This window comes from Urocitellus parryii, chromosome 3, assembly GCF_045843805.1.
Source record: "Urocitellus parryii isolate mUroPar1 chromosome 3, mUroPar1.hap1, whole genome shotgun sequence".
In the NCBI taxonomy this organism is placed as follows: domain Eukaryota; kingdom Metazoa; phylum Chordata; class Mammalia; order Rodentia; family Sciuridae; genus Urocitellus; species Urocitellus parryii.
The window spans coordinates 109869689-109941777 of record NC_135533.1 but is presented as its reverse complement, the minus strand read 5'-3'; the positions used below and the strand labels follow the sequence as shown (position 1 = coordinate 109941777).

Below are 72089 nucleotides of genomic sequence, written 5' to 3'. Positions count from 1 at the left end.
ATATTTCTTCATCTCTCAGGGCTGTTATGTCTGGTAGTATTAACTTCAAGTAATTGGTAGAGGAAACAAATTTGGAACATTTAGTGATTTTGAAGTGCACATGCAATAGAATAATGGGAAAAAGGATTAGATGAATTTTGAGATTGAAAGGCAGATTGTCTTATTTTTGACTTTACTCTTTTTTCTTCATTTCTTTTAATTTTCATAGAACATTTTGGAAGGAAAGCACAAAACAAATCCCTAGGTAACTTCACCTAAATATTTGATTGAGAAAAAAATTTTAAAGTCCTGCTTATTCTTATGATGTTATCATTCATTTCAAACATTTTGGAAAACTCAGAAATTAAACTATGATATACATAAAGAAAAACATGCATATACATCATGACTTAATTGATTACAAATGACAGTGTTATTCTGGGTACACAGCCTTTATGGCAGTCTCTTGGTTAGCATTCACTCTTGGTAAAGGTTTGATTTTTCTACTTGCCTCTTTGTTACCAAGTGTGACACTAATAGGGCTTAATTTCTCTTCAGAATTCTTATAGACATATTTCTGGGCCAACTGAAAGAATCTTGTGAGACTGGAGGAGTTAATTAGGGTTGGCAAACTTTTCACTGAAGCATTGCAAATTAGTTACTTCAGCTATTTCATATTTCAAAGTGGATCTAATTTTAATATAAATTAACCTGAAGGAACATTTTCAATGTCTTTTGAAAGGCTGCTAGACCCTGTAGTTCTGTCCAACCCAGGGCAAGACAACTTGTTGGTGGCCTTGGAGAGGATGCCTCCTTAGAAATAGTACATGGAAGGATTTGCTCTGCTCCTGGAAATGTTACTCATCTTGCAAGCCTGAAACAGATATGACATGTATGACAGTGACACTGTGTACAGTAGTTTTGTAAGTCAAAGCTCTCATTCCCTTTGCCTTTCACTGCTTGATGGCAATCACCCAGAGCCCCTCATTTGTCACTTCTGGGTACCAGGCCCTCTTTAGCCAGGGCCTTGGAGCAGCCTCAGGATGACAGCGGTGATTGAGAACAGCTGCAAACCCAGCTGCTGAACATGCAGTTTCTGAATGTCCCATTCCCCACTAACTCACCTGTCCAGAAAAAGTGGTCTTGCTAAGGGAGACTGACAGTGTGAAAACTGGTTATAAATCACAAAAGGGACACTTTCTGATTACACAGAGCTGGCACGGCAGAATCTAGCTGACAGGGAAGATGTGAATATAAAGTTGGTGAAAGTCTTTTGAGAAAAGTCTGCCTCTAATGATGATTTCTTAGGTTTCCTTGTACCTGTAAATTTTAGAGTTAGTGTCTGACATCATAAGGGTTGACCTTGTTGCTTGTGATGTTTGAATTTTTGGCACACCTATTTGTGTCTATTTATTTGATCATATAAATTACAGAGACTACTTTCCCAGTTTTCACCCACTCCTAAAACATTTTTGTTCACTGCAATTTTTAATCTTTAATACTTAGGCATTTTATGAGTGTTTTATTTAAGGTTTACACATCTATGTTAATAAGTGACATGTGGTTTTTCTTGTGAGCTATTTCTGTCGGGTTTTATTTGTGTGCTGATTGTTTTTAATGTAAAACATGTCACAATAAAGCCAGAAAAAAAAATCAGAATCCTTAAAATTAGGATTTGATAGTTAACCTAGATTTTTATTTCTTTCATGGACCTTTGTTTTTTCTTTTGCATCTCCATAAAAGTAGGAACAATTGGAATACTTAGTCCAAGTAGCCAAGTACAATTTTCTGATTCTCAACTATTAACAAGTTACTCTAAATGCTGGATTAAAATTAGTGCTAATTTGTCTTAAGACAGTGAGTGTGTTCTCTTATGTGGTCTTATGTCATAATAGATTTTATTCTATTTTATCACACCCCAAATTAAGGTCCTTATACATAATCTACTATGGAGGACATAGAATCTAAGTGTATTGCAAAGTTCTTAATGACAAAGTGCAAATCTGGGCTTTGCAAGCTAATAGTACTGAGGGGAACCAGAAGTTTTAGGGGAGCTATATTGTTACTTTGTAAGAATAAATATTTTTGATGATGTACCCTTAGACTGACTCTGTGATAAGAAATCATGTTTTAGTTATCACCCTCACAAGCCCTCTCTATTCCAGTTCATCATCATCGCTTTTGTATATCTTTTTTAACAGTTTCTGAAAAGGCCTCTGTCTCTATTCCTACTCCATTCCAACTGATTATCAACATCACAACTTGAGAATGTTAAAGCCCTAATGCTTCCCCAAGTCAACTCTAACTTCCTTAAGACAGCATGACATATGATTCTTTAGATTCTGACCCCCTCTCCATCTCTGGCCTTATTTTCTGCCCTTCCCATTGCCTGTTCTCCAGCCCATACCTCCTTATGTACTCTGTGGTCTCACACATACCTGGCCTTTATGGTATTCCCTCCCCATATCACACCTTCATCTCTTTTGTAGACAATAGGAGCTTTACCCAGCATGCTCAACGCCTGCATATCCCCTAGGCTGAGCTTTACTGTGACTCTCTGGCCCTCCCACTTGTTAGCTTAAGTTCTAATTCTTATGTGACCTCTAATAATACTCATGCCATTTTATTTTGATAAGTTGTTTAGTGTTTTTATTGCACAGTAGTCTATACACTTGAAACAAGCAAAAAAATCCAAGTTTTTAAATTAAGAACTCATAGCAACATATCAGTGGCTAATCCAATGTCTAGCATACAGTAGGTATAGAATGTTTGTTGAAAAAAATAGTAACAAGGAAATAAGGAAACAAAAACTATAGGATTTTGCTGAGGGATAGAATAGGTGAATAATGGAAGAGCATATATTGTACATAGAGAAAATATCATGTTTGCACAAATAAGCTTATGTTGTTAATAGAGCTGCAAAAAATCAGAATAGATTTTGGAATTAAATGAGGGTATACTAAAGTTCATCTGGGTAAATAAACAGAAAAGAGAAAAAAAGAACATTTAAAATAAATATGGGAATGATATAGTCTAACCATTAAAATGGATAATGAAACTAAAATAATTAAATAATGTGATAAGGAATAAATGGAAAGATTAATTTAACAGAATGGGACTTTGGAAATAATTCTGTACACAAATAAAATTGGGTGAAGATAGAATGGCAGCCTATATGAGTGTTGTGATAATAGAATTACCAACTGGTAAAGTATAAAATTGGATTCTAAAATCCTGTTCATAAAAACAAATAATTTTATTATAAAAACAGGAGTATTTATAATTGAACTTGTGTATCATCATTGCCTAGTCAAGGTTTTTTAAAGCAAAGGACTAAAGGCAAAAAATTACATATATACATGTATATATATATCATATAAATAATAAAAATATATCATATATATCATAGATGTGAATACAAACATTTAAAAAGATGAAAAGATAGCACAAATAAAGTTTAAAGTTTACCCAAAATTTTTAGAAATAATCTCAACATAAATGGCAGATACTGGATTTATATTCATAATGGTTAAAATTTCTTTCCATTACTCAGAAGACAAATATATCATAGAATAAAAGGTAAATGGCAATCTATTTTAAAAATGTGAAATGGGAATGCTTAATTAATATATAAATAATATTCAATCATATTCATGATCTTACAAATATATTTAGAAATCTAATTAGATGCCATTTGTTTCAGTGAGGTGTTGGGTAAATTAAGTAGTATTTCAATGTTGTTTGTTTATATTAATGAGCGAAGTTGGGATTTTGTGAAAAATTAACATTTATTAACTGAAAAATGTGACTGATAGTTTGTTTATATTTTCAAAGCTAGGTTATAAAACACATGTATTGGAAGCACATATTGGCCACCCTTCCACCCCCGCAAAAAACCCTTGAATTGATGTGCATAAAAGATTAAGTATAAAAGATAAACATTAATTATTAGTAATAATTACCTATTACAGAAACCTATGTGGGATTTGTTTCATGCACAAGGACATTTTGTACCTACAATTGTGCAAAAAACTTTTTTCTTCTGGAAACACTTATCTTACACCTTCATGGGCTTTATTTTTTTAAGTCAATAGAAAGTTTTTATTCTATTAAAGACCACATATTCATTCACTTTTGGGGCCTATAATTGACATAGAAATTTAGACTGCAAAATTCAAGATTTTGAATCATCACATTTTATAATAATGCTACTAAATATCTTCTTCAATCTTGCTTCACTAATCAGAGGGTGTCTCATGGTAACAGATATAATGAGGATGCGGGGTGGAGGAAATATAACAAAAAGTTTATCAAAATGTTATATTTTCATGCTTTTTCTTTCTAACTAACAGTTCACTTATGTAATTGAAAATGGAAATATAACATATTGGTAATAATAATATTAATTTCAATTCATAGAATATGTCTGAAGCTACTCAATCAGAATTCAGCACCTTAACTGCTTTTGTTATAAGGCAGTATAATGCATTTCTCTATGCTGAAACATAGTGATGACCATTTATTCATTCAATTCACAAATATTTTGTAAGCATCCAGCACAAACCAGCCACTATTTTGAGCGCTTAGGGTACATCAAAGAATTAAAGACCCATAACCTTAGAGAGCTTTTTCTCTTACATTCTCATGATTTGGAAACAAAGTAAAAGAAATTGCTTTTGAGGAATTGCCAACCATAATTAGAAAATGAATGTAGACCACCAGCCCAGAAAGAACTAATTATAGACACTCTAGTGGTCAGTGTTAGGTATGTATTTGGAGCTCTTCAATGAACTGCCTGTGTTTCACAAAACCCATGTAATCTTCATCTTTTCCTAGAATAAACAAAGTAGATGGTGGTACAGATGAAGCCCAATTCCAGAGGGTGGGGGTGGAATCTACCAATGAAGATACCAATTAAGAGGCATCATCTATAGTGCCAAGGCAGTCACTGGTTGCATTCAGGAGGAGACTTTTGAGCTGGGTGCAGGTGAGATGTGGTTCAGAAAAACAAACAAACAAACAAACCTATTTGATTAAGTCTGCAGCTGTTAGATTACGTTTATTTGACCAACCTGGATTTTTCAGTATTTGATTTTATTTAGAGAGAGGGAGGGAGAGAGAGAGAGAGAGAGAGAGAGAGAGAGAGAGAGAGAGAGAGAGAGAGGAAAAAAATAAAAAACAGACTCCAAGGTATCTAATGTGACTATGTTTTGATTCCCTTTGTGATTCCTCCACCATGACCATCACAATAACTATGTTCAAGGACACAAAGAATTTGCTTCTTTTTTTTTTTTAAATATTTATTTTTTAGTTCTTGGCGGACACAACATCTTTGTTGGTATGTGGTGCTAAGGATCGAACCCGGGTCGCATGCATGCCAGGCGAGCGCGCTACCACTTGAGCCACATCCCCAGCCCAAGAATTTGCTTCTTGAATCCCTGCATCTGTACGTAAGAGCTTGGTGATTTAGCAAAGGGGACAAAATATTTCATCACCATTCAGGTGAAAGCATTTGACATATCAGATACTTAGGTGAAGTATTTCTAGTATTGCAGCAAATCCATGTTTTCTGGGACCCAAGTACACCTGTAAAGTGACTACAGAAAGTAAATGGTTAAATTACTGAAGTGATGGCTTGAATAGCCTCAAACTGATGCTCTTTCTTGGTATAGGAGCAGAAAAGATAAATTACATTTGGTTGAGGAAAACTAAAGAATAAACACATACATAAACACTTGCAAAAGTTGGTGGGCTTTAAGTTTTTTTTTTTTTAATGGGCTAATTACATTGAACTGGTTTTATTTTTTTCCACTTAGTTTATTGGTGCATTATAGTTGTATACAATGGTGGGATTTATTGTTACATATTTTTTAGATGCACACAATGTAATAATATAATTTGGCCAATACTCTCTCTCCAGCACTTTCCCCTCCCTCTCCTTCTTCCATCCACTTGTACCTTTCCTCTATTCTACTGATCTCCCTTTGATATTCATGAGATCCTCCAGTTACCTTTCTTTTCCTTCTTCCCCTTTAACTTCCACCTGTGAGAGAAGGCCAATGACATTCTTGAGTTTGGCTTATTTTGTTTAACATAATATTCTCACTTTCCATCTATTTTCCTGCAATTGGTGTAATTTCATTTTTCTTTATGGCTGAGTAAAACTCCATTGTATATATACACCACATTTCCTTTATCCATTCATTCAATGAAGGACACTTTGGTTCCATAGTTTGGCTATTGTGAATTGTGCTTCTATAAGCATGAGTATTCATGTATCACTGTAATATGGTGAATTTAAATCGTTAGTATAAATACTGAGGAATGGTATAGCTGGGTCATATGGTGATTATATGCTTACTTTTAAAATACATATAAGCAAAATATAAAGATGCAATCATCTGTTATTCCATTTGGGAGACAACATTTTAACACTATCTTATTCTGTTTTATCCTTTTTATAGCATTTAACCACTTACCTGTCATCTTGTATATTTAAGTAGTTTTAACTCTCCCTACCAATCCACAGGATGTATGCTCCATTAAGATGTGGTCTTTTGTTCTCAGATATAAGCCCAGAGCCTAAAATAGTGCTGTAGTGGGAGCTCAATGAATATTCATTAATCTGATGATTGGATTATAAAATAAATTACATATTTTCCATTTTGTGTGGAACATGTTACAGAGTAAGGGAAGGTTGTAGTGACAGGGAATTCTTCTGATGTACAAATACATGAAAAGAATAGAATGCACTGCTATCCAACCTCAATATGAACACTGGAAATAAATATAGCAATATATGTAGAGCAATTGTCCTGTGTTTTATTTTCTCCTCCATGCATTTCTACATTTATTTTTCTAAAATAACCATATAAAAGGAATAAAATAAGTAATTGGTGAATTACTTATAGGAAGTTATTTATCTAATGATTGAAGACATTTAGGAAGAGCCATGCATCCATCTATGTGAGTAAAGCTTAGTTTTATAAAAGAAAGCTCCAATCAAGGGTGTTTGACCTAATCATCATGAATGGATAAAGAGGCAGCCCAATCAGGCTATGAGAGAATTATGAAGAAAATCATGAAACTGACCTAATCATAATCAATTGTATGATGATGGTCTGAAGAAAGTTGGATGAAAGTTTCTGGAGTTGACATTCTTCTGTTTCTATTAAATATTGAAGGAAAAAATAGTGAAAAAAATCTATTTCATAATGTTTCTAAATAAAGACATTCCAATAGTACTTGAGAGAATGTGAAAGATAAAGGAATCAGAGAGTAATATTTGGTTAATATTCCTCAAATAAAGGTTTATCCCCACTGATAAATTTATTGCAGGTATAGCCTAGCAAGGTTGAACTTTATTTCATAGATGATAGAAAATCATTTAATAGTGTCAAGCAGAGGATATGAAATAGATTCTGTTATAAATCATCTGAGTAATTGCTTTAATTCAATATTTTCCTTTCCACTATAGATATAAATGTATGTTAATACATATGTATGTATGTATTTTAATATATCTGTTATTTCTATGTTAATTATGGCCATTTATTTTGGGGTCAATGAAAATGATTTTAAGTGTGAGGTTGAAATAAAATAAGGAGAATTCTTAATTAGATTTTCTACCAGGACCGGTAATACTTTTAATTGATTTTTTTTCTTAATATATTCTTGGATTAAGGCATAGCTCCATTATGCCTATTGTTATCTACATATATTTTAGCAATAATCCATTTAATTGCTCCCCCAAATTTATTACATTTTTGTATACAACTAGTTGTAAAAATATTCTTGCTTTTAAAGAGTCAACAATTGCTTTCTATATTAAAAAATAAAAGGTAAACTGAAAAAGATAAAATGCTTGATTTGTAGAAGCATTATCTTATTTATAAATATATTTTGTTCATGAATAACTCTCATGAACAAAATGTGATCATGGGAACTCAGTCACTCTACCTCAGAACCTGGATATATAGTCCTGGACCAAGGGCACATTTTATAACACTTCCATACATTTTCTATCTTTTTTGCAAAAACACCTCACTTTGATTGGCACTTAGTCCTGATTTACCAAGACTGATGATTATCTTAATAACCAGTGGATCAAAAAGCAACTCTGAAATAAGGGCAGGAAAAATCAAATTAAATTAGTATCTTAATTTTGCTGAACAACCTCCCATATTAAGTTCAAAGGAGAGGGTCTGTCAATTAAACATTTTAACTCATTCATTTATTTATTCAAGCATTCAGTGAATATTTTACAATCTGTGATGTACAGGGTCAAATGCATTTTATCATATATTTAATTTTAAAACTGTTTTTAGGACTTTTATGTAGTAGAGTAAATCAGAAAAGGAAAATTTTTGTTCCCCCAATATGCAGAAATATTTTTGACATAAACCTTTCTTTGCCCAAAAGAAATATGATACTTACAACACTACTGAGGAATGCTGAATTATTCTTTACATTTATTTAGGTCTTCTTCATGGGAACTTCCATCTATTTTTAGATAAATATAATCATAATATACCATCTGCAAAAGGGGAAATTAGCATTTTGCAAGGAAAAGTAAGTGAGTGGGGTATAGTTAAAATAATAAAGTACTGAGAACTATGCATATTGAACCATAAGTATGTCCCTCAAAGGAGTACATGTCGATAGTAACAAAGTATATTAGGACAGCATATATTTCCAGAATCCATATTTCACTCAATAGCATATTTCTCTTTGGTTATTTTTAAATTCCAACCTCATTGTGTCATCCAATTAAAACTTTTAAGCTTGAAAATATGAGCAATAATAATTAGTTAATTTCCAGAGGGAGAATGAGTCACAGATTGGCAAAATTACATATCATATTGATTGGAAGTAGATAGATTTCATTTTTCAAAGAAAAGATAGCCTATTTTTCTTTTAGCTTCTAGACATGTCAGGCAAAGGTGTAATTCCCACTACATCTCCCTGTGTCAAGTCCTGAAAAGCAGGCAGATTTCAGACAGAACTTGTTTTCATCACAAGGATTGTCCAAACACAGAATGAGATTTGTTGCAAGGGAATAAACTTCTTCTTGGAAGTTATACTTCAGTGTTACAGAAAAAATATATAAACATGTTTAGTTCTTGGTGAATTGAATTTTATTGCCTCTAAGGTCTTCTTTTTTTTTTTTTAATCAGGAAACAAATGTTGAAGTGCTAGTGGTGGCTAGATATTGGTATATAAGGCAGACTCAACTAGATCTTAAAAATAATGAATTTTTTTTCCTTTAAGGAGAAATGAGGGTCAAGAGATATAAACCTGGATCTATTCTTGCTTTGTAGACACTGAAATCTTTCCAGTGACACTTAAAAGTGATACCTAGAGATTATCTCAGAAGAGTTTTGAGATACAACTTGAAGATGTCACTGAAATATTTAGAATTGTAGCAAAAGACCCAGCAGGGAAATGCAGAAGTAGAGTTTTTCAGGGTCTGCAAACTTTTCATGCTTCTAGGTCTCTGATCAATAGCCCATGCACAGTTGGTAATATGGAGAACAGCAGGAGCCCATGTGCAAAATTTTTGCTTAGGCAATAACAGAAAACAGGACACAATTCTGAAAATGTGCTGTTTTGCAAAGGGAAATACAGCAACACGTTGTCTAAAGGAGAAATGGGACCCAGCTCACCAGAAACAACAGAGCTGTACACTGAAATTGTGCTGGAGAGAAACGAATTCAACACAAACAAAAGCATTCTGCCTATATGAGCAATCTTTGCACCTCTGAGAGTTTTCAGTAAGTTACTTTAGTGTTAAGACAATAGCACTGTTCCTGCATCGGTATGAATGTACTAGGTGAGTGCTCTACCACTGAGCCACAACCCAACCAGTATGAAGATGTCAGCACTGAATGAGAAGTCAGTTGGGATACAAGTGTTACATCTTGCATATGGCTGTCCAGAGACTTTCAGGGCCCAGGCAAGATAATAGGAGCTCTCTCTCTCCTTTCTTTCTTTCTTTCTTTCTTTCTTTCTTTCTTTCTTTCTTTCTTTCTTTCTTTCTTTCTTTTTTTTTTTCCAACCACCAATTGAAACATGATCTATTTGTATTGTTAGGCAGGGTGTAGGACAGGAACAATACACAGTTTTGGAGACAGTTTGTGGCCATTGGTCCAGTAACATGCAATAGTGGTTCTCATACTTTAATCGGCCTGACTAGAGATCTATGACTCATTTTCCTGAAATATATCCCTAGAGATTTTGATTCACTAGGAGAGAATGGAACTCCTAAATTTGCATTTCAAGTTCCCATGATTTTGATAACCACAGCACCAGAATCACCTGCATGGCTTGTGAAACATGGATTACTGGGTCTCAATGACAGAGTTTCTGACTTAACAGTAGTTGGTCTGAGTGGAGTCAGATCATTTACCCAAGCACTCAGGTAATATTAGTGCTGATGGATAGAACATCACACTATGAGAATCTCAGACTTGGGGCATTATAATGTTGATAGACAGCAGTCAATTTAGCTATGTAAAGAAAGAGTGTCCAACTCCAGAACATACATGTTCCTTAGGTATGCCTAGGGACCAAGGACAGCAAAGGTACCTACTCTGTTATTTTGGACTACAGTGTTGTCTTTCCTGAGGAAACACTCTTGTACAAAGATTCTGACTACTGTAGTAGCAGCTGAGGTTACTTAAAGAGAGTATGTGGAGATGCAGGGCAACCATCTGTTGGTTGTTCTTTGGGTGTAAGGATTTACATTCCTGGAATTGGGTCCTGACACGGAAGGATGAACATGCTGAACATTCAACCCTCTTATCTAAGTGATGTTATTCATTACCCTAACAGACCTGTCAGGGCCTCTTAATGGAAACAGGCCTCTGCTTGGCACAATTGCACCCAGATGCAGATTAGGTCCATGTGAGGGTACTTATCCTGGAAAGAACTGCTGAGACCCCATATTTAGAAAGCAAGAAAGAAACTGGACAGGAGAAATGAGAGAGTTGTTGACTGTAACACTGCAGGCTAAGTTAAAGGAATTGACAGCAAACCAGAAGAAGAATATGGGACACAAATGCTCTGACATGAGGAACTAAGCTCTTGAGAGGCTCTAGAAGAGCCAGAGAGTACATATCAAGGAAAAGCAAAGAACATTCTTGGTGGATAAATATCCACCTTGAAACACTGATTTCCGCAGAGAGAAGATGAGATATCTGTCTCAGGCGGAGAAGGAACTGTACCTGTTCCCTAGAAAAGTGCTCCCCAAACAGGTGAGTTTTCCTGGGTTTGTGGTAGCCATGGCCCTCAGGAGCCCTGCTGAGATGACTCAAAAACTTCTTAGATAATTTGTCTTCTCCTCATCCACTACTAAGAATGTTTCCAGGCATCCCAGTCAGGCTATAAAATAAAAGAAAAAAGTAATAGAGTTATTGGCTCCCTGGTTTAAAAAGGTCCCTACTGATATACAGCACATTCTGGCTTTTTTATAAAGAGAAGCTTTTTGGGCATGTTAGGGCATGCAATCCCCTTTCTCAGGATCTGGAATATGGCAGTTGCATAATTGGGATGTTGGAGCTGGGTATTGCTTTCAATTCTATAAGGGCAAACTCCAGACACACACCAAAGGAGTCTGTCTCCAGCTGTTTCTCCAACCCCAGCAGTAAACTTCTTCCTCAGTCATATCTGTTGACTCTTTCTTTTCCTTCTTTTTTCCTCCTTCCCTTCTTTTTTTGTGGTTTTGGGGATTAATCCCAGGCCTTCTGCATGCCAGACAAGCACTCGACCATTGAGCTATGCTTTCAACTGATATTTGCTATTTATTTTATTGCTTTTCTCTCATCCCTAGAGGCAGTCTTCCCTTCTATTAATGTCAAGATTATAATGGGCATAAGATAATCAACTATCTTGTTTACAATATTATTTGAAAATAAAAGATAAAAGGATCATTTTACGGAAAGAGCCTTATTAACAATATCCATATATAACTTGAGTTTTAAATGACAAGATAAAACTTTATTCTTCATAGAGTTAGTAATTGAAATTACTGAAAAGTGAGTGGAGAGTCTAAATGAAGCAACACTTACTAATGGAGAGGTAATTAAAACCAGGACACTCAAGAATGCTTATCAAATATGTTAGAACCTCATTAATTCAGTTCCTTTGCATGGAGGAAAAAAACCCTACCGTGCTCTTAATTATTAATATGTTCAAATATTATTTTTCCCCAAATTAGTCATGATTGAGAGAAAACCCACCTAAAGCAAAATCTGTATAAAAATAGTCAGTCTTAAAATTTATAAGAAGGCTCTTAACTCCTAAGAATAAATATTAAATTTCTTTATTAAAAGTCCTTGATACTTATATGCTATATCTAAGCTCTAAACAATGAGATCTGTGTTTTCATAAGTTATCTGAGTTTATTCACTAGATTCTTCCCACATTTAATTTCTAAAAATACATTTTATATAAGAGATGATTAAAACTGCCTTTTTTATATTCTAAAATAGTCTTGATTTTTTTTTCAGGATGGTTTTTCCTTTTGGCTAAAACTCAACTTCTTCCCTTGTTCCAACTGCTCTCTGTACTGTTTCCTGCCTCCACTGATGGGCTTGCCAGTTTTTCAAGTTTCAAGTTTTTCAAGGAAGAAACCTAGAATTATCAAGGAATGATTCTTCTCACCTACCCTCCATAATGGTTGCTTCTCCAGGTTCAATACATTCTCTCAATAACTACCTGCAAACCTGCCCATATCCATGCCTCATCATGCCTAATTGAAATCATTGCAGTATTCTTCCATCTTTCTCTCCCTGCTAGTAGGGGTTTTCATTTTCTTTCTGCATTTAAGCACATTGAACTTTCTCACTTAGTGGTTTATTGACCTACAATATGGCACAGTCCTTCTTTGTTTAAATTTCAGTATGTTCTCTCAATTGCCTCCAATTATCGAGACCAAATTCCTTAGCAAGAAGTATAGAACCTCTATCCTTAGTCTCTGTTTCATGATTTGCTTTTCTATCATGATGCCCATAGGGCTCTGTGTGTGTGTATGTGTGTGTGTGTGTGTGCATTTATATATATATATATATATTTCTTGCTCCCCTGTATTTTAAAGTTTTTCTCCAATCATACCAGGCACCTTCAAATGTTATATGTACATTCCCATTTCTAGTTTCAAAATTCTTTGTCATCTTTCAATGAACAACTCAATCAGGAGATGAGAGGCCTTTCCTTCTCCTCTCCTGGAATGAGTCCCTGGAATGAAAAATAAAAATGAAGCCAACTCTTTTATAGCAAGTGTGTGCAACAGATTCACATATCTAAATTCCAGCCTTTCTCATTTAACTTTATGTTGTCACTGCATAGCATATGACCAGTAAATTTGACCAGCTGGCTGAATGACTGAAGGAGTCAGTGAAGTGCGAAGAAAGCATAGGAACATGTAATCCTGCTGTCTTCTCTCCACACATTAATAATGTTGCTCATTCTGAGAATTGTGCTCGAAGACAAATATAGATAACTTTGAGAATATACAAGAATCGATGTGAGAATTAAAAATCTAATTAGAGGAGATGCTGAGTGTAGTTCAGACTGCAAAAAGCGAATTAGCAAAGTCATTTTTACATACCTGATGAAGGCTATCAGGCTAAGAAAAAAAAAAAAAAGATAAGTGATTTAGACTCTCCTTCCTGGATGTACTGTACTTGGCAATGGTATTGGCAATTGAAAAGCAAACTTAAAACTTCATACATATGACATATTTAAGGTCACTAGATATTGTCAGCTCAAGCCACTAATGACTTAACTAAAGAAAGGGTATATTAATAAACATGGAAATCATTAAATCATGGAAGAGTGACAAAGGGAGAATTATAGTGGCAAAAGTTGATCTTGGCCTCTAGACCTCATACAAGGGAATAAGTATCCTGCTATGAGATCTGGAGGCCATGATCAACTTTTGCCACTGTAATTCAGTATCCTTTCAATAAGATTTCTGTATTAAAGTAGTACACAATGCTATCAGAGACTAATAATATTACATTTTAATCATATAATTTAACTCCCCCTGTTAAAATCATGTTTATAGTACTTTGGGGAGAGTATGTACTCGTTGAACTGACAGCAAATATCTAGTCTGCCTAATAATTAAAATTTGAATTTTAAATTGCAAATTGGTTTTGTCAATCAGTCTCATATGACTGTGTGAGTAAGCGTCTGGGAATGTGATCAACTCTGTTAAACACTGATGAACTTAATTTTATGATTAGCAAAAGAAAACAGGAAACCTCGAACAGTGAATGATCGACAAAATAAATGGTGCCATGGTACCAAGGATAGCTAAGTCTGGAAGACAGCCTGGGTGTAGATTAGACACACCCTTTTGTCTTCCATTGGTCTTTATATGGAGACATGGGCATTTGTATTCCTTCAACAAGTAATGGGAACTTGGAGAGAATTGAGAAATGCCAATAGCAACATGGAAGGAGCTGGGCCATCCTTCACCCCAACCCTTACAGACATAAGGTCTTGGCAGGGCTCTCATGCAATTCAGGGTGAAGATGACCTCAAGGAAAACAGAGGGAATGTCAGCGTGTAGAGGTCTCCCTTATCACATTCAACAAAAGGAAAAAAAAATGCTTTAGAAGGATATTGCCGTGGTTTGATTGCATCCCTCCAAGCTCACTTGTTGGAAGCTTAATCTTCAATGGCACAGTCATAAGTGGTGGGGCCTTGAAGAGGTGATTAAGTTCAAGGTAGAGCCTTCAGGGGTGGAATTACAGCTTTTAACAAAGGCCTTGAGGGAGTGGGTTTGCCCCTTTTCTTCTCTTCTGCTTTGTATGGACACAGTCCTTTTGTCCTTTTGTTGTTTTGCCTTGTGAGGCCACATAGAAGGTACTGTTTATGAGGAGCAGACTTTAACCAGACACACACCTGCCATGACTTTGATCTTGGACTTCTAGTCTCCGGATCCATGAGAGATACATTTCTGTTCATTATAAATTGCCTAAACTTAGTCTCTAATATTTTGTTATAGCAGCACAATGGACTGAGACAGTAGTCTTTTTTCAACCATAGCACATGAATTCCTTGAATAAATGATCAAATTTCTTATCTCAATGTGTAGTATTATTTTCTGTAAACAATTATCGTAGCAACATAAGACAGACTTTATTTTAATTTAAAAATGTTTGTTCAAACTTTTAAGGAAGATTTCAGAGAGTTTTCATTTGGAATAGACTCACCCCTTCATTATGGATAAACATTTTATTTGCTTAATGAAACTATTATGATACTTTCTCTTACCTGCAATATGTAAATATATATAGATTCTTGATTACCTATTAGACACTGTAGATAACTTCATTCTCCATACTTAAAGCTCATGTCTGTCTCAGCTATATTTCTCCTTATTGCACATTTTATTCCCAAAATCCTGATAATAAATGTAGAATGGTTAAATCACATAGTTACAATAAAATTGCTTGAACATTTAATTATAAATAAAATTTTTTTCAAAGGTAGATATCAATTGCTTCAAAACCAAAGATTTTGAATAATAAGAGTGAGTAGTAACATTGCTTTTAAAACAAATTAAGGGTTCTGGGGATGTGGCTCAAGTGGTAGTGCGCTTGCCTGGCATGCATGCGGCCCGGGTTCGATCCTCAGCACCACATACAAAAAAACAAAGATGTGTGTCCGCTGATAACTAAAAAATAAATATTAAAATTCTCTCTCTCTCTCCCTCTCTCATTCTCTCTTTAAAAAAAAAATTAAGTTCGGTGTTCTCAAAAGAAGACAAAGAAGAATGTAATGATAACATTTAGGATGTGGTTAATATATGGTTGATATAAAGCTAAAAACACTTTATGACTACAATCTTGCAACATATAATTAATTCTGTTAATAACGAGCCATAATGATAGTTGTTCCATGATAATGTATCACCTAAATACATTGTAGCCACTGTTGTTTTGTATGTACATTCTATGATGTTTTCACAATGACAAAATTAACTAATGACGAATTTCTTAGAAATTCATTATTATACATGACTGTATAATGAGAAAAATAAATAAATAGTAAAAGAGTAAAGAAATCCAATGGTCAGTACATAGAGTATACCTCCAGAAATATCTATAGTCTAATACACTAGTATATTGAAATGATAGATGCATAATTCAGTGGAAACATAAAAAAAGAAGGACTTGATTTGTCTCAGAATCAGAACAAACTCCAGAGTTGAGTCTCTTTGAGTTGAGTCTTGAAAGAAAAACAAGAGCTCACATATGCATAAGTACAGGGAGGTTACTCTGGCCAAGCAGCCTGGGTAAACAGGTTCAGCATTAAGAATCTGAGGAACATAAGCTACATTTGAAAACTACTAAAAGTTCTAAAGACTTGGAACAGGAAATGTGAACAAAACAAAGGAAGGAAGTGAGGCTGGACTGGTTGGAATCTGCCAAAGCAGAGGTACTTTGGTGTGCAGAGATTTTATCCAGTAAACAACGGGGATATATTGAAGGATTTAGGGTATGCATGGCAGGTTCAGGTTTGTTTTTATTTATTTATTTATTTATTTATTTATTTATTTATTTATTTATTTATTTTTCTCTCTTTTTTTTATTGATTGTTCAAAACATTACAGAGCTCATGATATATCATCTTTCATACATTTGACTCAATTGGGTTTTGAACTCCCTTTTTTACCCCAAATACAGATTGCAGAATCACATCTGTTACATACTCACATTTTTACATGATGGCATATTAGTGACTGTTGTATTCTGCTACCTTTCCTATCCCCTACTATCCCCACTCCCCTCCCCTCCCCTCCCATCTTCCCTCTCTACCTCCTCTGTTGTTGTTCAATTCTCTCCCTTTTTCCCCCCTCCCCCTTGCCCCTCATAACCTCTTATAATTTTGTGTATCATTGAAGGTCTCCTACCATTTCCATATGTTTTCCATTCTCTCTCCCTTTCTCTCCCCCCATTCGTCTTTGTTTACTGTTAGTCTTTTCCTCATGCTCTTCCTTCCCATTCTGTTCTTAGTGGCTCTCTTTATATCAAAGAAGACATTTGGCATTTGTTTTTTAGGGCTTGGCTAACTTCACTTAGCATAATCTGCTCTAATGCCATCCATTTCCCTGCAAATTCAATGATTTTGTCATTTCTTAGTGCTGCATAATACTCCATTGTGTATAGATGCCACATTTTTTTTTATCCATTCATCTATTGAAGGGCATCTAGATTGGTTCCACAGTCTAGCTATTGTGAATTGTGCTGCTATAATCATTGCTGTGGCCATATCCCTATAGTGCGCTCTTTTAAGGTCCTCAGGGAATAGTCCGAGAAGGGCGATAGCTGTGTCAAATGGTGGTTCCATTCCCAGCTTTCCCAGGAATCTCCATACTGCTTTCCAAATTGGCCTCACCATTTTGCAGTCCCACCAGCAGTGTACAAGTGTACCCTTTTCCCCACATCCTCGCCAACACTTATTGTTGTTTGACTTCATAATGGCTGCCAATCTTACTGGAGTGAGATGGTATCTTAGGGTGGTTTTGATTTGCATTTCTCTGATTGCTAGAGATGGTGAGCATTTTTTCATGTACTTGTTGATTGCTTGTATGTCCTCCTCTGAGAAGTGCCTGTTCAGGTCCTTGGCCCATTTGTTGATTGGGTTATTTGTTATCTTATTGTTTAATTTTTTTAGTTCTTTGTATATTCTGGATATTAGGGCTCTATCTGAGGTGTGAGGGGTAAAAATTTGTTCCCAGGATGTAGGCTCTCTATTTACCTCTTTTATTGTTTCTCTTGCTGAGAAAAAACTTTTTAGTTTAAGTAAGTCCCATTTGTTTATTCTTGTTATTAACTCTTGGGCTATGGGCGTCCTATTAAGGAATTTGGAGCCCGACCCCACAATATGTAGATCGTAGCCAACTTTTTCTTCTATCAGACGTAGTGTCTCTGATTTGATATCTAGCTCCTTGATCCATTTTGAGTTAACTTTTGTGGCTGGCGAGAGAAAGGGATTCAATTTCATTTTGTTGCATATGGATTTCCAATTTTCCCAGCACCATTTGTTGAAGATGCTATCCTTCCTCCATTGCATGTTTTTAGCCCTTTTATCAAATATAAGATAATTGTAACTTTGTGGATTAGTCTCTGTGTCCTCTATTCTGTACCATTGGTCCACCTGCCTGTTTTGGTACCAGTACCATGCTGTTTTTGTTACTATTGCTTTGTAGTACAGTTTGAACTCAGGTATCGCTATACCTCCAGATTCACACTTCCTGCTTAGAATTGCTTTTGCTATTCTGGGTCTTTTGTTTTTCCATATGAATTTCATGATTGCTTTATCTATTTCTACAAGAAATGCCATTGGGATTTTGATTGGCATCGCATTAAACCTATAGAGAACTTTGGGTAATATCGCCATTTTGATGATGTTAGTTCTGCCTATCCATGAACAGGGTACATTTTTCCATCTTCTGAGATCTTCTTCTATCTCTCTCTTTAGGGTTCTGTAGTTTTCTTTGTATAAATCTTTCACCTCTTTTGTTAGGTTGATTCCCAAGTATCTTATTTTCTTTTTTTATTTGGGGCTGGGGATGTGGCTCAAGCGGTAGCGTGCTCGTCTGGCATGCATGCAGCCCAGGTTCGATCCTCAGCACTACATACAAACAAAGATGTTGTGTCCACTGAGAACTAAAAAAAAAAAAAAAAAAAAAAATATTTAAAAAAAAATCGAGGTTCAGGTTTTTAAATGGAGACATTAAAAAGGAAACAATTAAAAAAAAAGTAATTGGAGAGAGGCCAGAGTACAAGCATTAAGACCATTTCAGTCAAGGCAAGAGATCCAGTGACCCTGAATCAGGAAAATGGCCATAAAAAATGTGGGAGAAATGCTATATTTACAAAATTTTGTATAGATTGAATTGACCTTATTTAAGGTTGGTAGGATTGGAGATGAAGAGCATGCTTCACTGGTTACCAAACTCTTGTTTTCTTTTGCTGAAATCTTCCCAGGTAATTGCAGCCTACATTATTAGTTCCTTATTTTGACTTCCTATGACATGACATACTTGTTTTCTCCCACCCATTTTGGCTATTTGGTTTGCACGGTTTCTCTTATAGGTAATATATTCTCATTATGTATAAGACAAAAATGTTTTTTATTTTTGGTTTACAGAAATATTTTTTCTCACCTTCTATAATAGTGTGTGTGTGTGTGTGTGTGTATGTGTGTGTGTGTATACACTTACCTTTCCTAATCCTTCCATATTGGTTTGATGGTGTGTATATTTCAGAAATTGGGATGTGAATGGGTATGCCACATGCCACATAGGCCTAGAGACTTTAAATGCCATTTGGAATCCAGCTTAGTATTTGGTACCTCTGCTCTTTCCTAGGGAAGCAGCATGTCCTAAGCAGAACAATTTATTATTCTTGATTGGGAGTATAAGAAAATATGACCCATTTCTTGGACCAACCCATCAATTTCAATTTTGTAACACATCAAAAAAGTTAATGGTTTTGTGCAAAGAATGAAGATTTTGAGTTTGTTTTATTATTGCCAAATCTGACTAATTGAGGAACTACATGTTTCTTTGGAGCACAAAGTTGTATTTCTATAAATAGACCTCTTTTTTTTTGTGGTATGTCTTAAAGTAGAAATTTCAGAAACAAAGTACACTAACATGACTTAGTTTGAAGGGTAGAGGATTTTAAAAATTATACCCTTTTTGTAATCCAAACCAAGGATCTTGTACTTTTTCCAGAAGGCTGGTTTTGAATGACTATCTATTTGCATAATGGCTTTTCCTGTGTTTCCTTTGTATTCCCTGCTAATTACTTTAACACACCTTCCTTGAATTTTGTGTCATTATGGTGCACTTGTTACAATTGTGGACATAATTGGCCTCCCATTGGCAATTCTGAGAGAATTTTTTTGGGGGGATAAAACACTGTTAAATGTGAAGAATTTGAAATGATGACAGATGATCAACATTGAAGATCACTCCCATTAGAAAAAAAATCTTCCCCTTCCTTTGTTATTCGATATGGTGGTAAGAGATAAAATTTAGATAAGATTGAATAACACATTTTCAATGAAAAAAATCTCTGTGGGAAAAAACTTCTTCATGTCTTAAATTAGGCTCTGCTGCTATGATGTAGCAGATCCCCAAGATTTAACTTGGGTCTCTGTTATGGTTAGATGTGGTCCTCCCCAAAACTCAGATATAAGATAATTCAAAAAGGTTGAGATGTGAAATGATTGGGTTATGAGACCCTAAATCTGATCAGTGCATTAATCCCATGATAAAGTTAACTGAGTGTTAACTATACCTTGGTGGAGTGTGAGTGGAGGAGGTGGATCCTTTGGGGCATGTCTTTGGGGTATACATTTTGTCCTTGAGAAGTGGAGGGAGCTCTCTCTTTGCTTCCTGGAGCCATGCTCCCAGCTCCTTTCTTCCGGTGTACTCTTCTGTCCTGATGTTCTGCCTCACCTTGAGCCTCAAGGAATGGAGCCAACTATGGACGGAGGCTTCTGAAACTATGAGTTGCTAAATAAACTTTTCCTCCTTTAAAATTGTTCTCTTCAAGTCTTGTAGTTACAGCAGCAAAAATGCTGAATTTAAAAAAAAAAACAGTCCTCAAAGAAGTAATTTTGGTTTCAATAATAAGAGTCAGAATAATCATTCCTTACGTACTTCCTAAAGTGAGAGTATCATTTCAATGGCAGCTATTGTAACTATTGTTAAGAGCTGACATTTCTGAATAAAGGTCCTACGGATTTATGTACATTGATGCACACATTGATGTACATTGATGTTACAAATAGGCATTAATATTCCCATCATGCAGGTAAAGAAACTGAGGTTGAGCCAAATTTGGCAACTCTCATGTTGTCATTGTAACCAGGCTTTGGACTTATGAATATTGATGCTCTTTTGCAGAATTATTTCTGATAGATACTATGAGGCATGTGCAAGGCTAAACTCTAATTTCGGAGAAAAATGATTAATTTGTAGTCTCCCATTATTACATCCCCCAATTTTTAATCCTAATTCCTAATTAATTTTTCATAGCTGAGTCATTAAAGATAGCAGTTTATTATGAACACAATTTCATGGTGACAGATGTTGGCAACATTCAGACAGAAAATTATTACTTCATTGTATTTTCCAGATTCATTATGTGTGGACTTAATTATTAGTTATTACTTTTTTCCAAAAAATATTTTTCTTGTAATTGAGAACATTTTGTTCATAAGAAGTAAATCATTTTCATTACTTAATTTCCCGGGCATTTCTTCATTAAAAGAAGAAAGCCAATATGACCTAATAACTTTGACTCATGAAAGATTTAAAGATTCTATATTACAGGACCAAACATGGGGAACTTTATTTGTTATGGTTTGGCAGTGAGGTGGTCCCCCAAAGTTCACGTGTGAGATAATGCAAGAAGGCTCAGAGGAGAAATGATTGAATTGTAAGAATCTTAACCCAGTCAGTGAATTAATCCCCTGATATGGATTAATAGTGGAAATGGTAGGGTGGGGCAGAAGGAGGTGGGAATTGGGGCATGGCTTTGGCGTATATATTTGTATCTGAAGAATACTCTCTCTCTCTCTCTCTCTCTCTCTCTCTCTCTCTCTCTCTCCTTTATGATCACCATGTGAGCTACTTCTCTCTGCCACAGTTCTCTGCCATGATGTACTGCCTCACCTCAAGCCCTGAGAATGGAGCCAGCCTTCTATGGACTAAGACCTCTGAAACCATGAGCCCTCAAATAAACTTCCTGCACTACAGTTATTGTGGTTGGGTCTTTTAGTCATAGCAGCAACAAATCTGACTAAAACACCATCTTTCATGCCATACGACATAGTAACTATCCAGCTACTGAGATGCATACACAAACATACATACAAAAATAGAAACAATGCGAATTTACTTTGTATTTTATAGGCTTTTATTGTACAAATGAAATAATACAACTGGCATATATTTTGAATTACTTTTTTAAGTTTATGATATACAAATTTGTAGTTGAGTATTAAATTTTAAAATACATAAAATTAGAAATTTCACCACAATCATTGTCCAATTTATAATTAACACAGATTTGGTAATCCTGAGATGCCAATTTATCTTTTTTTTTTTAAAAAAAGAAAACATACTAAAATGTACATTAAGCTTCATCTTAAGCTCATTTCTTTTACTTATTTATATCATGATTTCATTTGAGTATGTAAGAAATTTTCCAGTTCAGAGGCTGTTATGTCTAAAGAAAATGGAACTTGAGTCTATGCAATAAGAAAGTGGAAAAAACAAAACAACAAAAAAAAAATTTCTTCTTTTTTGCATTGCTAAAATGTTACAACCCACCATTATGAAAAATTGCATATGCATAAACTATGTTTCAAGTTTTGTCCAAAAATATGTCCCCACTATGTAGTACTTTGACAATTGGAAAAAAAAACAACAACAACTAAAACCCAGATACCTCCTACATGGAGGCTTGACTATTTTGGATCATATTGCTCTCTTCTTTTATGAGTTTGTAAGTCCCTACAGATCCTAAATAATATAATTTACAAGTGTTTTAGAAGATGCATTCCAAGTGAAATGCTATTCCCCTGGAGTGGGAAGTTTGTTGTGTTTGCTGTATTATTGAATTCTCAAAGCTACCATTCTATAAAAATGCAAAGCAAATTTAAAGTTGGTGCCTATTTCTCCTTCAAATTACTTCGTCTATGTTATTCTCATTGAGCTGGTTTTTATGCAGAGTTAACATGAGAGGGAAAATGGAGTTAGAATAAAAAAATAAGTACAAAAAGAAAGGGAGGGATGGGGAGAAGAAGGGAAAGAAGGAGGGAGAAAAGACAAAGGAAGAAAGGAAATAGAAAGAAGCTGTGTAAATTCATAGATTCTTTTATTTTTACATCTTTGAAATTAGGATGATACTTACAATGAGTGGGTCTTACAGTCCCTGTTTGCCAGAGAGTAGTCACTGAGCATGCACAGAGCGTATTCTTTTGCTTGATGACAGGGAAAGTCAGGTTTAGTGTAACAGTCAGCAAAACCTTCAATAACCATTTGAGGAGGGAGATTAACCCTTCCTTTTATTTTAGGATCAAGAGAATGGGAACATCAAAACTTGCAGAAAGGTGTAAGTGGTTTGAAAAATTTTCCAGAAATAGTAGTGAAGTATTTTCACACAATGTCACATGATCAATACTTTGGATGGCACAAAGGACAATACTGTATGGGAATATCAAAAAATATTATTTGAGGATATCAAAAAATATTATTTGCAACATATTCAGAAGAATCACCATCTAAAGATAAATTTAGGAATGTACTAATCAATTTATTTTGCCTGTATTTTCCTTCTTATGTATGTAAGGTGGACGATTTATGATAAGACTTGTATAAAAAAGAAATTGCTCTAAGTATAAAATAAAAATCCTATGTTATAAGGTAGTATTGTGCCATCGTTTAATTGACAGTTTTAGTGTTCTCAATTGTAAACATAAATTCATGTTGCATCTTATTTAAAAATAATAAACTTGAATTTTATTTTAAAAGAAGCAAAGATAAATCTAAAGGAACATTAAATTTCAAACAAATGCTATCCATCAGTTGAGATTCTAGTATGTAAAAAGAAACAAAAGGCAGACATGAGATTATTAAAAACTATTTTGGTACCACTAATATTTCAAAATAAAATTCTATCTTTGATACAGATATTTAAGACTTTTTAAAAATGTGTTGGGATTAATATCATAAACTTCTTGGTCCAATGAAAAGAGCACTGAACTATCAGTTTCACATTCTGAATTCCAATCTCTGAGCTCAAATGAGTCCAAAGCTTTGTCCTTTATATTGACAAGGTTTTTATTTCTACCAACAATGCTCATGGTTTTTACACATTTTCTGCTTCTCTGATTCTGCCTTTCTAACTAGCCTCTCATCTGTGCTGAGGTTACTAACCTATGGCTCACACCTTGAGTACCAAGGCCCTTAGGAACGGTTTGTACTGAGAGACATTTTATCATGGTCCTCATCTGATGGATTAGATTCCCATGTTTATTATTTTGTATTCCTAAAAATTGTGAAGATCTGCACCCTGGTATTCCAAGTTGGCCATAAAGTCTTTAACCTTTCTCAAAGTACATCAGGGAAATCAAATTATACCTGCTCAGGTGTATTCACTTGATGCCTGTCTAGTCAAATCTAGATAATTGTAAATATGTGGAATTGGTTTTTCTATGTATCTTGAAAATTTTCTCAGTGATGACTATTTTGGATGAAATGTTTGTGTTTTCTCAAAATTTATGTATTGAGGTCCAAACTTTCATTGTGACTGCATTTAGATACAGGACTTCATCGCAGCAATTAAAGTTAAATTAGGGCATAAATGTAGGGTCTTGGTCCTATAGAGTTAATTCCTAAGTCTTATTCAAAACACAACAGCCCTATAGGAAGTGAACATTTTTATTTGTATAGAAGAATGTTGTTATGGTTTGGATGTGAGGTATCCCCAAAAGTTTACATGTGAGACAATGCAAGAAGGTTCAGGGGAGAAACATTTGGGTTATAAGAGTTGTAACTCAATCAGTGAATTAATCCTCTGATAGTGATTAACTGAATGGTAACTGTAGTGGTAGGGTGTTGCTGAAGGAGGTGGGACTTGGAGGTGTGGCATTGGGTTATATGTTTGTATCTGAAGAGTGGAGACTCTCTCTCTCTGCTTCCTGATTACTTGTGAATTGCTTTCCTCTGCCACACTCTTCTACCATGATATCCTGCCTTACCTAGAGCCTTGAGGAATTGGAGCCGGCCTTATATGGACTACGATCTCTGAAACCATGAGCTCTCAAATAACTGTCCCTCTTTTACAGTTGTTCAAGTCGGGTCCTTTAGTCACAGCATTGAAAAAGCTGATTAAAAAATAAAATGTTTTCTATTCAGGCTTACTCCTACAGAAGACTAAACCATCCATATAAAAAAAGAGAGAAAGGAGGAGAATGGGCAGAAAATGTAAAATTTTAGAAGAGTTCAACAGAGAGACGTGTTAGTGATCTATTAATCCCACTCACATTTAATATGTATAAATATAACATCATTAAAAATTCAGTAAGAGGTTACATATGAAATGATTATATAGCTTATTATCTAAAATGGAATGCTTTTAATGAGATTTTTCTTTTATTTATAATTCCCATCCAACCACTCAGGATTACTTTTTATCATTTCCCCAAACATTGATTTTCATTTCTTTTATAGTGAGAGAGATAAAACTCATAATATTTATAATATTTCTCATTGTTTGATTCCATAATATACACAATGATTTTACATTATTTTTTACTGTCAAAGAGTTTTCTAATATGGCTGTACCAATTAATACCCCTCCAGCAATGTATGATAATTCTAGTTGCTCTACATACTCACCTATGTGTTAGGCATGTCAGGGATTTTTAAAATTTTTGTTTTGCTTTGCTATTCTACTCTGTGTATTGTAGTATCTGTGTATAGTAGTATATGATTGTAGATTTACTTTTTAAATTTGTAAGCTCTTGATGACTGAGACTTAAAATCTATTAATTCACTTATTTGTTATTTGGATCTCCTTAATTTGGTGAAATACATTTTCATTTTTATATTGTATGCTCTATTTTCATATTTGTTACATACATAATTACATATAAACATTCTTGATAAATCTGTGGGATTTATTTTGGGGGATAATTTCTCCCATTTTCTGTTTCCCCAGGACTATTCATATTTTCCCCTATGCTTCATTTTATTTATTGAAAAAAATTGTATTCCATTGCCTTTACTATTTAGATCTTAAAAACCTCTAAATTCTTATTGTGCACTATGTAAGAAAGGATCAAGAATCATTTTTAAAATTGAAATCCAAGTGATATCACACCTTTTATTGAAAGGACCATTTTTGCACTTATCTGAAGTTTTCCTTTGTTAAAATCTACATTTATATCACTGTAGCTCTGCTTTTGGACTCTCTATTCTATCTAATTGTGATATTTTTCCTACTCTTGTTTCATACCACATTTTAATTATTGTGGTTTTATAACAAAAGTCTTAATACCTTAATAGAAGAATGATTTTGAATGAGAAAAGGACACTAAAAAGAATTTAAATGATGTAATTATTCATACGTGCTTACTTATTGAGTAATAAATACTTTTATTTCTGGCTTTATAATTTTGTTCTAATTCCAAACAACAATCAATATATTTGCTTTTTTAAACAAAATATTAAATCTCTATTTCTTTCTGAACATTCAAAATGACAAACAGAATAGTTATTATGTTACATATTTTAGTTTCTTGGACATATTTGTCTAATATGTTGTCTATATTTTTATGTTCTATATTTTTTATATATTTATATGTCTATAATACTTTATTTAAAATTTTGTTTATAAGTTACCTGAAGTCTTCAAGATTGCTCTTTATTGGTAATAAATTTAAAATCTTCAATATTTTCAAATGCCTCTTCCCTGTGTCCTGATAACATTTTTACAAGAGAAAACATTCTCTTTTTGTATAAAGAGACTTAGTATGCTCAGATTACATAAATATATTTTTATGGATAATGTCTCTTTTTTTTGCCATATTGAGTCTGTCTTCATTCAGCAAATGCTTTAAGGAAAAATTTTCTCAAATGATGATTCTTTTTTGAAAGTTTTGCTAAATTTAGCTGCTTTAAAATCAGGTTTTTTAAAAATTTCATTATATTCTGTCAGTATCTAAGCAATGCACTATATTCTTCAGTTTTACCAGTAAGATCTCTGTCTTGTGCTCCATGGATACCTTTGAAATCCCTGCATCAAAGAATGGTGTCCAGAGATTACTTGAGAATGTACAAAATGCTGGGAACCACCCTCCGGTACTTTGAGGTTAGAGAAGAAGTCACTCTCTGGACAGGTTTGCTGGATCATTTTTACTCTTCTCTCTGTGGTATGCCACTCTTCTGCCTCTCCAGGATGCCTGTACTAGAGAATCAGAACCCTAATGATGAGTCTTGCCAACCAGGAGGATTAGCACACAGAAGCTAGCTCTGCCTGTCACATCTCATAGTTGGCAGTCACAGCACCAGAAGGATGCTGGGTAACTGTTCCAGAAATAAAGAATTTCTAAAGACATATTTTAACAAGTTTTAAGATTTAATGGTTTATGTCATATTCTTTTTATTTTCCAAATTAAAGTCTAAAAATGTAATACAATCAGGTTTAGGAGAAAATGTAACTAGATATGTGTGTTTATGACATCTGTTAAGTATTTAATTAAGTATTTTAACTTAATTCTTGTTTCACCTTTTCTCTCTCTGTGTCTCTGTTTCCCTGTTTCTCTCGCTCTCTTAGTAGGGGTGGTACAAAACACCCACAAAGGACTGGGGATGTGGTTCAAGTGGTAGTGCGCTTGCCTGGCATGCGTGGGCCGCTGGGTTCAATCCTCAGCACCACATAAAAATAAAATAAAGATGTTGTGTCCACCGAAAACTAAATAATAATTAAAAAAAAACACCCACAAACTTTTGGTGGCATCCTCCACTAGAAAGGAAGAGGAGGAGCCACTTGCCAGAGAGGGGAGTGAAAGATGAACTTCCCTTTTCACAGGTGAGATAGTTGGTGTGAAGGTGATATAGGCAGGCCATCAGACTTCCCCATACTGAGATCTCCATCACTTCTCAGAGAGTGATAAAGTGACAGTGACAGCTGACTCTCTCTTGGGCACTTCTTAGTCTAATTTTTCAGGCTTCCTTGGAGATACTTCCCTCCCTTTAACCCCTTCTTGGAACAGCTGGCAGTGGTCTGACTCTACTGAGAGTAGTCATGGATTTAGAGCCCAAGCAGGTAAATTGATAATGACTTGGTACAAATTAGAAGACACTATCTTGCCATCTGCAGGGAAATTTTCTTAACAATTATGTGAGTGCTGAGGAGAATGGGATTCTCAAGTAATATCTTGCTGCCATTTTCTACCTTTGCGATATGCCTGTTGATCCAAACAAGAGTTTGTTGACCTGGCCATTCTTTCTTAGGTCTGTATTAAAGGCCTTAACTCTCAGAATCACAGCATGTTCAAGACTCATCTTTACAATATCAGGCAGCGCATTTTCATGTTTTGTGGATTGAGATTACCCACATTAAAAATAGGGTTTAGATTTCTGTTTCTCATTATTTGGAAACTCCTGTGAGACCTAATGATCCAGGGCCCCCTCAGGCAGGGCATTGAGCTGTCCTGTCTGCATGTATGCAGGGTGGGGGCAGCACTGAGAAGGAGGAAGGCACTACTGAGAAGGGGAAGACAATTTGGGAGTTTTAGTCATAAAAAGAAAAAAGAAAACATACCCCACTGAATCAAATTAGTTTTAAAAAAATCAGAAGAAAGCAAACCAATTTAAAAATAGCAACATCAGGATCCATTTATTGAATAAAGTGTGCCTACAGCAGCAGCAGAAGGGGGCACTCTTGAACCAAGGAATTACCAAAGCTACATACCTGCCACCCCCACCCCAGGGATATCGAATTTAGGAATCATGAAAACATCACCAGGAACATTCACACAAAGGAACCTGAAAGTGCAATAACTGGAGCGATTTTAAAAAGAGAAGAACCATCAAACAGAGAATGACTATAACTATAGGATACTAAAATGAATCTCATTTAATTCAATAAATTCATTGCAAATAGAAAAGAATGCCATGTATCTGAAATTCCAAACCTCAGAATAGAAATGGACAACTAGGAAGAACTGAAAGGTGAGCCAACCAAATTCTTCCTACTCTTCTTCCTACTAATTGAAAAACAAAGCTGAAAAAAAAATCTCAATAAGAATAGCTCAATTGCAAAGACTCCAAGGTAGAGTAGATATGTTCTTAGTAAGAATCAAGGAACTGGAAATACAATCAAGAGAAGTAAATAACAATTGGCAGACATTTCATGATGCAGAACACAGAGGAAGATGACTTCAAATAAGTGATGGATTCAGTGACTAGGAAGAATAAAACAATGACATAGAACTAATATTTAAAACTAAAACTAGCAAATGTTCTGAAAAAAAAATGACCCAAGTGCTTATAAGAACTCATTCTATACTTAGATTAATTGATCCAGAATGGCCAATTTTAAAAACAAGAAAAGTTATGTTATTAGATCTAAATATTTAAAAAACAAACAAACAAAAAACAACCTTGGTGACATCTAGGAAAGAAGGCCAATTGCTGAGAAAAGGAAGAAAATCAGCATGATAGCCATTGACTCATATAAACACCACTGGAGAAAGATATTCAAGAAACTCAAGGACGAATAATGAAAGTCAAGAATTTCATACCCAGTTAATTTCTTTACATGTCAAAGCAATAGAAAACAAATGAAACTTAAGAACTCCGGGTAACATTTTATTCAGATAAGTCTTGTGAGGATTATACTAAAAATCAGGCTCTACCCAAGCTTTATTGAGATGATTAAAAAAAAAAAAACTTTGTTAAAAAATGGTAGGGAGAATTGTATATATTTAAATCTAAGACTAGAAGAAAGTGGAAATGGGCTGAAAAAGAATATATACTTGTAGCTGGGTGTGGTGGTGCACGCCTGTAATCCCAGTGGGTGGAGAAGCTGAGGCAGGAGGATCTGGAGTTAAAAGCCAGCCTCAGAAACTTAGCAAGACTCTAATAAGCAACTCAGTGAGACCCTGTCTCGGAATCAAATATAAAAAAGGGCTGGGGATGTGGCTCATTGGTTGAGTGCCTTGAGTTCAATCCTTGTTACTAAATACACACACACACACACACACACACATATATACACACACACATGCACACACACATATAAAGTAATATTATCTGAAAATATTAATAACCAACTTAAAATGGAAACTTTGGGCTTATACAGGGAAATAGGAAATTAGAACAAACTTACTGCTTAGGTAAGAGGTGAGAGTCAAATGGTATTTAAGTCTGACAAAATGCATAGAAACTTACAAAAGAATAAAAGGGGACTACAGGCAGTTACATAAATTAATTAGCATTAAGGTAAAACATACTGTAGTTGGTAAAGATCAAAACCAATAAAACAAAGATCAAAAAGCTTGGGCAAAATAATTTTGCAATCAATTCATATGGATTAACTGAATGGAATACCATTTTTTTCCTTCTTAAAATGGGAAACTATAGCATAATGCATTTTAACCCCATTCTTTCCCTTTTGCTTTACACCTTAAACTAATGTGACTGCTGACTGAACACATACTAAGAACAATTTTAAGAGAGGGCCTTGGCAATTTCACTGCTCCCCTGCACAGAATATTGCTCAAAGCAGGTTGAGAAGGTAGAAGACCATGTTAGTCTCACATTTTGACCCTAGGGTAACTTTCGCAGTTTTATAAATAGTGTCTCCCCACACCTTCAACTAGCATACTTAATAAGGAAAGGCTGAATCCTTTCCTCAGACTGGGAACAAAGTCTGGTATACATGCTTTCCACATTCATTCAACATAGTGCTAGAAACTCCAGACAGTTCAATAGGACAACAAAAAGAAAATAAAACATGTAAGTTGAAAAAAGGTAAATTAGAATTGTCCTTATACGTAGAAGAAATTGTTATTTACATAAAAAGTGCCAGGGTGAACCTGTATGTCAATTCTCTTGGACATTTATTCATTTCAGAGAAAGTCATGTTTAAACATAAACCTGTGTATGGTTGTTCACAGGTTTATGAGCAGTTGTATTTTTAATAGCAGAAACTTGGAAACAAAGGTGATCTGCAGTGGGTGAATGGCTAAACAAGGAATCTATCAAACAAAAAACCCTCCTAGGACTAAACAATGACTTCTAGAAGAATACAGAATATAATGAAAAAAGTCCAAAAATCAGTGTAGTATTCCTTTGAATACGTGTAAACCAAAATCAAAGATACAATTCCATTACCACCATTCAAAATATGAAACATTTTGGTGCACTGGGCTTGGGCCCTGAAAATTACCAAGAGTTCAAAAGAAACATACCAAAATAAGGGGATATCATGTTCATGGGTTGAAAGAAACAGAAGAGTAAAGATGTCAGCTCCCCATCAATTGATAGACAGACATATTCGATGGAATACCTATCAAAATCTCAGTAAGAGTTTTACAGATATAAACAATAATATTATAGAAGTGATATGAAAATATAAGCAAACAAGGATAACTAAAATAAATTGAACAAGAAGAGTTAAATAGAAGGAATCATTACCTGGTTTCAAAATTTATTGTATAGGTATAGTAATCAAAACTGTGTGATCTTGGCAGAGGACTAGATGTATAAAATAATGAATCAGAATGTAGAGTCCCCAAATAAATCCAAACAGATATGGCCAAATGATTTTTGACAAAGATCCAAAACAATTTAACAAAGAAAGCATGATGTTTTAATAAATGGCATAGAAACAACTGCATTCCTGTAAGCAAATGAGGAACCTTGAGCTGGGTTTATATTTAATGTGAAATATAAGGCCACATAGTTTTTTTTTAAAAAAAAATACCAAAAACCTTTGGGTTCTAGGAATTGATAGAGAGTTCTTAGACATCATATCAAAAGAATGATGCATAACAGGAAAAAATTAATTAATTAAACTTCATCAAAACTAAAAGCTTTTTTCTAAAAGATCTTAAATATGAAACAAAAGTTATAGTCTGGAAAAATATTGGCAAATCACATATCTTATAAAGAACTCATGTGTAGAATATATAGAACAATCAAAACTCAATAATAAAAATACAAAACCAAAATAACAAGAACAAAAAAACCCAAATAGTCCAGTTTAATAAATGGATAAATCAAATAAAGAGATGTTTCAGAAAGAAGCTGTGTAAATAACAGATACACTCATGAGAAGATATTCAACATCAGTAGCCATTAGAGATTTAGAGAAATGCAGATTAATACCATAATGAGATATCACAACACATCTATTAAAACAGCTAATAATATAGTCATAGTGCCAAATTGTGGTGAGGATGTAAAGAAATAGGATCTCTCATACATTGCTGGTGGGTATGGGAAATGGTGCAGCTGTTCTGGAAATCATTTGACAATTTCAGCTATTGCACTCCAGGACATTATTAATGCCAGAGAAACAAATATATAAACCTGCATATAATTGTTCACAGCAGTTGAATTTATAATGTTCCAAACCTGAAAACCACCAAGGTTCCTAGGTAGGTGAATGGTTAAACAAATTGTAATACATTAGAAGCCATGGGATACTATTCAAGAACAAAACTGAATGGAGTACTGATATGTACAATAACTTGAATAGATCTCAGGGACATCCTATTGAATAATAAAAGCCCATTTCTACTAGAGATTCTATAGCATTCTTGATATGACAAAAGCAAGAATATGGAAACCAAGTTAGTGGTTGACAGAGGTTAGGAAAATGTGGGATGCCACTCTAAAGGATATTTGTGGTAATGGACTAGCGTTATATTTTGAGGTGGTGCTTTTACCAACCTATACCAGTGATCAAGTGACATTAAACTACACACATGATCCCAATGCCACTTGCTGATTTTGTTATTATCCTTCAATTACATTGGATATAGCCATTGGAGAAGTGGAGTGGCCTTCTCTGTGTCAACTTTATAATTTCCATTGTATCTATAATTGTTCCAAAACTTAAAAAAGCTTTAAAATCATTTTCTCCTTAGATGACTGTCTTATCTATTGTAGAAAAAATAAAATTAAGCATATGATAAAGTAAGAAATAATTGCAAATGATAATCATGAAGTGGCAGTTTATGTATCTTAAATAATAACCCTGTGCACATTGAATTATGTCACTAAATTTCACCTTTCATGGCAACCATTTTGGCTTAACTAGGTACAACTATTTTAAGACCTTACTTCTTACTAGTCAACAGAAATGTGTCACATTTTAGACATTACCAGAGCTATAGTGGATAATCATAAGTGCAATTTATCCTTAATCACCCTATGACATATCTCATCTTTGTGGCCCAATTACTGTTAATTAGATTTTGATCTTTCACCTCGTACCTGTTCCAGTATTTCCAATGTATATTTAGAATTATCTGGCTTCTCTGTTTCTTCTTTCCCTAGTCTTTTTTTTTTCTCTGTACATTTCATTTAGGATAGTTTCTAATCCTGTCTTCAAGTTGACTAATCTTTTCCTGAGAAATGTCCAATCTGCTATTAATTCTATCCAATACAATTTTCATTTCAGAATATTTTTTGTCTCTAGAAATTCATTTTAGGCCTTTAAAATATCTTCCAAATCTCTAATTAACCAATGCTCATGTTTCTCCACCTTCCTGAATATTTGGGTTAAATTTATATAATATTTTAATGTTCCTATCTATTAATTCTACTATCAGGTCATATCTAGGTCTATTTGTCTGTTTTGAGTGATTGTGTATTCTCCCCAATATTGGTCATATTTTTTCTGCTTTTCTGCATGTCTGGTTATTTCAGCTTCATGGCAGACATTGCATGTGTGGTGCTTATATTTTTACATTCCTATAAACATTCTTTTTTTGCAGGGGGTGGGAAAGGGGTTTCCTGGGGATTGAACTCAGGGGCATTCGACCACTGAGCCACATCCCCAGCTCTATTTTGTATTTTATTAGAGACAGAATCTCACTGAGTTACTTAGTACCTCACTTTTGCTGAGGCTGGCTTTAAACTCATGATCCTCCTGCCTCAGCCTCTGGAGCACTGGAATTATAGGTGTCCGCCACCATGCCTGGCTTCTATCAACATTCTTGAGATTCACTCTTGGATGCAGACAAGAGACTTGGAAATAGTTTAATTATTTTGAGAGTGAGTTTAACCACCATGGTGGCACCAGAGTAGCTTGTAGCCTCAGGTTGCTTTTGCTCTCTACTTAGCATAACCCTTCTGAGTGTCCTACCCACTGCCCTCTGTCTTCTCTGGCTAGTGAGATTGTGAGCTGTTCCTATTACTTGGTGAACTAAAGGAATTTTCCACCTTCTTCCTTTCTGGTACTTCTCTCCTTAGCTTTATGTGGTGTCCCCACACAAATGTGCTGATCGCATTTAGCTGGAGACTAGTGGGGACTTTTTGAAAGTTCTCCCTCTTTATAATTCCTCTCAGTTACTGTTTACCTGTTTTGGCCTTACTGGATTCCCAGCCCCATCTCTTCAATCGGGGAAGGCTGAAGGACCCTTCCCAAGTTGCTCCTTCCCTACCCTGGCCATGACTTTCTTCAGTCAATGAGATAGAACATCATATTCCCCCTCTTTAAAGATGTTTACCCTTGATTGTCTGGTGTTTAATACCCTAAAGCTGTTGGTTCTTATATTAAGTCTGTTCAGTTGTTTTGAATGTGAGGATAAATTCAGTTTCTCGTGCTTTTGATTCTATGAAATCATTTCTATCCCTGTCTTCACATTCAGCCTCCATTTTCTTAAAAAAGGAGCACAGTTTCAAAGCAAACCACTATGTGATGTCATTGTTATGAGTGTCTCTGTGGCCTCACATGGAAAAAAATACCAGTCTGAAGTCCAAATGGGCCTTCACTGGTATCCTGAATCCAAATATTGCCTCATGAAGAACTGAAACTCATAAAATCTGATCCACAAGTCAGATTCTGTAAGAACCTTGTTAGAGTCTGATGTCTCTGGGGATTAGATTTAATCAGTAACTGTAGCAATTATCATTGATGGAAAACAGACCACCCCAAAATTTAATGGCATCAACAATGATTTTAGGCTCTGTGGATGAGTAACTCAATTAGGACTCAGTAGGGTCATCTTGAGCCTTGGTAGGAAGCTTCAGTGGCTGAGGGTGACTGGACGGCTAGGGCTGGATGTCTTGTGAGACATCTTTATCCACAACTCTAGCAGTTTATGCTTGTTGTCATGTGAAGCACCTGTACGTGACCTTTCCATATTTGCTAGGCTTCCTCGTAATGTGTGCTTCTTATCTGTGATTATGACCTCTAAAAACAATGCTGAGCCGGGCACAGTGGCACATGCCTGTAATCCCAGTAGCTCAGTAGGTTGAGGCAGGAGGACCACAAGTTCAAAGGCAGCCTCAGCAATTTAGTGAGGCTCTGAGTGACTTGGCGGCGAGGCCCTGAGTGACTTGGCGAGACCCTGTCTCTAAATAAACTGTAAAAAAGGACTGGGGATGTAGCTCGGTGGTTAAGTGCCCTGGTATCAAAGGAAGGAAAAAAAAAAACAATGCTGAGCACCAGGTTGGAAGATGCATTACGTGAAAAAACAACAAAAAAACAAAAAACAAAAAACTATAGACGTTAATTTTTGGTTCACAACAAAATTGATCAGAAAGTAGGGTTTCTGTACCCCTCCTGCACCCCTGCCAACCAAGATTTCCCCCAGAGTGGTAAATCTGTTATAGATGATGTTGATTAGCACAGTACGACTTCTTTCACCTAGAAATAGTCACTTAAGTTTTCTCCATATCTTTTCATGGCTTCATAGCTCATTTCATTTTAGCACTAAATAATATTTTACTGGATATACCACAGTTTATTTTTTTTTCTTTAGTTGCTCTGAATTTTGGCAGTTTTGAAAAGAAAAAAAAAAAGAGAGCTTTAAACTGAAAAAAATACAGAGAATCCAGTTTACCAGCCACATTTTAGGAATAAATTAATGGAGGCCAACACAAATTCTATGACTTTCCCAATATATTACTTCTATGTTATATGCTTAAAACTCAATCTGATATGTGGATAGACCAATTTACTCAACTGGGCTTTGTGGTTGATTAAAACATTTTGAAATTTTGAATAAAGCTGCTATAAATATTTCTGGTCAGGTTTTGGGGTGTCATACTTTTCAATCATATGGATTACATGGTAAAAGTCTGCTTAATTGTATAAGAAATTTCCAAAACATCTTCCAAAGTGCTACTTTGCATTTCCATCAACAAAGAACCAGAGTTCTCTTTGTACCACATCCTCACCAACATTCAATGTTGCCAGTATTTTGTCTTTTTGCTATTCTGAACCCTGGAAGTCACAGTTTTATATGTGTTGGAGCTATAAAAAGCCTGCCCAATAGGAAAAGGGGGGACCATAAACTCACCCTGGATGAAAAGTGGCAAGGACGCATTGTAGTAGAATATGTGGATGAGAGATATGATGCAGACATCCTTGGGAAATATGACCTACTGCATGTAAGAATGCTTAGAGAAAATAGGACTCAATTATAGAGACGACTAAGCATATTTGGAAGAATAGCTTGTAAATTGGTTAATATAGTCTAATTTACTTGACACATCATCCTTTCATACAGTGACTAACAATCACAGCTCAGTGAAACAGATCACTTGCCTATATCCAGACTCCAGCATCTGATTCCATTTAGGTTCTTAACACAAAAAGCAATGTCTTGTATGCAATTTGCCAGAACTTTACTGCAAGTTTTTGCATCAACGTTCATTAGGGATATTGGTCTGAGATATTCTTTCCTTTATGTGTCTCTGCTTGATTTTGGTATCAGGGTGTTACTAGATTCATAGTGCACCATTATCAAGTGGGGGTTCATTCCAGGGATTCGAGGTTGGTTGAACATATAGAAATCAATAAACATAATTCATCACATCAATAGACTTAAAGATAATAATTATATAATTATATCAATTGATGCAGAGAAAGCACTTGACAAAATACAGCAAGTTCAAAACACTAGAACACATTTTAGGTTCAAAACACTAGAAAAACTAGAGATAATAGGAACATACCTCAACATTGAAAAACTATCTATGCTAAGCCCAAGGCCAACATCATTCTAAATGGAGAAAATTTGGAAGCATTCCCTCTAAAAACTGGAAGAAGACAGGGATGCCCTCTTCCACCACTTCTATTCAACATAGTCCTTGACACTCTAGCCAGAGCAATTAGATAGATGAAAGAGATTAAAGGGGTAAAAGTAGGAAAAAAGAACTTAAAATATCATTCTTTGCTGACAACATGATTGTATACTTAGAGGATCAAAAAAAAAATCCACCAGAAAACTTCTAGAATTAATAAATGAATCCAGCAAAGCAGCAGGATATAAAATCAATACAGTTGTCTCATAATAGACAAATAGAAATCAGATGCATTTCTATTCATTAGTGATTAATCCTCTGAAAGAGGAACTAGGAAAACTACCCCATTCACAATAGCTTCAAAAAAGTACTTGGGAATCAACTTAACGAAAGAGGTGAAATACCTCTACAATGCAAACTACAGAACACTAAAGAAAGAAATTGAAGAAGACCTTAGAATATGGAAAGATTGCCTATGCTCTTAGATAGGCAAAATTAATATCATCAAAAAGGCCATACTACACAAAGCAGTATACAGATTCAAAGCAATTCCAATTAAAATCCCAATGTCATTCCTTATAGGAATATAAAAAGCAATCATGAAATTCATTTGGAAAAATAAGAGAACCAGAATAGCCAAAGCAATCCTTAGCAAGAAGAGTGAGGCAGGAGGCATCACAATACCAGACATTAAACTATACTACAAAACTATGATAACAAAAATGGCATGGCATTGGCACCAAAATAGGCATGTATACCAATGGTACAGAATAGAAGACACAGAGACAAACTCACATAAATAGAGTTATCTCATAATAGACAAAGGTGTCAAAAACATACATTGGAGAAAAGATAGCTTCTTTAACAAAAGGGACTAAAAAACTGGAAATCCATGTGAAACAAAGTGAAACTAAATCCCTATAATTCACCATGCACAAAAGTCAACTCAAAGTAGATCAAGGACCTAGGAATTAGACCAGAGACCTTGTACCTAGTAGAGTAAAAAGTAGGCCCAAATCTTTATCATGTCGGATTAGGCCCTTACTTCCTTAACAAGACTCCTAAAGCACGAGAAATAAAATCAAGAATTAATAATTGGGATGAACTCAAACTAAAAGCCTTCTTCTCATCAAAAGAAACAATCAATGGGGTTAAGAAAGAGCCTACATTTTGGGAACAAATTTTTGCCACATGCTCGTCAGAGAGAGCACTAATCTCCAGGATATATAAAGCACTAATCTCCAGGATACATAAAAGCACTAATCTCCAGGATATATAAAGAACTCAAAAAACTTAACATGAAAATCTAACAGCCAAATCAATAAATGGGCTAAGGAGCTGAACAGATACTTCTGAGAAGTTATACATTCAGTCAACAAATATTTAGAAAAAATGTTCAACATCTCTAGGAATTAAAGAAATGCAAATCAAAACTACTCTAAGGTTTCATCACACCAGTCAGAATGACAGTTATCAAGAATACAAGCAACAATAAGATGTGGGAGAAAAGGTACACTCACACATTGCTGCAGGGACTGCAAATTGGTGCAACCAATCTGGAAAGCAGTATGGAGATTCCTAAGAAAACTTGGAATGGAACCACCATTTGACCCAGCTATCCCACTCCTCAGTCTATACCTTAAAGACTTAAAAACTGCATACTACAGTAATGCAGCCACTTTCATGTTTATAGCAGCACAATTCACAATTGCTAAACTGTGGAAGCAACCTAAATGCCCTTCAATAGATGCATGGATAAAGAAACTGTGATATATATACATAATGGAATATTACTCAGAATTTAAAAAGAATAAAATTATGGCATTTCCAGGTAAATGGATGAAGTTGGTGAATATCATGCTAAGTAGAGTAAGCTAATTCCAAAAAGAAAAAAAAAACCCAAAGGCTGCATGTTATCTCTGATAAGTGGATGCTGATCCATAATGGAAAGGGAGCATGGGAAAAATGAAAACTTTGATTGGGCAAAGAGGAGGGAGAGGTGGATTGGGGGCATGGGAGCCGTAAAGATGGTGGAATGAGATGGACATCATTACCCTATGTATATGTATGACTGCACATATGGTGCAGTGCTACATTATATACAACCAGATAAATGAAAAGTTGTGCTGCAATTTTGTACAATGAATCAAAATGCATTGTGCTGTCATATATACCTAATTAAAATTCATTAATTAATTTAAAATGCAATATCTAGAGAGAGTCATAGAACTTATGTTTGACCTTCATTATTTTATTTTTAAAAAGTGGTTTGTGAACTAGATTCTCATTAATATTCCTTCCTGCTCTACTATTTTTAAAAAGTAGATAACATTACCCAGAGGCAATTTTTTTTTCTTTATGTAAAGATGAAAAACACCTAAAGGTTAGGGTCATTTAGAAGGTGATAGAAGATGTTGTCTGGCACTTTGACTAATTTTGAGGGAAACCCTAGGGAAATGAAACAAATACATCACCTTGCTAAGTGTTGTCCTCTGGCTCTAATTCCATGAAGACCTCCTTCTGCAGAAAGCACAGATCTGGTCAGATGAAGAGGAGGAATTTGTTTAAGCAATTCCAAAGATGAGCATTTTCTATATAGTTCTTTACCTCCTAGAAAACAGTATTAAAATTTCTGGGAATTCTTCTTATATCTGTAAGGGCAAAGTTTAAAAAGAAGGGAAATAAATAGGAAAAATCTTAATGACATCATTTTCCTGTGAGGCTCTCATTTCATACATTGCTTTACTTTTCTATCCTTTCCATGGACTTTTCAGGTCTAAATGTCAGGTATCAGAATTCAAAGTGAAACACTTTCCCTTACTTCTGTATGTTTTTGTTCCCCAGAGTCCTAAGCCTAAATTTCAGATTCTATTTTTATAGTCTTCACAGTGGAGAGTGATGTGGATCATATTGATTGTAGCCAGTCGAGAAATTTCTTTTACTAAAAGCTTTGCATTGCATGAAAGAGGACAGAGTCAGGCAAGGAGTATGACTCTGTATTCAGGAAAAGATATTTTCTACCGAGTGCACCTGCAGTTGTTACTCAAGAACTCCTGTTCTACCTGCATTCAGCAGTTCCTTGCAGCACCTGCAGACATATCCTGAGCAAGGCCTTCTGCTCTCATCTGGCTCCTTCTTGAAATTCACAGCCATTTCCCTAATGCTATAGGATAATTGCTTTTTTCTTTGTACAAAGTAAGGCATTGTTACCAAACTTTTACCTTCAGGCAAGTAATAGGCTTTCCATTTTCTTGTGGTCTCATTTCAAATATCAAAACTTCAGAGAAACCTTTTCTTCCCTTTATCCCACAGCCTTTATTCAGGTCTAAGACAGGTTCCTCTTTTCCAGGACTCTCATGAAATATTTTGAGCATCTTTAGAGCTTTTATGTTTCTATTCTTGTTGTTGTTTTTGTTGTTGTTGTTGTTGTTCTTCTTCTTCTTCTTCTTCTTCTTCTTATTATTATTATTATTATTATTATTATATTAATGTGTCTTATGCACAACTTTGGGAAACTTCAGGTAATCCCCATGTTGAATTTTCTACTTCAGTGCATTCCACTGTTAGATAATTGAAACATGACTGGCAAATGAATGAATACATAAAAATATCATTCTTTTCTTTTTCTAGTCTCCATTTCATAAATCATAAATAAAACAGAATATTAAAAAGTTAAGAAGCTTGTTTGTGACCTTGTGGTGCATGTGGAAGAGCTGGCAAATGAATTTAGGTCTACCTGAAATCCTATACACAAGGTACACTGTTTTAACTAACTTTAAACCTACCAAGTCTGGTTAGATTATGGCTAAGAACTAACAACAAATAGGTTGTTACAATGTAGCATATTAATCACAATCAAACAGGCTGAGAAATATTCCCTGGCTCAGCATGGAATCCATTGTGTACCTCTGTAATATAGAATATTGTTTTGTTTTACTAAATATCCTATGGGAAAATTATTGGGATCTATCTAATCTTTTTAAAATAGCACAATGAATTCTAAAAGGCAGATTTCAAAAGTATTTTAAGCTTTCATCACTAAAAACTTTCAGAGAGATAACATAATAACATTTTTTTTTAGGGCTGGGTGGCAGAGTGCTCGCCTAGCATGCATGGAACATTGGATTTGAACTTTTTTTTAATGGTCATATGTTGGGTAGACATTATTATTCAATTACTATTGCTAATACCATATTATTTTGTTTAATTCTTTCCTATTTAGTCATAAATCTTATATCTTTCTATTCCATTTTTCTTCTGCTAATAATTTATTAAGTTTTGATACTTAGATAAGTATCTAAGATTCTTCCAGATAAGAAGCAATTGCTTTATTATCAAGGTATTACAGTGGTTAATGCTTGTATTTGAGAATAAATAGCCCTTTATTTGAAACTTAAGTTGAACTTTTGAGAGGATTTTGCAAGGCTAAAGCATTATGAGATACTACAAAGGCACTGTTGTAAATTCATCTTTCTTTCAAATAGTACTATTGAGTGTTATTTTTATTTTCCTTTAAGATGCAAATTAGATTATGAGATTTCATGCTTAAAAAACTAATCTATGGAAAAAAGAGAGGTCAAGCTCTGATTGTACCCAAAGAAATACGGGTAGATCATTCCTGGATATCATTACTGCACATATAGATACTATTAGCACCCATGTCATAATTTTCAGAATAATTCAATTGGGGTAAGTTCTGTTATCAGTTTGTTTATTCAGGAGCCCCAGGAAGGTGAGGGAGCTTTAGTCATCATCTCCTCCGGAAGGGATTCCTGGCTCCAGCATTTCTTTGTGTTGAAATGGGGTTACCTTGCCATTGACTAGATTTCTTTAACAGCATCTTTCCTGACCTGGCCTCTGCTCACAGTATTGTTTCCATTTTGATTTGATTATCTCAGGGAAGAGCCTCTCCACCACATAGAGAACCAATGTCAGGGAGAGACTTACTGCTCTTTGCAAGTGTGGTTATTGGTGCCATTGGGTCTATTTAATGAAGCTCAATGTTGATATGCAGACAGAGTGCTCCAAGTAATGGCAGATGCAGAGAAATGATACCTCCTTCCAGCAACAGTCACTTCTGCTATACTCTGAATGATGATATCATGTTGAAACTTAATCCCCAATGTATCAGTATTAAGAGTCTTTGGGAAGTGATTAAGTAATGAGGGTCCTGTTGGATAGTATTAGCACCTTTATAGAAGGGCTTGAGGTTGAAGGGAGTATGTTCTTGAACATCTGCTTTTTTTGCCATGTGAGAGCATAGAATTCCTTTCCTTTGGAGGATGCAGAACAAGGCATCATCTTGGAAGCCGACACTCACTAGCTACGAGATGTCAATACTTCCAGTGCCATAACTTGGACTTCTTAGCCTCTAGAACCAGGATAAATAATTTTTATTGTTTATAAATTGATAGCTTTGTGGTATTTTGTTACAGCAAGCATTTACAAACTAAGACAACTTGTTTTCCTTTCCATTTCCAGTGTCGTTTTTACTTGTTCTACTTCTTCCCTAGTAGTTCTAAGCTGCTGTTTGCCTTTTAAAATATAAATTAGATCTTCCATTCCCTTGTTCCAATAAACTTGGCATCAAATACAGAAGTTTGACCTACACAATCAGGCTCTAGACCTGACCTCAAACCCTTCTAACTATCCCCTTGCCTTCTCTTTTCCAGACTCACCAGCTCCTCAGTGTCCTCTGAGTATACCAGGAAGGACTTTTTCTTCTTGATCTTCTCTCTGCCTTTTCCTTGAATCTGTACAGGTACTTTTCTATCTTTGAGATTTCTTAAGATTCCTGTCTTTTAGATTTCTGATCAGATGTCTCTTATTCTTTACATTCCTGATTTCTTATTCTGTTATTTTCTGCATAGAGCTTGGTGGTACCTGATTTTATCTTACAATTTTATTTGCTTTCTATTTCATTTCTCTCTCAATCACAATGTAAGTTTTAGGACAGGAGAAACTTTATTCTGTTTATTGTCATATTCCAGGAACCTGTAATAGGTGTAGAGGTACCTATTAACTATTTTTTTTGGATGACTGTATCAGCAAAAGAATGAATGGGAGAAAAAGAATTGCAACACATTAGGTTGATTTTAGTTAGAGAGGAGTTTTTGCTTGGTGTGACTTTTTCTTTAAGCAGCCTATTACACATGGCTACACATTGACCTACAGCAGTAGGAGGGAATCCATGTAGTCACTTCTTTTCTCAAGATATGTCCTTTCTGTCCACCTCTGTACTTCCAATTCAGGCTTCTATTGACTCCTGTAAGTAAATTTCTACTTTATCAAGAAGAGGAAATCTGAGTCTATACTTTTCATTCCTTCCTCTTTTAGATTAAAAAAAAGTACAATGCATACACATTCCTGATGTCTAAAATCACTGAAGGTAGTTTTCATTTCAGTAATTTTTCTGAGAAAAGAGATTCAAATGTTTAGAAATTGTTTCCAATATATCCTGAAATTTGGCTATGTAACTGTGGAAGCATAAGAATGGTGCTCTAAAGTTGTCCACATTCAAATCTATAAAAAAATATTACTTTGTATCACAAAAATGATTTTGTGAACGTTTTTAAGGATCTTGAAATAAAGGGAGTATCCTGAATTAGATGGTGTGTCCAGTGTTACCACAAAAGCCTTTGGAAGGCAGTTAGCAGAGAGATGTGACAATAGAAGCAGAGGTCAATGTGATGTGATGGAGGGATCATGGATCAAGCAATGCAGGCAGCTTTTATAATCTGAGAAACTGAAAGAAGTACTTAACACTAGAGCTTCCAGAGGGAATGCATTCCTGTCAACACGTAATTTTAGTCCAGCAGAACCCATTTCATAATTTTGAACTTCAGAACTATAATACAATAAATTTGAGTTGTGTTAAGCCATTTAGTTTTCAGTAATTTGTTACAGTAACATTAATATAGGAATTGCACTTCTTCTGCCACCTTTCAAACCTCAGTTGGACGGGCAAAGAGACAATTCTGGAAGGATCACCACGCAGGGGGAGCCATAGGTACAGTTCAAGCTACTTCTGGTGGGTGACAGCAGCACTGGGAAGACAATGTTCGTGAAAAGCCACCTGACCCACGAGTTTGAGAATTACCTAGCCACCATGGGCATGAAGGTCCACCCACTCGTGTTCCACACCAACAAAAAGCCATCAAGTTTGATGTCTGGGTCATGTCAGGCCAGGAGAAATTTGCCAGCCTGCGGGACGGCTACTACATCTAAGCCCAGTGTGCTGTTATAATGCTTGATGTGACATTAAGAGTTACTTACAAGAATGTGCCTAAGTGGCATTAAGGTCTGGTACAAGTGTGAGAAAACATCCCTATTATGTTGTGTGGCAACAAAGTGGACGTTAAGGACAGAAAAGTGAAGGCAAAATCTATTGTCTGCCACCAGAAAAAAAAAAATCTTGAGTACTATGATATCTCTGCCCAAAGTAACAACTTTGAAAAGCCTTTCCTCTGGCTTCCTAGAAAGCTCACTGGAGACCCTGACTTGGAGTTTGTTGTCATGCCTGCTCTTGCCCCACCAGATCGTGTCATGGATCTCGCTTTGGCAACTCAGACAACTGCTCTACCAGATGAGGATGATGACCTGTGAGAAAGTGAAGCTGGAGCCCTGCGTCTGAAGTCTAGTTTTATAAGGCAACTGTTCTGTGATGTTAGTGGTGCTGCATGTGTGCCACCTTACTACAATCTAGTGAAGCAGACCTGTGCTTCATTTGTGGAATGCTGAAGGAGATGAATGGGCTTTGGAGTGAATGTGGCAGTTAAAAAAAATACCTTCAGTTTTTGAACCTGCATATTTAGCTGTTTGGAATGCAGTTGTTTCTTTCTTGAGTTTAGAATATGACTGCAACAGTTATATCACCATATTCTGTGGTGACTCTTGTTTGTTACTGTCATTCCCATTCCTTTTTGTTTGCAATCAGAATAAAGTTGTATTTCAAATAAAAAAACCACATTAAGATAATCACATAAAATATTGTAAATAATGTCATAATATTAACAAAACAAACATTCTTCAACTGCTTCTTTCAGACAGAGAAGGAAAATAACTAAAGTGTGTATAATAGTGATCTGTCTACACATACATCAGCCTTCCTTGATTTGTGCTTTTGTTTTCTAACAGGCTAAGAGCACCACACCAATCCTTAGTCTAAAACATTATCCTTTAGACCAAGATTCTTCCAAGTCTTTATCCTTTGCAAATCTTTATATCCAGTACTTGATATGCCATATTTTCCATGTTCCTCTTCACCAACTTGGGTCTTGATCAGTCCAGGAGCTATATCTCATCAATTTGAACATCAGAAAACTATGTAAATATCCCTGTTACCATATTTCCTCTTTCAGCTATAGACACTCTTGAATATCAAAGTATAATTAAGTTGAACTGAACTTACCTTGTTTCTCCTGCCATTGAAATTCAGACTTCTGGTCCACCTCCAGTTTGTTCTGGTGGTGAACATCTCATCGACTTAACATAATAAAATAATCATGTCACTTTCTTGCATACCACTTTTGAATAATTCTGCATTTTCTAGGATCAACTTCAACATTCCTAATGTATCCTCAAAAGTTTGTGTGATCTAAGTCCAGCCTAGATACTTGACTTCATCTGGCTTCACTTTGGGGCTTTTTATGCTCCAACTACACTGACTCTCTTTCTTTTCCTCTTATATGCTATAGTTTGGATCTTGAAGGTTCCCCAAAGGCCTGTGAGTTAAAGACTTTGTCCTAACAGTGATGGTATTAGGAGCTGTTGAAACATTTAAAAGGTGGGGTCTACCAGAAAGCCTTTAGGTCATTGCGGGTGTACTTGTGAAGGGGACTATGGAATCTTGGCCTCCTTTGCTTTCTATCTTTTCACCTCCTCGCCAAGAGGTGAGCAGTTCTGTTTCACTGTGATATACTGTTTCATCCATTGCAATGGACCAATGAATTATGGGCCAGAATCTCCAAAACTGTGAGCCAAAATAAGTCTTCTCTTTTTATAGGTTTATTACCTCAGGTATTTGTTATAGTAACAGAAATCTGGCTAGCACATTGAGTTAAAATATCCTCAACTCAGGGTCTTTGTTTCTGAAATTTTCTCTGCTTGGAATGTCTTCCTTTCATTATTTTCCCCTGCTTACTATTTTGTACTTCAATTTTCTGATAAAAGTCATTATTCAAACTGTTAGGTCTTCGAGTTATATTCACTTTTTGCATGCTATATGTTTCCTTTGAGGTACTAATCCCAGTTTTAATGAATTAATTATTTTATTTATGATGTGCTTCCTCTGCTGTTAAAGACAAACACTGTATCTGTCCTTGTCCTTTCTTTGCACCTTTTAGCAGAGTACCTAGTATCTAGAAGCATTAAAAAATGCAGATCATGTATGCTTTTTTGTGTCTTCTGTCTCTGAAACTTTATTTTGCTGTGGGCACAATCTAACTCATGGCATTTATTACTACAAGATTATACTTTAGATTTCTTTTCATCTCAAGGCCTCAGATTCCTTTGTTAATTATTTCATCATGATATTCCATTATGCTAACTACTATGCAATATTCTCATATAATTTGAAATGACAGAAGAAAAGTGAAATAAAGGCAAAAAATCTTTAAAAGATTCACATGGAATGAACCAACTTATATAGATTCAAAATACTTTTAATTTATTCTTTTATCCAGTAGTAATTGTTCTCTATATTTGCATAAATAATAAATACATATTTTCCATGTAAGAATATTCTGCATATAGAAATATTTTAACAATTGATTGAAAGGAAGCCAGTCTATTAATTTCCTATGTGTAGGCAATTTCATCATTATAAAATTGGCTCTGGTTGTGGAATTTTTTGCCTTCTATAATATTTTGCATACCAATAATATTGCTGTAATATTTTTACTATGCTAAAGGTGTTATTTCGAATGGTCAATTTTTTCTTGTTAAACTCTTGTTTTCTGTTGCTGTGTTAAATATTCAGAGCTAAGTTGAAAAAAATTTACAATTTGCTAATTTAAATATCAAATCACACTTAACTAGATTATGATATCTTTTGTTATAGTACAAAGAAATCTCAAAGGCTGTTTTTTTACAGCAAAATTGGCAAATTAGTAAACAATGTTGTTTTAAATAGCTTTCTAAAAGAATTTCTTACTAGATCTGAAGCCAGCTTTGATAGTGATGAAAGTAAATTTTCCTAGCCAACTGTTTCATTGCTTAATTTGTCTTATAATTAAAATGCACACCCTCATATTTAATCTACCCTTTCTCTGCCACAGCCATTTCTTCTTTCTCTTATTTCATGTAATAATAATAATTGCTTTTTTCTTTGTAATAGACATTAATGGTAGTTTGGGGAAATTTTTATCACAATAGCATGTCACTGTTCTCCTTCCAGTGGAAATTATTCTGGGTTTTCTTCCAGTCTTGAAATATAGCTATATAGTTTATCTCACTCTATTTCATACATAACTTGAAAGACAGATTGCATTTTTAATGATTTATGTATATTCACATTGCAATTTCCTTCTTACTCAAGATGTAATTTATGGTATCTGATTGAAGGGCACCTTCAACTAGTTGTTCCTCTTGTGGAATAATGTAGATATTTGCTACTTTTCCAATGAGTTGAACACCAGATACTCAAATAGAAGGGTCTGAATTTAAATATCTTAAGTTTTTAAAGGCAGCTAAGTTTAGTTTATCATATAAAGGAACTTGATAGTGTTTGTCTTTAAATATTTTGATATATCTTTCTGCTATACTAGAATGTCACTAATACTGAGGGCTTTGATATTGAGATTCAGCCTATTGCTTTTTTGTGAAAAAGCATAATATACTGAAATCCAAGGAAGCAAGCTGGGATGGAAAAGGGAGATAAAACATCTAATACTTTTACCTCTCACATTTGACTCACAAGTTAATCCCATATGAGTTAATTTTTTTTTATTAATGCCTTAACCTGGTTGTATTTCTAATAGGTTCAAGGAATTCTTCCACATGGCATCATGATCAAGTATTGCTAGCATGCAGTGTAGTTTTAAAAAATGCAAATGAGGGCTGGGGATATGGCTCAGGCGGTAGCGCGCTCTACTGGCGTGCGTGCGGCCCGGGTTCGATCCTCAACACCACATACAAAGATGTTATGTCCACCGAAAACTAAAAAAAAAAAAAATAAATATAAAAAAAAATAAATAAAAAAAATGCAAATGAAAAATCATTGGTTCCTGGAAAAATGATTCTGGATTTTAACAGAAATAGACCTGGGGAAGTTTATTCATGAAATTTTTATTAATTATTATAGCAATTTGTTTTTATCATTTGTTTTTTTCTAATTACTGCTGTTTAATATAAGACTGATCTCCTAACTCCCAAGTTACAATTAATTGGTTCCAACTAGAAGTAACCATACATATCAATCAATGAATGGATAGCTTGCATAAAACAATGATTTCCAAACAATACTTGTATACAAACTCTATTAATACTTTCTATTAATAATACTTTCAGAAACCAAAAAGTATTATTCCTTTTTTTCTTCCTGAACATGTAAATCCATAGATCTACATCTTAAATGAACCTCTGGCCGTGTCCATCAAAAACTTGCTCTGGAAGAACTCAGTTTTGTCTGAGTTAACTTGCTATCTCTCTAATCTCTGCTTTCTACACCTCACTCTCTTGACATTCTTGACCCCAAGAGGAGCGGAATTCCTTCCTTTAGAAGCTCCCATCTTGTTTGTTACCCAGCTCTCCACCTACCTGGCTCTCTTTTAAGTCGTCCATCTGCTGGGTTTTGTTTCAGACTCAATTTTGTGATAAAATCAAAAGCAAGAACATAATGGCCTTTGAATGGGTATAATTTTATTTCAATTCTTCTTTGAAAAAATTATTGATATAAGGAAGAAAGTGAATTTCAAAAGTTGAAGGCAATTTATGTGAAGATTATAAAACTATTGAAATTTCTTTATATGTATAATGACAAGGAAATTCATTTTATACATTCTGTCCTATTCTCGGTAATTTCAGTGCAGGATGCAGTTGTTCCTCAAATTCTCTTTAATCTGATTTTGTGTTAAATGATAGTTTAAGGAAAAATTTGAAAAAGGCATTTTTATAGGAAATTCTGGGTCTGTTTTGGGGGATGGGGATTGTTGTTGCAGGGGATTAGACCTCATACATGCTAGTGGCAAGGGCAAGTGCTCTGCCACTGAGCTACATTCACAGTCTTTCTTTACCTGTTTCTTTCAGAGCATGAAGCCACAGTTGAAGCACTTATTAAATGTGTGATTTGGGACCATTTGGAACCTTGGAGAACAGCTTTTAAATTTTTTTATTTAATGTTTTCTAAATTTACAATCAGTAGCTTTTAATTGGTGTCTAGCTTGTTTTTATGTCTTTCTTAAAGTTTCAGTACAGAAAAAGGATTATGAGTATCTTTAGTTGTAAACATGACAAGTAGAGACTTTCTGAATTCAGCAAAGTGTGGAAGTAATAGGGCAATAAATTACTGCTAAGTAGCGGGATTAAAAAAACACACAAACAAAACTAAACATTGTGTTGAAGAATCCTACTGCGATCCTTTCTTTTTTCTTTTCTTTTTTTATTTTTTGAATAATATATGTGCAATCATTCTCCTCGGAACTATCACAGCTTGAATTGAAATAATCGCTCTAATTTGTTTGGTGGGAAAAAAATCACCCTCATTTATGTTGATAAAATGCAACTCATGGCAACTCCAATCTTGTGGTTTTAATGTGATTCAAAAAAGCTGTCTGCAATAAAGGAATGTATTAGAGATGCTAAAAGCTGATACCATTTTGTTTTTGTAAAGTTTTGGAATAATTTAGCTGATGGGGAAATGTGCACTAGATTTTCTGATAAGTGATTTTCTATTCATTGAAATTTATTTCCACACCCAGAAACTTAATTTTGTGAAGACTTGTCACTCATGGGCTTCTGGTATTATGTGCTCAGTGTAATTGCAGTTTTCATGAAGGCCTGCATGAATGGCAATAAAATGTTGTCATAGATCAATAAGTGAAGAAGCTGGTTTGTTTGACCAAAATAAAATATTTCTGTGGGGTCTAATTTCACTTTAGACTATTTCAAAAGACACTCAGAGACCAGAAACCAGGAAGGTGATTGATTACTTGGCATTAATGTGTACATAAAAAGTCTGAAACAATAGCTTGAACTTGAAAAATTCCAAGTTTCTAAAATGAGTACAAAAGTTATAACCCCTTGTTATTAACTCCAAAGCCCCACAAGTCAGGATGAGTCCTTGGCCTTTCAGGCTTGGAGAATCAAGTGGTTCTGTCCAGACAACCCCACTTAAATGATGTATTTCCACTCCTTCTCCCATGGCAATGACATCCCTCCTACACTAATTTCCTTCTTATCTCGTTATATTGTTACATAATTAACTTGTACATATGTTGAGGTTTCTGCCTTGCTCTTGAGAATGTAAATAAAGTAGGACAGGGGTTTTTGTTTTTGTTTCCCTGTCATATGGTATTCAATAAATAGTCTTTGAATGAGTATCGAGACAAAAATATAGACCATCCATATATAGTCAAAAAGGGGTCTTGGAAAAGAAAAGGAGGAAGAGAAGATTATCTACAAGGACAGTTCCTTAGCAGTGCTTAGCAACATTCAACTTGAAAATGTTCTCTAAAAACATTCCTTCTCATGCCGACAAACCCTTACCCTCATCCTTGTAATTATAGAGGCTTATAAATCACTTTTCTCCAGATTTGCTGAAGAAGACAAAATAGGAAAAGTTGATTGCCCCCCTTTGCGAATCCAATACCCCACCCATCACCTACAGGGATAGACCAAGCCCATAGAAAACAACAACAACAAAAACCCTAGACAACAGACACCCATTGGCATTCCTCTCTTGGGACCCTTCCCTTTTCAGGAGCTCTGCTTTCTTTTCTATTACTCTAATAAATACTGTTACTTTGCTCCGAACCTTGTATCCCTTGCATTCATTTAATTTACGAGACAAAGAACCCACCTGACATTCATGCTCTGTGTTGTAGTAGCAGTTCTTGTGGCTGTGTACCAGGAACACCCCTGAGTTTTAATTGGTTTTCAGTACTCAGGAATTACTGGGAGTCACCAGAATAGTAGGTCTAAAGTGGAAAAAGAGCCCTAAGTGATGTTTGCTCAATTTCTCTTCCGAGGGAAAAGATGGTCCAGGGGTGATGGTGGCTTCTGCCTCAGACTAGGCTGTGGTACTGGGCCGGAATATCCCTGTGCGTCAAAGATCTGCCACCATCTGGAAGGCCCACCTTGTCCTGAAATACATGGAAAGTTCAGTTAGGGGACAGACCCTTTAGTTGGAAGAAAGGAGGATCTCTGTTCTTGTGAGCTTATTGTTCTGTGAGAAATTCTTGCAATTCATTGAACCTGAGGAGAGTATCCTGGGAACCTCTGAGTTAAAAATGTGGGTAACCAAGGGATCCATTATTTGTGATTGATGACTAAAATGGGGTCAATCTTTTGGGAATAGGTTCTTAAGCTGTAAGATGTGCACTAAATCCAGGTTGATAGTGTCATAAGTGAATTTGAGACAACCGGTTAGTGTCAGGAGAGTTGAAGAATTTGTTGTTTTGGGAAATACACACACACACACACACACACACATACACACACACACACACACACACACACACACACACACACTAATCCAGGCACACCCACACCCACATTTGTTGTCAGAGTAAAGAGTTGGTTGTAATGGGGGAAAACAAGTTATTTTTCCTACATAGACTCTAAGATTTCCATTTATATATATGATATCTTTTCTGTAATTGTTAGGCCTTCATTTCTCTGTACTTTGTTCTGGATTTTTAAGTAAGGAAAAGTGATGCAACCAGTTTTTCTTATTTTTAGGATACATTTTGACATAATAACAAAAGCATGGAATATAATTTACTCTGATTCAGTTCCCAGCAGTTCCCTTCCCCCTCCTCCCTTCTTTTGTTCTCTTCCCTCGACTTTACTGATCTTTCTTTGATTTATTTATAGTTTTTTTTTAAATTAGTATCTTGTGGATATGCTTGATGTTGAGATTCACTGTGGTATATTTGTGTATGTACACATGAAAATTTAGTTAGTTTTTGGATTCTTTTGTTTTTCTTTTTAGCCCCCTGAGTCTTTAGAACACATTATGCAATTTCTCACCTTTTCTATAATATCTTCTAAGTTTAACAGATTATCCTAAGAAATATCAAATAACATATCACTGAACTTTTTGGGATATTAAATATATGTTTCTTCACCATCTCTTTTACTGTAGATTTTTGCCTTAACATAAATATTTGAAATATTGCTTTTTAGTCTTTTCAATTTAATTTGGGTAGTATTGCTAAAATTCTCTGTTGTGTTAATACTGGCAGCAGATCTTCATCCACTTGAGGTTGAACAAAGTTTTGCTATCCTTTTTATTATGCAAAAATAATCAGAAAGTTAAACTGTGATTATTTTAAAATATTTTATTTAGTCTTTTAAAATATGCACAAATTTAAATAGATAAGAGGATTTTATTCTGAATTTTTGTGTAATGAAGGATGGTATATCATCACCTTGGCTTAATTTGCCATTAAATGAAAAAAACCCATAATTTAATTTTTCCTATTGAGTAATTCCTGAGATCTGCCAAAAAATAAAGAATAAGTAAAACACTCTTGAATAATAGCATTTTAAAAGATGGCCTACAGTTTGAGGAGACATGAATAGATGTCTTCTTTCCTATTTTTTAAAATTTTGATTTGTTATATATGACAGCAGAATGCATTACAATTCATATTACACATATAGAGCACATTTTTTCATATTTCTGGTTTACACAAAGTAGACACATCCTTCTTGTCTTCTTACATGTACTTATCTATTCTCATAAACCACCTGAGAAGTAAGTAAATTCTGTTCAATAACCAGAGGGAGTAGCTCAGATGGATGCATTTCCCTTTGGCTAGCTAAGGAGAACGTTTATTTTCCTGGGCCACAGATGCCCTGAGAGTCTGCAGAAAATTCAGAATGGATTCTTTTTCTTAAAGATAAAAACAATAAAAGGAGAGAGAAATAGAAATAAGCAAAAAATGAGTAGTAGTTTCAGGAATTCAAAAGATAGGACCTATTCAGGGACCCCATGGTAAAAATTCCTTAGGTGATTTGAATTATTTGTGGGAAAAGATGCTTTTTTATCCAAATTCTTCAAAGATTTTTATTTCTTATTTAGGATAATCCAGTTGTGAATGTACACACACGTGTCCTGCATTTTATGAAGATGCATTGTTTGTATTTGTTTCATGTTATTACTGTAAATCAACCAACCTGAAAACAACTAATCAGAAACTCATTTTTGTAAAAAAACAATGAAAAGTATGTTTGAGTGCAAAACATTCCTGGGAATATACATTTTCACTTAAGGCTATTATTAGTAAAATATTTTAAAAATTACATACACACATATTTCATACTGAAGTATTATAATTTATTAAAAAACATTTCTAAAAGTGCATTTCTAAAACTTACTTCTTTCTTTCTTTCTTTCTTTCTTTCTTTCTTTCTTTCTTTCTTTCTTTCTTTCTTCCTCCCTCCCTCCCTCCCTCCCTCCCTTCCTTTCTTCCTTCCTTCCTTTCTGCAAGATTTTGCATTATCACCACTTCATAACACTTCATATGATTAGCATCCATATTCAGAGAATATAAAAAAAAGTTTCTAATGTTCTGTAGCACAGTAGAGTAACTATTGTTAACAACAACCGGGCTAATAGAGATTATTTTGAATATTATCAATATAAAGCAATGATATATATTTAAGGTTATGAATACACCATTACCGATCTGGTCATTGTATTTATTGAAATGTCACACTGTACAGCATAAATATGTACAGGCACTATAACAACTAAAAATAATTTTAAATTATTTTAAATATTTATTTATTTAAAAATGTTAATACAATCATTTGAAAATGTTTTTCTGCTGAGAAGTAACACAAAATAGAAAAATTTCCACATATAACAAAAAGGATATATTTTTAGAAATATCAGTTTCTATCATAATACCTAAAATTAAAGTGATGTCCTAATATAGTTTACATTGTATTAATTTTTGCTATTTGGGGGTTTTCTTTCAGGACTAAAAGTCTTTAATTCTAAGCTTATAGCTGATAAAAATTGCTAGTTTAATTATGGAAAAGCTGAAGTACAGCAAAGTCTTATTAATTTAGAGTCTATTAATAAAGCATTTGAGATCATTTGAAAAGGAAGAGTGGTACTTATGCAATTTAGAGATAAACCACTTTTGTGAATAAGTTAAGAATAAATATAATTTTATAAGCATATACATTATTCTTTTTTGGGGGGGGGCGCATACTGGGGATTGAAATCAGGGGCACTTGGTCACTGAGCCAATCCTCAACCCTATTTTTTATTTTTTTTAGTGACAGGGTCTTCAGTTCCTTAGCATCTTGCTATTGCTGAGGCTGGCTTTGAACTCTCGATTCTCTATCTTAGCCTTCAGAGCCACTGGGATTTGAGGCTTGTGTCACCAAACCAGCTCAGGGATTTGCATTATTCTAAGAGAAGAAATTTTCATTCACATTAACATCACTTTGCTGAGTTAATTCCAAATAATGTTATTGTAGTATAGATATAGTATATACATATTAGCATAATTCATTATACCATCTGTATATAATAATGTTTTTTAAATATGCAAACAAGTCTTCTAATGCCCAAAACAACAAGATATGGTCAAAACAATCACATAAAGTATAAAAATAAACAAGCAAATAAATAAATAAAAAGCAAAGCAAAACAAGAGGGGAAAGCAGAATTTATTAAACTTAGAAACCAAAAATTAAACAAAATCGTGAGCTGACCTAATTAAATTAAAATTATATATCTAGTTCAGCTAAATTTGCCTGTCTGAAGGAGAAAAGCAGAACAAGCTAATGGGAAGCTGAGGATTGAAACTTACAGGGTCTTCTTGGAATCTCTTTTGAGCCATTGTTATTTTAAAATCTCATCTATTGCAGGTCTAGTATATAATCAATTAGCATTATAAAAATGCAAGAATCATTGAGGATTTTAGCCAAAAGACAAGGTAAGTTAAAAAATAAAACAAAGCAAGTATGTGTGTGTGTGTGTGTGTGTGTGTGTGTGTGTGTATCTCCTTGAATCAATCAGTACACATTCAAGTAAATAAAAAAAATAACAAAATGCAAAATAACAGCAGGAAAAAGAAAAGGAAAAATCTTTGTGAAAATTTAGGAAATTAAATAGTAGTTTCTACTCTGGTGAACAAAATTCAGTCATAAAGAAGAATGAAATTATGGTATTTGCCAGTAAATTGATAGAACTGAAGACTATCATGCTAAGTGAAATAGGCCAATCTCACAAAAAACAAAGGCCAAATGTTTTCTTTGATGTGTGGATGTTAACATACAACATGGGGAAGGGGAAAAGAATAGAAGTTTATTGGATTAGACAAAGGGAAAGGAAGGGGATGGGAATAGGAACAACAGTAGAATGAATTGGACATAATTTTCTGTGTTCATATATGAGTATATGACCAGTGAAACTCTACATCATGTTCAACTACAAGAATGAGATCCTAATTAGAGTAAATTATACTCCATGTAAGTATAATATGTCAAAATATATTAAGTTATCATGCATATCTAAAAAGAACAAATAAAAAGTCTAAAAAATTAAAAATAATAACAACTTCAAGGCCAACCTTAGCAACTTTGCAATACTATGCAACACTGTGAATTAAATTTTAAAAATACACAAATAAAAATAAAACAAAGAAAATAAGGATAGTAAAAGTAAAAAAAAAAAGCATGTATATACAAAATAGTATAATTGCCCATTAAGACAAACTTAATATAAGGAAAGGTTGTTAAAATAACTCATAGTGTTCTAGGAATTTGGTAGATAAAATATAAACCTGCAGAACCGGAGGGTTTACAGTATATGATGTGATAGTTTGAATGTTTTTTTTTCCATTTTGTGATTGAACACATGGCTTTGAAATATTGTATTCCCACATTCATTTGAGTCAAGATTTCTTTGGTTTTCCATTTCTTTTTTTATTGGTTGTTCATCACTGTGTTATTATGTTTTACTTCTGAATTTTTCAATTTTCTTCCTATTATTAATTTCTAATTTCATACCATTGTGACCAGAAAATGTATTTTATATTTCAATCTTCTTAAAATGTTAAGGTATTCTATATGATCTCTCTTGGAGAATGTTCTATTAAGGCGAGATTGCAATAAATTACTGAGCAGGAGATAGAGTCTTTATTGACCAGCTTAGCCATCCTGATCCACCAGCTGGTGGGCCAAAGGTTAGACTGAAAGTCTATACCCTTAGACCCTCTCCTTGAGTTTGAGTACACCTTTCATAGTTCCAAACCATATTAAAGCCTAAGTGGCTGTTGTTATGATTCAAAACCACAAACAAATGTCATGAGATCTAAAATCATAAGTGGAATGGGCCAAAATGTCCCTAGTTGAGTACAAGTTAAAGAATGGTTACTAATGGCTAGATAGTCAATCTCAGACAGGGTACATTGTCCAAGAAAAATAGGAACCAAAGAGGGAACACTTTTACATTGTATAATAATGGCCATTTTGTGTTGCCAAACATGCTATGCTAAGCAACTGTTGATGGGTACAGAGGTGGGGCTTTCCCTGGGAGAAGCATTTCTTACATGATATGGAGTCTCAGGGCAAAATGGAGTCTGTTTCGTCATTGCCCACATAGCCTGAACCATAACAGTTCAATGTAAATTGAAATGAATGTATATTTTGCTTTTGGATGAAGTGTTCTATGTATGTCCATCGTGTCCTTATGACATAATATGTAGTTCAAGTCCAAAGTTGCCTTACTGACTTTCTGTCTGTACATTCTAAGCATTGTTGAACAAGAGGCAGTATACTCCCTTATTATTTTGTATTATTGCCTATTTCTCCCCTCAGGAACAATAAAGAATGGAAAAGAAATAAATAAAATACAGATTTGGTAAACCATGGAAATATTTTATTTGAGATAATATAGCAATAATCTCTGATTTCTTTTGGTTTTCATTTGCATGGAATATTTTTTTCCATTTATTCACCCTTCAGATTCTTAAAACTAAAGTGGGTTTTATATATTACGTATCTCTTAACAAATTATTATAGCTACATTTATTTTTAGTATTTTTGTGTGTTAATTATCATTCTAGAGTTATAAGTGATTTATGAGCACCATTATAGTCCTAGAGTATTTTGAAATTGAATAGGTTTTTATCTTTACAAAGAAATTTTTTTACTTTCATATGTTTAGGAAATATTATTATTAACATTATCATTGTCCTTATCATGTGTATTTTCATTTTACTCATCTATAGCTCCATGACTACATTTCCTAATTAGAAAATCAGAATGAAAGGCATCAATGTAGTCTTTCTCCCTTATAGATCACTAATGTTCTCAAGAATGAGCATGGATCATTACTCATCCATTTTCCCTTTCTTTCTTTTAACAAAACAGCTTTCTTATTCTTTCCACAGTTAGAACTACCTACTTAACTTTTAGAAGCAGATAAGAGAACATTGAGCTAAGTCAATAGTATATTTTAAATCATTGCTTTCTTTTATTTCTTAAACTAATCATTGAAATTAGTCATAATGAGATATTAAAATACAATGATAATTAAGGATATTTTTATTGCTCAAAATATTATTTTACTTGTTGTTTTATTAAACCCAGAGAGTTCAGAATTTAAATTTCAATTCTTGTCCCAGATACATTTTGACTATGAATTTATTTTAACAATTGCAGGAGATATAAAAATGATATTATATTTAATTTGTGCACTACTATGCCTTTATATTGGGGCTGTTGTTTTTGCATAAGCCAGCTACTTAGCTACTATCATATTTGCTTGTATTTGTATGTGAAAACTCCTTATTTTCCTTTTCTTTGTATTTTCTTATTAGTTATAAAACTATTTAAATTAAGTACTATATTTGAATTCTTTAATGTCATTTAGTAGATTTTCAAATTTGAAATTTAATTTTATAATATATTTCAGGAAGTTCTGATCATGGCATGTGAGTTATTATGAATTTAATGTAAATAGGCATTAAATTTAGTTGTTATTACTTTTTCAATCTCTACTCCATTCCAAACTGACAGGAATGAATTCCTTGACCAGTATAATTTGGCTTAAATTTTTTAAATAAAATTTCCAGAAGCTTTATTTAATTTATATAACAACTGGTCATATTTAAAATGTAGATAATTAGTGAATGTAGAAACCTGAAAAAAAAGTTAAAGATTTGATTACTGCTGCTGGCATGTTATAATTCATCACCTAAAGAAAATGCTGAAAAATACCAACATTAGTAAAGTATCAATCTTCTCAATGCACTTCAGTTTCTATAAATAGGTTTCTTAACCTTAAAAATTAAACATATTAGAATGACAAAGCAATCTTTGGTCCACTTACTAGGATTAGAAAGAGTTCCATAATTGTTTTCTTCCTAAGGTTAAACTAATATCAGAAAAATCATGTGATGACCAAGACAAATCTAAAACAGTTTCATGATTCATTAACCTCAATAGCTAATTTCCACGAATTAACCAATCACTCAATTTTATGTCAATTGAAAATTGTCCCTTAAGTTTTAAACTTCTTTTTAAGTCAATACTCTTATTTGGGTGTCTTTAAGCTGTTACTTAAATTAAATTAAGTCAAATAAATTTGTTAGATGAAAACAATTCTTACATGAAAACATGAAATTTCCAAATGCTAGAATTTTATTTATTTCAGTGAGTATTAAAAAAAAAAACTACTGTAAAAATTCTCTATATTTTAAAGTGGTATGTTACATTGTATGTGGTAATTAGTGGTTCACATAATTTACTATTTGTTTACATCAATACTTGAGGAGTAAAGAAATGTAATATGTTCCATTCTCTCTAGATAACTATATCTTCCCTCCTCTGAGGAAAGATGAGAAGGGAAGTAGGAGGGTTAAAGTGGACAATGAAGTAAGGGAAATTAAAGAAAAAAGAGGAAGAAAGACAAAAAAAGAAGAAACAAAATGAAAGGACCCCTATGACTGCTTCCTATCCAATTAGAGGGAAAAAGGTAAATTCACAAGAAGAATAAGAGTGTTCTACCTTTCTATACTCTTGTCTCCCTCTCAAAATCCCCAAGAACTTGTATCTGTATGCAGACAAACAACCTCTACTCCTTCTTTTCATGATTTGATACATCAAATAGAATTCTTTTGAAAATGTGTACCAGTGTAACATGTCATCCATCCTATGTTGGGATTCAGCTTTTCAAAGTCCAAACAAAACTAATTGAAAGAAGTATAGTTTCTCCAACCACAAATAACTTACAATAAATGAATCTTGTTTGGAGATGGAAATAATAGACTCTTAATTTTATGTGGTTTATATTAAAACTAAGGTTACTGTATATTTATTAGTGATACCTATTCTCAAAAGATAGAGGACTTTTGAAAGGTTGCTTTGTTTATCTTTCAATTTAACCTAAATCTTTTTGAATTTATTCTTTCAATACAAATGTGATAAAATCAGACATCCTCAGCTTAATGCCTGCTTAACATTTAAACAGATTTCAGCGCATGAGTCTGGTGAAGAGACTTGACTCTATGTTTAATTTTTCTCATCTGTAGAGTTTTGTGTTAGACAAAGTATTTCAAGTCCTTTGCAGAATGTGAAGGTCAGTGTATATTGAATAAAGGCTTGCATTTTTAGAAGATAATTCCCCAGGTCATTCTAGCCAATTTGCAATCTTGATTCCAGACCAAGAAAAAAATAAAAAAGTGTAATATCTTATAAATAGGCTCCCAAAGAGGTTCATTGGAACCTGGAACCTCGTTTGTGCCTAAGCCCTTGTTTCTTCAAGGACAGTGTGATTGATAGTGTATTTCACTGAGAGCCATTTGTGTATTTTTATTTGGCTTTTTGTTTTATAGGCCAGTGGATTAGAACCAATCAAGGTATAACCATTATCACGAAAGCATAACTATCATTACTTCCCGTAGAACCGCAGCTTGTTATCTTTTGATGAATCAGAATTGCAACTTTAAATCCAGAAGATGTATTGTACCACATTTCTTAAAAGCATTTATACCTTTTGCTTCAATAGCATCATCTGAGACCAGGGATGAGATGTGGTTGATATTTCCAAAGCCCTAATAGATGTCAACTATTTGTTCAGGAATGAGAAAAATGACATCTGGGTTTTGTTTTATTTATTTATTTGTTTGTTTGTTTGTTTTGGGTATCCATTCCATTCACAAAGCTACAAACCTCAACCCAAGAATTCACTTCTTTTTTTCTATCTCTCTTCCTGACTTTAAGTACCCCATTTTTTTTGCATATTTTTGAACTTCTTCTATTAGACCTCAGCAGTTCATAAGCAATTATTTTCTCATCTTTGATAACTTATATGTCTTCTAATTCAATTTGCTTTGTAAACCTGTCAATTCTTACATTTGAAATTTTAATTTCTTTAAAAATTGGAGTGAAATAGGTAATAAAGCCATCAAAGGCTGGCATAAAAGTATTTTGCATAGCCCAGTCTTTGCTAGTTTGTTTGTCCAAGTGAAAGGTACTCAAATTTCATTCAAACCCTTGAACTTTAACACATTACTATTTTTTTTTTTTTTTGGTCTAGTGCACAGCAATCTGATTCACAGTTTTACAAATGAATGGGAGCGATGATTTTGGTTTATTTGAGTCATTTGTTGTTCTGATCCAACCGATAATTTTTATTCTATTATTATTGTTTTGTTATGATATACAAAGCATAGATACAATTTTTCAGGGGAGGAGGGCACCAGGGATTTAACTTAGGGGCACTCGACCATTGAGCCACATCCCTAGCCCTATTTTATTTTATTGTGTTTTATTAAGAGACAAGAGTCTCATTGAGTTGCTAAGTGCCTCACTAAGTTGCTGAGGTTGGTTTTGAACTCGCAATCCTCCTGCCTCAGCCTTCTGAGCTGTTGGGCTTACAGGCATGTACCACCAACCCCAGCTGCATACATGCAATTTTGACTAGCACTGCTATGTCTGCACTGCTAATGGAGAGTTGTTTCTCCCTTTGTTTACCAAGAAAAACTACATTTTCATGTTAGTATAGTAATCTATCTCAGAGAAACATTGTTAAGGCATCGAAAGATGCAGAGTGACAAAAGTACTTTTCTGGGAAATGTATTTGTATAATGACAATATTGAGATGAAAATAGAAAAATATATAGGAGATTAACTGGATATTTCAATTTTAATTTTGTTGTGTATTTTGTTTGTTTTCTTCTGGGTTGTTGGAATTACTTAGGCATAGACTTTATGTTACATTTTTTATGGTTTGGATCAGGGTTGTCCCACAAGATTCATGTGTTTAGGTTTGGTCCCTAATGCAGCAATGTCCAGAGTGGAGAACTGGGATGTGATTGCGTCATGAGGATTCTAGCCTCATCAGTAGATTAATCCATTCATGGATTTATAGTTTGATAGCATTATGGGGATGTGGTGGAAGATTTAGGGCATGGGGCCTACTAGGGAAAAGCAGGTTTCTGAGAGTGTGCCTTGGAGGGGTATATCCCCAGCTCCTTCCTGACTCTCTCTCTGCTTCCCAGATACCATGAGGTGAGCAGCTTTGCTCTGCCTCACCCTCCTCACCATGATGCTCTGTTTTACCACAGTTCTAAAAACAATGGAGCAGGCTGGCTGTGAACTGAAGCCTCTGAAACCATAAGCTTAAATAAATATTTCTTTCTTTAAAAGTTGTTTTACCCATGTAATGTGACAAAGCAACAAAAACCTGACTAACATAAGCATATCATTATATCATTGGTAATTTTAAACATGTTTAATGATTAGAGCATATCACTAGAATATATTTAATTGTGGCATGCATTAAGTCATTGCAATTAGTAATTAGAAATTAACAAGAGGCAATGTCACCAATAGTGTACACAGAATTCTCTTCATTTTCATGAAAGCAATTTTCGATTTAGTCAGAGTATGTTGTTTAGTGAATTGAATAAAACAGGGTATTCCTCAGGGCAATTCTTGCTAAAAAGCATTTGTTTCCTATTTTAAACAATCCACTTTGGCATTCTTCATTGATCAAATGCCTCAAGCTATTGCCCATATACATTTTATTTCACTGTACATTTCTTAGACATCCAAAATTCAATTTAATATTAATGTCATTTTGTATATAGTGTTATGTATATTAGTTGTCTACATGGATCTTGCTCACTAGATAGTTGACAAAATTCTACTTTGTTCTACTGCTCAGATATGGAGTTGATGAAATTTTTTCCCCATTGACAGTTCTTCAAACATGTGAGGAAAAGTTTATAATATTAATACTTACCATGAAAGAGTTTCCTTAAAACAGAATTAGATGAAACAGAGCAACCAGGACCTATACTGAGCTTTACGTAAGTGTGAACTGTCAATGTATTTGAAAAAAAACAAAAAAAAAACTTGCTCATTGAGAAAGAACATAATAGTCAAAACATTCAGGAAAATGGTTCATAAATGATGCATCCTAAGAGGTGACAGAGCAAAGGCTGAACACAGTATGCAAATGATGTGAAAATATAGCAAAAAGTTATAAACAGCCAAAACTGAGGGGACCTTAAGCAGAAATTGACTGTTGAACAAGACTATTTTTTTTCTAAGACTTAAGGATACCAAATAAATATGGAAAGGTAGAGGTTACAAAATGAAAGGGAGAAAAAATGCAACAAATAACAACTAGATCAAATTCTTAAATGAAAGATGCACACAAAAAAATCAATTTTAAAATATGTAGTCCCATAAAAGGGAAGAGAGAAAGAGAAGGAGGATGAGGGCAAGGGGACGTGGGGGAAAATAGAGTGAGTATGAAAGAGAGGGATAAATAAAATCATTTTATCATGGTAATGCACATTTCTTCTTATAATCTTTCCAACAATACTTTAGTATGCAAAATGATGGTCCTTCAAAAGATGTCCACATCCTAGGGGGTCCTGGAACCTTTGAATATGTTAGATAACACAGAAAATGAAAATTTGCAGATATGATTAATTTAAATGAGATTGTAAGTTTATGCTGGGTTATCTGGGTAGGAGGCTCACAGGAACTGCCTTAGTGAAAGAAGGAGGCAGGGTAATTAATGGCAATGTGACTCAGCACGAGCAAGTTTTGGCCAAACTATTGTTGACTTTGAAGATGAAGAAAGGAGCCACGAACCAATTAATGTAGGCATTCTTTAAAACTAGAAAAGGCAGGGGAATAGATTCTTTCCTGGAGCCTCTAGAGGAAAAAAAAAAAAAAAAAAACTGTCATGCTAACACATGGGTTTTGAGTCCCCTGAAACTTATTTCCGACTTTTGATCTTTAGAACTGTAACATAATAAATTTGTGTTGTTTTAAGCCTCAAGTTTGTAGTAATTTATTACAGGTAGCTGGAAGAATCTAATAAAAATACCATTAGGAATTCAGCATTAAATTCTCATTACAGATAAGAAAACTGACTCTGAAACATGCCATGGTATTTATTGCAAGTTACAGTGCAGACTCAGGACTGAAATATAGACCTTTTCTACTCTAAAACCTAATAAAATGCCATTATTTTACACTGCCACTTCACTATAGACATAGAATAGAATTGAGAAATTAAATATTTTTTTAAAAAAACACATTAATATCTTACTATAATACAGTTTAAGGATTTCCTTGCTAAATATGAGAAGGTTTGTGTTTGTATGGATTCACATACTATACTATTCAAAGGATTAAGTCACAGTTTTTCAGTTTGCCAGTGCTCATGCACATGCGGTTCTCTTGTGTTTTTTTTTTTTTGTCTTTGCTCCCTTAGGTGAGATAATAAGCAAGGGGGCATATTATTATGGTTTGTTAAGTGTCCTCCAAAGTCCCTTGAGTTAAAGACTTGTTTGCCAGCTAATGGCACTATTAGGAGTTAGTGGAACCTTTAAAAGTGGGGAGCCTAGTGAGGATGAGATAAGTAACCAGAAAGTTTTCCTAAAGGGTTTATTATGAACTCTGTCCCTTCCTTTCTTTTTGTTTCCTGGCTTCAATGAGTTGAGAAGCTTTTTTCCCCTACTCACCTCTGCAATATTGTACTTAATTTCCACAGATTCAAAACCCACAGGATCCAATCACCATGGACTAAAAGTTCGAAAATTGTGAGCCCAAATAATTCTAACCTCTATTTAAGTTAATGCATATCAGGTAAATATTATAGCAATTAAGGGCTGAATAGAATAAAAAGCAGGTATAAAGTGATTCCACCTAATGATGAGAGGTACATTTGGAATTGGTGTGTGGGAGACATTTAGAGAAGAAGGCCAAGGAAAACTTGTAAAACTTGTAATGTCATAAGTCAAGCTTAATGTGAGATTCTGGAAAGGTCTCAGGAGACCTCATTGCTGGATAGAAATGTGGACACTAAAGATTATGCTGATGGTGTTTCAGCAAGGAATGAGGACTTTGGGGGGAATTATACTAGAGGCAATCCTTGTTACATTGTGGAAACAATTATGGCTGCACTATATTCATTTCCTTAAATTGTGTGTAAGGCTGAGCTTAAAGGTGACTAATTTTTTGGCACAGGTAATTTCTAGGTGGAAAAGCACTCAGGATATGGAATGGGTATTAGTGGCTCTTTTAATCATATTTACAGTGAAAATCAGGAACAAGATGTATCACAGGAAGGTTTAAAAAATTGTAGCTATTCATGAAAAAGAGAATTTTGACATTTGCAGTCAAGGAAGGTGTGAAGATCAATACCCAAAAGAACTCAAAACCTTTGTAGGAGGACAATAGGAAAGACGCCTTGAGGTTATCTCAACAGTAAGAAAGGTTCCACCCATAGCAGACTCAAAGGTTTGAAAGTGTAAACTCATCTCAAAGACTTTGTTTTGGGAAGAAAGCCTAGGTGTATCTTGCTTTCACTTGACCACATAGGAAATTGTCTACTGAGGACCCCTATCCTTCTATTTATTCATCAAAACACTCAGAGGCTGCTGCAGCATAGTCCCTGCAGACCAAGTTATATAGCTTTCATTGGAGGCAAACCATGGTACCACCCACATGATGCTGGTTTCCCAGAAATATAGAATAAGATAGTCAAGGAGTCATAGAGACTTCCTCCACCATTTCAAAGGAAAGCCTGGGAGACCAGGCAGTGCATGTCAGGGTAAGAATTTCTGAAAGCAACTTGGACTTTTGAGCAATGCTAGAACAGTTAAGACTTTAATGACTCTTGGAAAGAAATCATGTATTTTGAATCATGAAATAAAAATAATGAGGATCCTAAGGCCTAAGTTTGGATCTTGACTTTTCCCAAAATATACATGTGTTCATGGCTTGGTCCTCAGTCTGTGATTCTATTGCATGGTGATAAAAATCTTTAAAATTTGGGGTCAAGTGGAAGGTCATGCCCTTGAAGAGAATATTGGTAGTGCACCCTTTACTCTTGCTCTTTTTGCTTCCCAGTTGCTGAAAGGTGAACAAGTCTCTTCCACCTTTTCCATTCCTGCCATGATGTACTGTGCTGCCACAGGCCCAAAGCAAGAGGGCCAAGCGGCAATGAATTTAGCTCCAAACCATGAGCTAAAATAAATACTTTTTTTCCTCTTAAGTTATCTCAGGTTTTTTGTCACAGTAATGGAAAGTTGACTAACACACATAGCTTTTCTATTAAGTCTTTTGTTTTAAATTAAAATTTTGCCAGATATAAATATTTCACACTACTTTTTTGTTATTTGGTATTTAAGTTTAAATCTTTTTCCACCCATTTATCTAATTATTTACTTATTTTTGTGGTTCCAGGGATTGAATTTAGGGCCTCACTCATAGAAGGCAAGTGTTCTACCACTGAGCTATCTCCCAAGCCCCACTTATTTAAGTATTATATATGGCATTATTTTAGGGTGTTCTGATTAACAGTTTTTTTTTTTAAAATCCTTTCTACATCACTTTGACTTTTATATGTAAATGAACTTAGTAGAGTAAGAGTTTGAAGTTCTGTGGCTCATAGAGGACAGAAGATTATTTCTCTTATGTAACAGTCTGATACAGATAGACTTTTCTGTATGGAGTCATGCAAGGATTCAATGGCTCTTCTATTCTCAAATGCATACCTTTCAAGATTGCTCCTGATAGGGTCATTTCCAGCCGGTAAACAGGAATTAATCCAGGATATGGGTCTTAAAATGATGACCCTGAAAAGAAAAACACCATTTCCCTTTGTATATCATTGGTGAGAAACTAGTTTCCTGCCCACACTTAACTGCATGTTTCTAAATGGGTGATAAAAATGCAGGGAGAAGTGAAAGATTTGGAAGAAAAATATCTGTACAACATAGTAAATTTAATGAATTTTTATTTGTTTTGATTATTTATGTATTTCTATAAACTTGCTATGAGTTTTATATTTATCATTCTTTCTCTTTCTTTCCTTTCTCATTTTAAAAAATGATCGCTTTTCAGCAGTGACACACACCTATAATCCTAGCAATTCAAAAGACTGAGGCAGAAGGATCACAACTTTGAAGCCAGTCTGAGCAACTTGATGAGACCTTGTCTCAAAATACCATATAAATGTCTGAAGATGTAGCTCAGCATTTGTTCACTTCTTGGTGCAGGCCCAGTACCATAAACATTTTTTTTAAAAGTTTCCTTTATTGCATTTAGTTATTCTGTGTTATTTTATTTCCATGTGTACTTGAATGCTATATTTTCATGTAGACACTTTTAATTATTTGAAAATATTTCAACATATGCACTCAATTGTACTTATAACAAAGATAACTTTTAAAAATAGTATTTTCTGTTCTCTAGAATATTTTAACTTCCCCCTCTGAATATAGTCAACCTCATATTAGAGTTTTAACATTATCATTCTTGAAGACAAAATAAGGTATCAAATTTTGTATTCAATAATTAAATATACTACTATTTAGAAACACCATTTTTTTTCTGAGTCTCCACGTTTCTTCTTCATACAGTTGCTTACTTGTTTAAACATTTCCCTTAGTTTTTCTCTTGGTGACAATTTCCACTGTGGTAAATTATATTTGTCTCTGTAAGCTGGAAATGGTCTTATTTTTTTTTTTACCTTATCCTTTGGCAACAGTTTACTAGGGTTTAAAATTGAAGTTAATGCTTATTTTCATCAAGAATTTTCTATATTTTACTTAACTCAGTTTCTGGCTTTCTATTTGTTATGTGAATTGTGCTATTATTCTAATTGATATGCCTCTAAAGTTTGCCAATTCTTGATGATAATTTTGATAATTTCTTGTTGTACATGGCTTCCTGTTCAGTGATGCTAGTCCACTTTTAACTTATGTACTCAGTACTATTTTCAATAAAGCTCTATGGCTTTAGTTATTCAAATAGTTCTTCTTCACCTTTCTTTTGTGGCATCTCCTCTTGGAAGTAATTGGAGATTATTGGACACATTCCATGTTTCTTAATTGCTCTTTCATATATTTCTGTTTTCTAATAAAATTTTAATTGGCACATAATAATTTTACATATCTATAGTTATGTACATATTAATGTATAAGGTAATATTTTGGGGAGATACTGGGGATTCAACTCAGAGACTCTTCTCTACTGAGCCACATTCCCAGCACTATTTATTTTTTTATTATGAGACAGGTCTTGCTAAGTAACTGAAGTTGGTCTCAAAATTGCAGTCCTCCTGCCTCAGTCTCCCATGTTGCTGGAATTATAGGCATATACCACCATGTCCAGATGTACAGTATAATATTTTAACACAAGGATACAATGAAATGATCAAATTTCTATTGCATTTTCAGTGTATTCTTCAATTCTACCTTCAAGCATATTCATCATGTATTTGATTGTATTTATTTAAAAGTTTACCTTTTCTATTGTTTATATTGAATGTTCTTTTAAATCTAGAGAATTAAAACCATCATACCCACCCTCAAGAATGGTATCCTAATTAGAATAAGATATATCCCATACTTATATAATTTTATAAAAATGGATTTTACTGTCATGTTTAACTAAGAACTAATAAAAATGTTGTTTGTAATTAGCAATTTTTATCATTTAAGTTTATTTTTAACAATTATTATTTTAATAGTCATATCTTCTTTTAACTCATTAAAATGCATTTATTCTAAAGTCAGAGAATTTCATAAAATTAATGTTGCATCAGATGTTTTCATATGTTCATAATTTATTCTGTTAATCTTTTTTCTTAGAATTAGATTTAAATTGCATAAAATGTTTTGTTACTATAGTGTATAGATTCAATTTAAATGTTTATTTTCAAAATATCCTTAATTTCTTCTTCATTCATCTCCACTTGTGATAGCTCTTTATAACTAGTGTTTTTCAGGCTGCTTCCACTTGGTACACCAGGTTCAAGTCTAACAGTGTTTTCACAAGGCAGGTTTAGAGTTTTGCCCTGTGCTGAATACAGCTACACAGCCATCTGCTGTTTTGTTGAATTCCTAGTTGAGAATGACCCTGTTCCTTAGGCTCACTTTCTGAATATTTTGGTTCTTATTCTGGAATGGACATGGGATATTTTTTTTCTATTTTCAAAAGCAGCTAGGTGAATAGCGAAGTGACCCACTCAATCTCAAGCTTCAAATTTGAAGTTAATCCTTTTCTCCATTTCTAGGTAGATAGTTTTTGTCCCCTGGACTCAGAATCATCAGCTCACAGCCTTAACCTTGATGATTGCATTTATATATTTCTATTCTATTCTTTTTTTTTAATGGAGCATTGTATGCCTTTTAGATTCTACAGTTGTTCTGCAACTTATGTGCTATTCTATGCAAATAAACCCATCAGAATTTGAACATATTGTTAGGTGAAAGTACAGTTAATACTCCTGACCTACTGGACATCATCGCCTAGCTGGCCCTTTGTAAACGTACACAGAACATTTGCATTAGAACATTTACATTTACTTTTGAGCAAAATTATCTAACTCAAAACCAATTTCATAACAAAGTGTTAAAATATTATGTAATTTATTAAATCCTGTATTAAAAGCCATAAACAAAATGGTTTTACGTATATGCTGCTTTTTCATCATTTAAAAGTTGAAAATTCATAAGTCAGGGACCATCTGTACTATTATTATTTTGTTTTTACTCTTTTAAATTCAGTGTCATTTCTGTGTGTTTGAAGCACAGGATATGTTCAGAGTGGTACACTCCCTATCATCATGGCTTTCATGCATTTCAATCTGTCTTTTCTAACACAGCAAAACTTCTCTGGCTAAGAACATTATGGATTTTCTATGGTCAGGTTTCCTGGACATTTTCAATTATCATCTTACCACACATATCAGCACTCCTGAAATAGTCAAATAATTCTTTATTTTTTTTAGTTTACATGATGTACATTCTGGTCAATAATTTTTAGGTGTCTTTACATGCTTTTATTCACTAGTGTTCTAGATGCTGAGTGATGTAACCCTAAGTATTTTTCTCTGTTTTTTATTTATTATTTTCCTGTTATGCTTATTAGCATCATATAGTGCTTATGAGAGCAGAACTCTTTTGAGGGTAAGGTTTGGAATCCTCACCATCATTCAACTATTTTTAAATCTCTGTTTGGCAAATTGTTTAACCTCCCTGAATCTCAGATGAATTATCTGTAAGACTGAGATGATGTTGATGCTTAGGATAAAGGGTACTTTAAATATTGAGATAACACATGTAAAGCACAGCATGTAACACAGTATATTTAATACATTTTACCAATTGTTTTCTTATTATATTATTTGAACAGCAAAAATTTCCAGATTTCCATATTCAGACTGAATTTCTCTTCTGAAATACAACTCCATCTCTAACTCCCTCCTTGGCCTAGCACTTGACTATAAGGTATGTGCTTCAAGTTTAAGGTGTTTAGAACAGAAATCTTGATTTCTCTCCCATCCACCTCTTCCCTTTCATTTTCTCCACATTTTAATAAAAAGCAAGTAAGTGTCTCAATCCAGAGTTATAATAAAAAAAATCGCAATGCTAGACCTCATTTTGTTTTTGTTCCCTTCCACCAGCCTTAGTTCAATCTATCATTGTTGTATCAATAAATATCACATTTTATATATTTAGTTTACTTTCTATTACCATGTCAGTGCTTCAGATTAACATCATCATCTCTAAATTTAATGATTTGAACAACCAGTTCACTTACTTCTCACCTCCAGTTCTGCTCCTCCAGTTCATTCTCCACACTGTAGCCAGAATGGTCATTTATAAGTTATTGAGCAGAAATGGAAGATGACAGAGGCACTGGTACAACATAGTATTCCAGGAGTTATTTCCTATTGATTGTTTCTGAGAATGTAATGCAAATGGGCATTGTTTTCCATGTGTTGAACATTCCAAATATCATATCCAAGCAAATGTTTCACTAGTTTGAACCATCCAAAATTACAGAATATTAATTCTGATTAAATAACCAGTGGAAGGGAGGCACTTAGAAACATGATTAATACAATGGAAAGTGAGTATAATAGAAATTACATTGAGAAACACATATGTAAAAACAAAGAGATAAATATATGAGCTAGACAAAAGTCATTTGAAAAATGGACAAGAACTTCACAATAGTAGATGGATAGAAGGTCCACATTGGGTCGGGGGAATAGTATAGTAAGTAAGAGAAGAATTTGTCACCAAGTTAAAAGAAAATGTTAAAATTCCAATATTCTAAAAATAACTTTATCAAGGAGCACTTAGCACGTTTAAAGAGATTCACACCTAGATATATTTGGAACTTTAAAACAAAGACATGAAAAAAAATGATGATTAAAAATGTAAGTCTCCCCTGAAATACTAAATAAGTGATAAATATGAGAGAAACATAATAATGTATTTTTCAAAAATCTGTGATGTTAAACATAAGAATTTCCTAAATGGAAGCATGCATTCAAGAAAAAAAAAAAGCTTCTTTATCTGACTTGGAATTTAGCAACAATGACATCAGTAGCTTAATAGGAAACAAATTGGAATCATTCATGAACATTTCAGGATTACTAATAGAATTGAATTCAGATGTCATTGCTGTCTATATGTGTAATAAATTCAAACAAATTGGCAAAAAAATTCTTAAGCTAATAAACAATTATAGAGAGTTGAAGGATAAAAGGTTAATATACAAAGGTCAACTGCTTTTCTGTATGTTAGCAATGAACAAGAAATTTGAAATAAAATAAAAACACAATAACATCTATTATTAGTACAACAAAAATGAAATTCTTAGTTATAAGTATGGATAATAAAATGTGTATAAGTTATATGAGAATATGTACAACATATATGAGAAAAACTGCAAAATTCTTATGAAAGGAATCAAAGAAGAACTAGAAGCTAGGAGGGACATCCCATGTTCATGGATAGAAAAACTCAATATTGTTAAGATACCAGTTCTTCTCAATTTTACCTATAGATTCAATGAAATGCCAATCAAAATCTCAACAAGTAATTTTGTATATTTCAACACACTATTGTAAAGTTTACATGGAAAGACAAAATACCCAGAGTAGCCACCACAATATTGCAAGAGAATAAAACTAGATGACTGAAATTACATGACTTTAAAAGTTACTTCAAGGTGTAGTATCCAAGGAAAAGTCATATTCATTAAATACTAGCCAAAGAGAGAGACCAAAAATAAACCCACATAAACAGTCAATTGATCTTTGGCCAAGGGGCAAAGGCAATACAATGGAGTAATATAGTCTTTTTAACAAATGTTGCTATAAAAATTGTACATCTTTCTGTGCACACACACACAAATGCAGACAAAGACTTTATGCTTTTCATAAGAAAGAACTTTAAAAGGAGCACAGATATCAATAAGAAATGCCACCACTATAAAATAGACAGAAGGCAATAATAGTAGGAAATCTAAATGGGTATGGTGGAGTGATTTTAGATATAACAGCAAAGGCACACTCCATGAAAGATAACAATCTGAATTTCATTAAAATTGAGAAACCCTCTTCCAAAGACTCTATTAGTGAAAAATGAAAAGAGAAGCCACAGATTGAAAATGTTCACAAATGATATAACTGATAAAGTTCTGCTATAAAAGTACATGATATCCTCTTAAAATTTAATAAGAAAATAACATCATTAAAACTGGAGTATGAGCTGTGAAAGAGCATGTGCTTATTATGGACAAGACCCTTGGATTCATTCCCCAGTTCTCC

General features: G+C 34.1%; 1 pseudogene; it reads left to right on the top strand.

Annotated features, from left to right (window-relative positions):
* The first annotated feature begins 27830 nt into the window (after positions 1-27830).
* LOC113199321 (GTP-binding nuclear protein Ran-like) lies at positions 27831-44401 on the top strand (annotated as a pseudogene).
* The last annotated feature ends 27688 nt before the right edge of the window (positions 44402-72089 follow it).